Here is a 60,948-nt window from a genome sequence, read left to right on the forward strand (position 1 = left end):
TAGAAGAAAGTATATGATTTGTGATTAGGGAGAGATGGAGAGGTAAAAGATCACCAACCTGTCTGTGTTTAGCAACAGGTCTTCTTCTTCTTCTTCTTTGGAGGAGACACCAATGATGTTGAAAGCTTTGGATTCCACAGCATCCAGGAAAGACAGGTGTGAAATGGAGACACCAGCCCACATGGGAGAGTATTGCTCCATTGAGCTACGAACAGTCCATGTCGGCCTTGAGAATGGCAGGGTTACAAAGAAAGGATTTAACATTATGGAGAATGCTCAGTCTGCAGTTAACTTTGGAGCCCCATAGCTTTGAACTATGCTCTGTCGAGGAGAGGTCATAGCTGATGGTGAGGACCAGCAGTTTGAGAGATTGAACTTTTTCCACTAGTTGATTTGCATTTCTTCGACTTTGGTCAAACGTTTACACTATTGAGATCATGAGGTCTAAAATTCTGCTATTTTTCAATCTTCTATACTAATAAATGTCAATGTGTGTCAGTTAGTCTGTCAGTCCATCAGTCAGACAGTCAGTCAGTGTGTGTCTTCCATAACTCCAAAACCATGAAACCTCGTGGGCCCAAACTTTGCATGCTTACTAAGGGAACTCCAAGTAGTCCAGTCGCTTTGGGTAAAAACATTTACTGACTGGACAAAAGCACCAAACTTGGTACAGGGCTTCTATATGATGTACTAAACAATTCTGGAAGGGGGAGCCAAGCACAAAAATTACATTGGCAGCTTTCATAGGCCTTCAAATTTTCGTGTTTAGCCACGCCCAAAAATGCTCCTATTGTTGCGGAGGAACCACTGGAATGCGGACAAAATGGCGGCACTGGCGGCAGTAAGTGTGTTTTTAATTTGTAATCTGCACGGAAATTTGTGTTTTCAGTCATTTATTCTCATTGATATGACAAAGAAAGCATACTGCTAATTAAATGAGAGATAATAGGCATCATGTGTGATATTGTGGAGTGAATTTTGACATGATTGGAGAATAAAATCGATCGTCAATTGTTGATCCGGTTTGACCTTGGAGGAAGACTTTCGATCAATCGTCATCGGTGATGATGATAAGGCCAGGAGGAGGGCTGGGTAGGCTTGCCTTCATTTTTGTGTTCAATCAGATGAGGGAGAACATAAGCCTTTTTATGTAGTTGAACGTTTTATGATGGGGATAATTCTCAGCAGGAGGGGAGGGGTGGGGTGTAGTAAAGAAGGGCAAGAAGGGGAGTGACCCCCACAACACAGAGAGTGTGCCAGTGCAGAGAACTTTTTTGAAGTCTTTTTCTAATCACCTGGCCTATAAATATGCCACAGAGTTGAAACTTCCATCAAATAAAGGTTATCCTAGACCTTTATTTAGCTGTAAAAGAGCTTTTTATGATCGCCTATTTATTCCTGAGAGGGAGTAGCAATCCTATTGTCATGCCCTGAGGGCCCAATCAAAACAAAGTGTACCAGTGCTGAGACTCTTTTAATTTGACATGATTTCACCTTATCCATTTGCTGATTTTACCACTTTTGACCATTTTGTGAATGATTATTATTGAATCTAATGGCTAAGCAATGTTTTATGAAAAGTCAGTTCTGCGCATATACAAATAGAATCAATCATAATAAATAACAAGCATGGTGATTTCAAGTAGTGTGGACATTTTGTGCTCTAATTTTTAAACCAACTTTTGATTTTTTTTTTCAATTCTACTTGAAAGTGTGACTTTAAATAATTTCAGGTAGGTTATAAATACTATAATTTCAATTGTACCAAGTTAATTCCTATATTTTTTCAAAAATTCCTACATTTTTGTGTCGGGGAGTGCAACCTGATGACGAAATCAGCCTGTTGGCATAAGTAGGGCTTGCTGGATGTATATTTTGACAATATCCTAATTTAGTCCCGATAGGTACAGATACAGACGACTCCTTTATTATAACTCTTCTTATTTCCAGGTCACGTGCCGGGTTGATTGGGACCTTTGTGTCGTGTGCCAGTCACTATCTGCAGAGGAATTACGTTGTCCCCTCGATTCCAACTCATGGGATGGAAATGGTGCAGCATACACCAATTGCCTTCAGAACGTTGTGGGAAAACTGCGGGTTTATGCAGGTTTGTAATGCGATTTGAAGATATTTTGCCATTTCCGTTGTATATAAAACAAAGATGAAACGTATTGCATAATTTGTGACAGCGTGTTTAGATACAGCGATGCATCTTCTCCAAAAATACAGTAATGTCATTTTGGACGATTTTGACCTTGACCTTGACCTTCATGGGTGGGCCTTCCTCGACTTGGTCTCCCCTTCTGAAAATGCAGGTTATGGTCCAAGTATGCTGTGTTGCAAGTTTGTTGCTGGTATCTCGTAGGTAAAGGTTTTGGCGAGATTTTTACGGTCCTGACCATTCCCATGGTACTAACGTGGGAAAACCAGCTTTTTATGCCACTTGGTAATACGATTTGAATATATTTCGACATTAGTGATGCGTATAGAATGCAAATGAGGGTGACTAACTGATTTGTAACAGAGTATTTTGATAGAGCAAGGCGTGCTCTCTGGAAATACAGAAAATGTCATTTTTGACCTTTTGACCTTGACCTTCATGGGTGACCTTGACCTTGGCTCCCCTTCCAAAATTAGATCTTATTGGCCAAGGAAGTTGTGTGCCAAATTTGGTGCTTTTGTTCAATCAGTAAATGTTTTTGTCGAATTTGTACCTTAAGCGACCGGACTAAAGGGAGTGCATGAATGAAAACTGGGTGTTTGCGTGAATTTATACACCCCTTTTGAAGATAATTAACGGCCTTATTTTTTTTTTTTTTTTTTTTTTTTTTTTTTGTATACCTTGGTCGAGGCTCGAATGAGAGCTAACACACAACTCACAGCAAGGAGGCATGAGACAAGAGGGGTGGGAGTGGAAGGGCCAAAACATTGGGGAACAGACACAGGTGAACTGTGGAAGGGAGAGGGATGGGGATGGGACGGGGAACATGGCGAGGAGAAGATGGACATTACAGGGACTTTCAGGAAGGAAAGCAGGAGAATTGAAGGAAGTGGGCTTGGGTGGATTATCAGGGGTAGAAAAGATCGAGGATTTGGATGGGGGAAGATAAGAGGTGGTGGTGAACAGCTGTTTTGAAAGCCTGGAGGGAAGAATGGGAAAGAATAGAGTGAGGAAGTTTATTCCAAAGGCGGGAAAAAAGAGGAATGAAAGAGTGAAGATGAGCAGTGATTCGTGATTTCGGTAGTTTTACCAGAAGGGGGTTGTTGGGGGACCTTGAGCGCCCTGTGGAAATGTTGGTGGGACAAATCGCAGAGAGAGCGGGGGGGGCAAGGCTGGAGAGGAGTCGGTAGAAGACAGAAAGACCACCGACCAACCTGCGGTGATTGAGTGAGAGGCCCAAAGACTCAGCTTCATTGCGGGAGATGCCAATGATCTTAAAAGCCCTGGTTTCGACAGCGTGAAGTCGAGAAAGGTGGGAGGCAGGAGCACCAGCCCAGAGGGGAGAGCAGTACTCCATCAGGCTACGGACAAAAGCTTTGTAAGTAGTCAGGAGCTCAAGAGGGCCGAGGAAGGACTTTGCACGACGGAGGATTCCCAGTCGGCGACTGGCTTTTGAGGCAAGGTTGGAAATGTGACTTTCCCAGGAAAGGTCATGGCAGATAGTGAGACCCAGAAGCTTGAAAGAAAAGACTTCTTCCAGAGGATTGTTGAGAAAGTGGAGGGGGGGTTTTGTAAACGGTCCTTTCGAAGAGACATAGTGAGAGTGTGAGATTTGTGTGGATTGAAAGACATGTTCCACGTGTTGGACCAGTTTGTGATTTTATCCAGATCTGCAGTGAGCGAAGAAGCTGCTGCTTGCCGGTCTGAGGGATGACAGATGGTACGGCAGAGGGTGGAGTCATCGGCAAAGAGAAATAGAGGATTTTCCAGAGAGTCCGAGAGATCATTGATGAAAACCAGAAAAAGAACAGGGCCCAGAACGCTACCTTGAGGAACTCCAGCCTGCACAGGAAGAGGGGATGAAAGAACTCCATTTAGGGCCACACGTTGACTGCGACAGGAGAGGAAGTCTGCGAGCCATGAGTGGAGATGGCCTTGAATACCATGGGAAGAGAGTTTGGTGAGTAGGGCAGGGTGCCAGACTGTGTCAAAAGCACGTGATATGTCCAGGGATACGGCTCGGATTTCCTGTCTGGCATTGAGGACCTCCATCCATTGATGGGAGAGCAGTAGCAGCATATCCAGGGTAGAGTGACCTGGTCTGAAACCAAATTGATGATTGGAAATCAAGCCATTGGAGAAGAGGAAGGATTTCATGTCTGAAGCAATGATGGATTCCATAACCTTGCTGATGATTGGGAGAAGGCTGATTGGTCTGTAGTTACAGGGATCTGTTTTTGCACCTTTTTATGCAGGGCAGTGATGTTAGCAGATTTCCAAGCAGATGGCAGATGACCTTGGGAAAATGAGAGGGTGAATAGAACAGAGAGAGGGTGAGCAAGAGCAGAAGAGCAGGCTTTGAGGACACGTGGGCTGATGCCGTCTGGACCGGTTGCAGAATCTGACTCGAGGTTTGAAAGCAAGCTCTCCACCTTGTCAGGAGAAAAGGATACAGAGTCCAGGGACAGTTGGGTGCGACTGGGTAAAGTGGGTAGAGATAGTGATGGGTTTGGGACACAAGATTTAGCTGCAAACACCGAGTTTAGACATTCAGCTTTATCACGTGTGGAATCAGCAGTGCGGCCATTTGAGGTAAGGGAGGGGATGGAGGGGGAACATACACCAGAAACAGATTTGATTAAACGCCACCAGGATTTTGAGGAGGGAGAGAGGTTTGAGAGTTCAGACTTGAGATGAGAAAGATGTTGTTTTCTGGCTCTCCTGAGGGGAGATACACACTTGTTCCGAGCTTTGTGGAAAGAACTGAGATTGCCCTCAGTTGGGTTTGCTTTCCATGAGGCAAAGGCAAGTTGTTTCAGGACAACTGCCTCGCCACAAGCTTCAGTAAACCAAGGGCGGGAGGAAGGGTAAGACAACTGAACACGAGAGGGGATAAATCTGTGCATGAGGGAGAGCAAGTTTCTTTGAAAGAATTCCCAGGATGAGTTGATGTTTGAGAAAGTAGTGATAGGAGACCAGTCTGTAAGTTTGATGGCTGCTCGGAGACCCTGCCAGTCGGCTTGAGTGAAATGCCAGACTCGACGGCGGTGAGGTGGTTCTCTGATGACAGCCAGAGAGATGTCCACTTTAACAAGGACGTGGTCAGAAGAACCAATTGGAGCGAAGGAAGAGCAGCAGCAGCAGCAGATTATTTAATTATCCTTTATCAAGACATCATCCTTGGTCACCTCACTCTCCCTTGCAAGGATCTTAATTCACCTTTTTTTTGGCCTGCTCAACAATGCCTTGACTTTGAACAGGCTGCAGCGGTTTCTTTAGGATAAAGCGCTCAAATGTTTTTTCCACTTTCCTCACTCATATCATCGAATGCCTCATCTTCATACCCACGAATCGCTGCATACATCGCTTTTATAAGTACTATAGTTTTCAAATTAGGAGCTTGAAGCGATTTCATTCATTATATCATGTGATTTTTCCATGATCTACTCTCACGGACTAATTAAAGTATATAATCGAAATATAATTTCTGTTTTTAGGATCGGATCACGTGGACTAAACTCAAAATCTGGAGTGAAATGTGAAAATGTTAAGAAATTGGCGATATTAAGTTTTTTTTGCAAGTATGTGCCATTACCAATCAGCTTATTATCACTTGCAAAGCCTGGAGTTATCTTTATCAACCATTTTGTTGGAGTGCTTACTTGAGTGCTTTAACCAATTGGCAAGTGCCCTACAGTCAATAGCAGTATTTCCACGCAGTTAGTGTCCCGATTGAAAGTCAGGTTGCTGTAAGCATGAATAGGTACGTAGACAGCACACACAGACATGGTGCAAATGGGTAGATTTGGATTTGTAACGGGACTCTCCGCGGGGGTGTGTGCGTGCCTGTTTTTAAAAAGTTTTGAGTGAAAGGATGAGTATATCGATGGTGTACATACACAGTTAGCATGGACCGCAAGAAGGTTGGAGGAACATATATGGGGGGTGGGGAGGGGGGGGGCTGTTAAGGACTTAACGGTTTAGTTTTGTATTTAAAACGGCTTCCGCAGAGTGCAGCATTCATGAATCTGATTTGGAGTGAGCCGACCATAGGTAGGCAAAGGTCGCTGCATGTGTGAGCATGCATACATGCAGCTGTTGCTGATGCAAGCACGAAGAGTTACGAAGACAGCACACACAGATATGGTAAAAAATTGGTAGGTTTGGATTTGTAAAGGGACTCTCCGTGGTGGTGTGTGTGTGTGTGTGTGTGTGTGTGTGTGTGTGTGTGTGTGTGTGTGTGTGTGTGTGTGTGTGTGTGTGTGTGTGTGTGTGTGCGCGCGTGTGCCTGTTTTGTAAAAGTTTATTCAACTGGTTTCACTGGAGTGCTTGCTTTGAGTGCTTAACCCACTTCGTGAGCACTCTTCAAGCTCATTGATCTCAACAAGCTTCCATGGTGATACCGCAACTTGATTCTCTGTGGCGACATCTCCAGAGTGACGAAGGCAAAATACATTAAAGGATTGGAACGAGTTCAAGAGAGAATTGAAACAAGTTTTCATTGGCCACAAAATTAAAAAGCAATGAATCCCCCACACCACAGCAGGATAGCCGAGAGATACACACGTTCGCTCTAAGCTGTCTCGCCTGGGTTTGAATCTCAACTCGGCTGTGAACTGTCATCCCGGTGTTTCACAGGCAGGGTGATTCATCAATGTGTGCTCTCTCTCAGATGGATGTTAAACTCCCTCCCACCCACCCCTCTCTCTCTCTTTTGAGTTGTTATAGCCAGGGATTGAACCACCAACCATGCATATTCAGAGCAAACCCTGACTTTAACCATTACACCACCAAGATTGACATGTTCTTCATCTTTAAGAACGACGATTTTGTTTTGTAAGATGCAGGTTGAGAGTAAAATAGGAAGGATCTTCCCCATTGTGGAAAACAGTAACTTGGGCCGAGTTCCATAATTTCTGGAGGTGCGATGATGCTGCCGATGCAGTGCTATTTGCGGTCGTGATTACCTCCACCACCGAAGGTGAAGGAGGTTATGTTTTCACCCTTTTCTGTCCGTTTGTTTGTAACTTAGCAAAAAAAAAAATTTTTTTTGCTAAGTATGTTGATCACCTCCGTTTGTTTGTCTGTCTGCGTGCTTCCAGCCCAAACCGCTCAACCGATCGTTATGAAATTTTCAGAGATTAATGTCACTGACCCTGCGACGGTCCCACATTGAAGCTTCGTAAAATTCGGTCTATACCAAAAAGGTCAACGTCGGCCAACAGGCCAATTTGAGCCAATTTTTTTTTTAAATCCTCACTTCATCTGATTGACTTGAAATTTGTAGACTATTTGCAAATGAGGTCGCTGAACTCAACCACCAATAAATTTTGAGGTCAACATAGACCAAAAGGTCAACATAAGCCAAATTTCTAAAAGTCTCAATTTTAATCCAATTAACTTGAAATTTGAAGAGTATTTGCATATCAGGTCACTGAACTTAATCACATTAATTTTGAGGTAAACATAGGCCGAAAGGTCAAAATAGGACAAAAGGCCAATTTGGGCCAAATTTTCTAAAATCCTCAATTTTCATCCGAATGACTTGAAATTTGAAGAGCATTTTCATGTCAGGTCGCTGAATTCAACTACCCATTAATTTTAAGGTGAAAAGGTCAACACAGGCCTAATTTCTAAATTTATAGATCAGCCCAAAAACTAAATATATCACTATATCTCAAAAAGTTGTGGACGAGTTATGACAAAAGAAGGTGGATGAGTTGAGTAGGTGACAAGAACAAGAGGATTGGATTTTGGTTCATCAGTGGGATACAAAACGTGACCTGTTCCACCTGGCAGAGGCAAGCGCTCTGCCGACTGCCATTCCAGTTTGTGCTGTTTTGCCAAGTTGTCACTCTATGAGTGATTTTTCATTTGTTACTTGCAAAATCGAAGATTTTTCAAGTATATTGGTTAGTCGATTTTGTTATTCTGTTTGTCTGTCTGTTTGTCACCTGCAGCTCACAATTTTAAACCGATCTTCACGAAACTTCACCACATGGTAGAGTTTGTCATGAGGAAGAAGCCTATTGTTTTTGAGGTCAAAAGGTCAACATCGGCCGAAGGTCAACAACTTCGGTGAGATTTCTAAAATCCTTTCAATTTTCATCCGATTGACTTGAGATTTGAAGAGGATTTATATTTCAGGTCACTGAATTCAACGAGCCAATTATTTGAGGTCAGCATGGACCAAAAGGTCAACATAGGGCCAAGGTCAACAACTAAGGTGGTATTTCTAAAATCTTCAATTTTCATCCGATTGACTTGAAATTTCAAGAGGATATTTATTTCAGGCCACTGAATTCAACCATCCAATTATTTTGGACGTTCACATAAGCCAAAAGGTCAACATAGGCCGAATTTCTAAAATTGTCACTTTTCATCCGATTGACTTGAAATTTGAAGGAGTTGCATATTTGGTCATTGAATTCAACCACCAATTATTTTTGAGGTCAAAATTTTTTTTATGGATTTTGCAAGTGTCGTGCTTTGCATGACGTCTTTTTCTTGTTTGTTTGTTTGTTTGTTTGTGTGTAGGATATCTTAAAAAGTTGTGGATGGATCCAGATGAAATTTTGTGGACAAGTTTGGTGTGTGACAAGGATGAAGAGATTAGATTTTGGTGAAGATCCGGATCCGGATTCGGATCTGATAATTTTTTTCAGTGATTCTTCACCATTGAGAGATAGGGCTAAACCGATATATAGCACGGTATCTCAAAAAGTTGTGGATGGATTCGGAGGAAATTTGGTGGACAGGTTGGATGTGTGACAAGGACGAACTGATTCAATTTTGGTGATCAGAATACGAGAATTATTTAATTATTAAAGTGATTCATCGCCATTGAGAGATCGAGCCAAAAACGATATCGTACTGTATAGCATGATATTTCAAAAATGTATTGGGCTCGATATGTTCTCGTGGATCAGGCATTACATGGCATAGGTATGCGCTCTTCTGAGTGCCCTTCTAGTTTAGAATTTAGCTAGGGTAGTGGAATGTAATGGCCTACCGTGGGATATTTTTCTTTAACATTCACAAATGAACATCAGCATGCATGATAACCTGCCTAACTTATCCTCCAAAGGGCAGGATATCCATTTGAGGAACCCCGGGAAGTAGTCATAGAAGGGTAAAATTTTTCAAATTAAAAAATGTCTGTCAGCGTCTTTGGAATTTGTTGATGGCTGTGATTTGGCCAGTGTGGTATGAGGGTAGTTTTTAACCTTTCATCAATATGTTCGTGTTGTGGTCGCATCTTGAGATGCTTTTCATTATCCAATGAGCCAAGTCGTGCAGACTCCAAATAGAAAAAGAGTAGAATGACATTCAATGTGACCTTCATGGCTTTGAGATAAGCTTTGAGACACGTCATCACGTTTACACTTCCATAATCACGTTAAATCAGCTTGTGAACACATAATTATGTATGATTGTACAATGGAGCCTTTCTTCACTGTAAGGACGATATTGTGGACATCGAAACGCACTTTTCCAGCTCTGCACACCTGAAATTAATATCCTGAAATGTATCGAGTGGTGTAAAAGTGAAAGTACTGAGAACATTTGTGAAATGTTCATTTTGTGCATGGTATTATTGAAATGGAGTGATTGACTTAATAGAGCTGCTCAATATGTGTCCTTTCAACCAAAAACACATTCCTGGGAACTATCCGTGACAGATCCGCAAATAAGAGTACAAAGGTCTTCGTTAATTGCGCAAAACTGTGTTCGTCCATTACAATTAGGTCGACTGGATTACAAAGGTCACGCAAAATACGGGGAATGTTTTTAACTCCATATTTCACATCACATAGATGGAAATCAGGTTGGGAACACTTATACGCTTTTCAATGGTCCACTTTTCCTCAATGTGAGATTCTCTACCTCTGTTCTAAAAGGTAAGATCCTCTACCTCTGTTAGGCATGTTTATTCATTTAATCGAATAAAATAATGAAGAAACATCGAAAGTCATGAAATTAGATTTTTTTTTTTAAAGCAATTTAAAATTCACAAATCTACGAGGTGCTTTTGGACCACCCTGGAAACAGTCATTTTATCGTGAACATTGGTAAACTGATGTATTTGTATAACAGAAGAAACATGTGCATGTTTTCGTGAAGATCCGGATCTTTTTCAAACACAAACACACATTCACATGGAGGTGGATACTTTGAGACCTGGGAGGGCTCCGTTCCACTTTCTGAAATTTGTATATGAAGATATCAACCAACGACCAATATAATCAAGAGCACACACATACACACACACACCGGTGTCAAATGCCATTGTGGTAATACAGTTTATACACACACACACACACACACACACACACACACACACACACACACACACACACACACACACACACACACACACACAAACACGTGCAAATGTACACACACATCAAGTAGATATAAACGACAAACACAAAGAATTCTTGAAACAGGGTTCTTTGAAAGAGGTTTTAAAGTGGTTAATTAGCGAAATTCAATTGAAAAATGTACCAAGCCACAGAACATCGGCATCTCCCGCAATGAAGCTGAGTCTTTGGGCCTCTCACTCAATCACCGCAGGTTGGTCGGTGGTCTTTCTGTCTTCTACCGACTCCTCTCCAGCCTTGCCCCCCCTGCTCTCTCTGCGATTTGTCGCCATCACATTTCCACAGGGCGCTCAAGGTCCGCCAACAACCCCCTTCTGGTAAAACTACCAAAATCACGAATCACTGCTCATCTTCACTCTTTCATTCCTCTTTTTTCCCGCCTTTGGAATAAACTTCCTCACTCTATTCTTTCCCATTCTTCCCTCCAGGCTTTCAAAACAGCTGTTCACCACCACCTCTTATCTTCCCCCATCCAAATCCTCGATCTTTTCTACCCCCGATAATCCACCCAAGCCCACTTCCTTCATTTCTCCTGCTTTCCTTCCTGAAAGTCCCCGAAATGTCCATCTTCTCTTCGCCATGTTCCCCGTCCCATCCCCATCCCTCTCCCTTCCACAGTTCACCTAATGTGTCTGTTCCCCACTATTTTGTCCCTTCCACTCCCGCCCCTCTTGTCTCATGCCTCCTTACTGTGAGTTGTGTGTTAGCTCTCATACGAGCCTCGACCAAGGTATACAAAAAAAAAAAACACAAAACCTCAATCTATACTTTATGCCATCATAGCTAGAACAAACATGGCGAACACCTGGTCGGATGGACCTGATTAACCTCTGCCATCGAAGATCGGAGATTACTGTTTTCACCCCTTTCTGTTTGTTTGTTTGTTTGTTTATTTGTGAACAATATTACGGAAAAACTCCTCGACGGATTTCGACGAAACTTGGTGTGGGGGGTTAGGTATGGTCCAAGGATCATGCCATTAGATTTTGGACTTGGTCCAAAATCCAATATGGCCGATATGGCGGCCATTTTGAAAAAATATTTGAATTTTTTTTTGCATTTCTACATGTTTTAAGTGATTTCCACCCCCCCCCCCGCCCAAAAAAAAAATTGTTAGAGAAAAAAAAATTTGCAACTTTTTTTTTCAACAAAATTTTGATTTTTTTTTTTTTTTTTGCATTTCTACATGTTATAAGTGATTTCCAACAAAAAAACATGCCAAAATTATAATTGCGGCTGATTTTGGAACTTCAGGTGGATATACCCACGTAAAATCAATTTCTGTCTCAAGGAATCTAGTTATGACTAATGAATTGAGGATGTTAAAGTTAAAAGTAAAAGGGAAAGTTGCAAACTATAACTCTGTGAGCACTTTTGACGTCAAATTAAATGAATAGGAGATCAGGTTCACTTGAGTGACCGAGCAGTATTGGCGGCTGAGGTTTTGCACTCTACCGAGTGCTCCCCCTCTAGTTGTGTTTTGTAATGTGTATCGATGTCGAAGTGAGAGGTGGATTACAAATGGAGATCGCACAAAGCGATCCTTGGACATTTCATTTTCAGTGGATGAGACGTCTCCCGAGGCACCCATCGCACGGCACCGCGGGACCCAACAAAGGGGGAAACATACCTAAAATCAATGTGAGATTGAAGGCACATGTACTTTTTCCTGAAATGAACAACCAAGCAGCTTGGAGAGCACTCGCCAAGTCGCTTGAGCATTCAAGCAAGCAATCCAATGAAATCGGTCAATTTGAAACGTCTCCCTTGGCAAGCAATTGGCAATCATCGAACCGTCATATTAAACATACACCTCCCGGAGACACCTGGAATGTCAAATATGTCCGACTTGGACAAATGAACACTTGGAGTCGGATCTGCTTGAAAGTTCGATTCTGGAGCTTAAATTTTGTAATTCTTTTTAGTTTAAGACAGTTGTTCTTTACCTTTTTGGCTCCATGACCCCATCAGACATTCTTGGTCAATACCGTGACCCCCAAAACAAAAAATTGAAGAAAAAAAACAGCCCGATCTATTAAAAACATGTCTGCCAATACTCAGTCAATGGGATGGCTGAAATTGCTTCGCAGCCATCAGGCGATCAAAACGAGGACGAATGCTCAGCAGGCAGCACCTCATGTCAGCGTCACTCACAAGCCTATTGCGTGCCTTCATTTTCAGAGTTACCGTGGTTGAGAATCCAGCCTCACAGCGATAGGTTGAGGGGGACTGGACCAATAGGGTCAGGGCCCTCTTCGAAAGAACAGGACAGTCCTTCACTTTCAGCCAAAACGTGGCAAGCTCTTGTTCCATGAAGTCACTCTTGAGCTGCGCATCTTCACAAATTCGGTAACATTCAACCTTCGCAGCCACGTCAGTATCGCTGATGGCACCGTCTTCAACGGAAAAGGATCGGACGATCCACTCATCATGAGAGCGGTCGTCCAGTCCGGGGAAGTAACGTTCGATGGCTTCACTAATTGACAGAAGGTGGGTTGAGATCTCTTCATGGAAGTGGCATTCAGCATCTGGCGTAGCATCCAAGAGATAAGAGTCATCATCTCAGGGAAGATAGTCCTGTCACCGTCCTGGACTCTTCTCTGGTAAAGGTGAATCTTCCTCCTGAACGCTGCCACTTTGTCACGAGCCGTGTGTAGCATTGGGAGGTTTCCTTGAAGTGACAGGTTCAAGGAATTCACCTCGGCGAAGAAGTCGGCCAAGTAAGCGACCTCCATCACGAACAGTTCATCCTGCATCTTTTCATGAAGCTGATTCTCCTCGGTACACCCTCTCTCCAAGAACGGCGCTACTTCCTCTCGAAGTTGAATCGCACGATTGAGAACTTCACCACACGAAAGGCAGCGCACCTCTGTGTGGAATATCAGAACAGTGAAATCGGCGCCCATTTCTTCACACATCGCTTTGAAGATTCTTGAGTTTGTTGCGCTCCCTCGGATGGGGTTCACAATCTCCACCACGTCTGAAAGCACTTCTCGAAGACCAGGAGGGAGAGTCTTCATCGCTAAAGCATGGCTACGTATCATGCAGTGGGTGAAGGAGACATGGGAGCGACATCCTTCATGAAGGCTTTGAAGCCGGATCTGCATCCGACCATGGAAGGTGCCCCATCTGTACACACCCCAACAAGTCGTTCCAGCCAAGCTCATGTTTGATGAGGAAGGCTTCCAGCATTCTGAACACATCTTCTTCCTGAGTGGTAGTGGCCAATGGCTCCGAGAACAGGTACTCCTCCTTCATGGCTTCTCCGTCGAGGTAACGAATGCAGACTAGCAGTTGGGAACATGAGGCAACATCTGTTGACTCGTCCAGTTGCAGTGAATACACTGGACTGCTCTTCACAGCACTCACTACTTGCAGCAGAATATCATTACTCATATCCGAGATTCGAATTGCGACTGTGTCATTCGAAAGGGAAATCTGTCTGAACTTGTTTGGCTGCTGTTCCCCCAGCACCAACTTCGCTGCTTCGAGAAGGCATGGCTTGATGAGCTCTTCACCGATGGTGTGAGGTTTCTTGGTCTGTGCGATTCGATAAGTATGAAGCCTTCCTAAAAATGGTCTCAACAAATTGATATGTTATTTACGACCCCTGGAAAAACCCCAAACGACCCCCAGGTTAAGAATCTATGGTTTAAGAGATACTCGTGGCGAACGCATGTGCGGAAATGAAATAAAACAACGAACGCCGACGTCTCCGGGAGTTTATGAGCATTGCAATGTATCCAGAGATTCGTGGCTTTGATGAACAGCTTGTTCCAAGTTGCGTCCTGTTCCAAGTTGAGGTAAGTTTGAGTAGGCCAAAAAACATGGCGGCTTCAGACCCCAGCGTGGTTTCCCAGGAAACGCCTTGAGACCCCAGACAGCGAGGTGGCCGAGTATTGCCTGGTGAAGGATATCATTAAATAAGGCCGTTAATGATCTTCAAAAGGGATGTTTTAATTAACCCAAACACCCAATTTTCACTCTTGCACTTCCTGGGAGTTTTCTTAATATGCATGTAAAGTTTCAGACTGCTAGGTTTCATCGTTTTGAAGTTATGAAGGACACACACACACACACACACACACACACACACACACACACACACACACACACACACACACACACACACACACACACAAACACGTGCAAATGTACACACACATCAAGTAGATATAAACGACAAACACAAAGAATTCTTGAAACAGGGTTCTTTGAAAGAGGTTTTAAAGTGGTTAATTAGCGAAATTCAATTGAAAAATGTACCAAGCCACAGAACATCGGCATCTCCCGCAATGAAGCTGAGTCTTTGGGCCTCTCACTCAATCACCGCAGGTTGGTCGGTGGTCTTTCTGTCTTCTACCGACTCCTCTCCAGCCTTGCCCCCCCTGCTCTCTCTGCGATTTGTCCCCACCACATTTCCACAGGGCGCTCAAGGTCCGCCAACAACCCCCTTCTGGTAAAACTACCAAAATCACGAATCACTGCTCATCTTCACTCTTTCATTCCTCTTTTTTCCCGCCTTTGGAATAAACTTCCTCACTCTATTCTTTCCCATTCTTCCCTCCAGGCTTTCAAAACAGCTGTTCACCACCACCTCTTATCTTCCCCCATCCAAATCCTCGATCTTTTCTACCCCGATAATCCACCCAAGCCCACTTCCTTCATTTCTCCTGCTTTCCTTCCTGAAAGTCCCCGAAATGTCCATCTTCTCTTCGCCATGTTCCCCGTCCCATCCCCATCCCTCTCCCTTCCACAGTTCACCTAATGTGTCTGTTCCCCACTATTTTGTCCCTTCCACTCCCGCCCCTCTTGTCTCATGCCTCCTTACTGTGAGTTGTGTGTTAGCTCTCATACGAGCCTCGACCAAGGTATACAAAAAAAAAACACAAAACCTCAATCTATACTTTATGCCATCATAGCTAGAACAAACATGGCGAACACCTGGTCGGATGGACCTGATTAACCTCTGCCATCGAAGATCGGAGATTACTGTTTTCACCCCTTTCTGTTTGTTTGTTTGTTTGTTTATTTGTGAACAATATTACGGAAAAACTCCTCGACGGATTTCGACGAAACTTGGTGTGGGGGGTTAGGTATGGTCCAAGGATCATGCCATTAGATTTTGGACTTGGTCCAAAATCCAATATGGCCGATATGGCGGCCATTTTGAAAAAATATTTGAATTTTTTTTTGCATTTCTACATGTTTTAAGTGATTTCCACCCCCCCCCCGCCCCAAAAAAAAATTGTTAGAGAAAAAAAAATTTGCAACTTTTTTTTTCAACAAAATTTTGATTTTTTTTTTTTTTGCATTTCTACATGTTATAAGTGATTTCCAACATAAAAACATGCCAAAATTATAATTGCGGCTGATTTTGGAACTTCAGGTGGATATACCCACGTAAAATCAATTTCTGTCTCAAGGAATCTAGTTATGACTAATGAATTGAGGATGTTAAAGTTAAAAGTAAAAGGGAAAGTTGCAAACTATAACTCTGTGAGCACTTTTGACGTCAAATTAAATGAATAGGAGATCAGGTTCACTTGAGTGACCGAGCAGTATTGGCGGCTGAGGTTTTGCACTCTACCGAGTGCTCCCCCTCTAGTTGTGTTTTGTAATGTGTATCGATGTCGAAGTGAGAGGTGGATTACAAATGGAGATCGCACAAAGCGATCCTTGGACATTTCATTTTCAGTGGATGAGACGTCTCCCGAGGCACCCATCGCACGGCACCGCGGGACCCAACAAAGGGGGAAACATACCTAAAATCAATGTGAGATTGAAGGCACATGTACTTTTTCCTGAAATGAACAACCAAGCAGCTTGGAGAGCACTCGCCAAGTCGCTTGAGCATTCAAGCAAGCAATCCAATGAAATCGGTCAATTTGAAACGTCTCCCTTGGCAAGCAATTGGCAATCATCGAACCGTCATATTAAACATACACCTCCCGGAGACACCTGGAATGTCAAATATGTCCGACTTGGACAAATGAACACTTGGAGTCGGATCTGCTTGAAAGTTCGATTCTGGAGCTTAAATTTTGTAATTCTTTTTAGTTTAAGACAGTTGTTCTTTACCTTTTTGGCTCCATGACCCCATCAGACATTCTTGGTCAATACCGTGACCCCCAAAACAAAAAATTGAAGAAAAAAAACAGCCCGATCTATTAAAAACATGTCTGCCAATACTCAGTCAATGGGATGGCTGAAATTGCTTCGCAGCCATCAGGCGATCAAAACGAGGACGAATGCTCAGCAGGCAGCACCTCATGTCAGCGTCACTCACAAGCCTATTGCGTGCCTTCATTTTCAGAGTTACCGTGGTTGAGAATCCAGCCTCACAGCGATAGGTTGAGGGGGACTGGACCAATAGGGTCAGGGCCCTCTTCGAAAGAACAGGACAGTCCTTCACTTTCAGCCAAAACGTGGCAAGCTCTTGTTCCATGAAGTCACTCTTGAGCTGCGCATCTTCACAAATTCGGTAACATTCAACCTTCGCAGCCACGTCAGTATCGCTGATGGCACCGTCTTCAACGGAAAAGGATCGGACGATCCACTCATCATGAGAGCGGTCGTCCAGTCCGGGGAAGTAACGTTCGATGGCTTCACTAATTGACAGAAGGTGGGTTGAGATCTCTTCATGGAAGTGGCATTCAGCATCTGGCGTAGCATCCAAGAGATAAGAGTCATCATCTCAGGGAAGATAGTCCTGTCACCGTCCTGGACTCTTCTCTGGTAAAGGTGAATCTTCCTCCTGAACGCTGCCACTTTGTCACGAGCCGTGTGTAGCATTGGGAGGTTTCCTTGAAGTGACAGGTTCAAGGAATTCACCTCGGCGAAGAAGTCGGCCAAGTAAGCGACCTCCATCACGAACAGTTCATCCTGCATCTTTTCATGAAGCTGATTCTCCTCGGTACACCCTCTCTCCAAGAACGGCGCTACTTCCTCTCGAAGTTGAATCGCACGATTGAGAACTTCACCACACGAAAGGCAGCGCACCTCTGTGTGGAATATCAGAACAGTGAAATCGGCGCCCATTTCTTCACACATCGCTTTGAAGATTCTTGAGTTTGTTGCGCTCCCTCGGATGGGGTTCACAATCTCCACCACGTCTGAAAGCACTTCTCGAAGACCAGGAGGGAGAGTCTTCATCGCTAAAGCATGGCTACGTATCATGCAGTGGGTGAAGGAGACATGGGAGCGACATCCTTCATGAAGGCTTTGAAGCCGGATCTGCATCCGACCATGGAAGGTGCCCCATCTGTACACACCCCAACAAGTCGTTCCCAGCCAAGCTCATGTTTGATGAGGAAGGCTTCCAGCATTCTGAACACATCTTCTTCCTGAGTGGTAGTGGCCAATGGCTCCGAGAACAGGTACTCCTCCTTCATGGCTTCTCCGTCGAGGTAACGAATGCAGACTAGCAGTTGGGAACATGAGGCAACATCTGTTGACTCGTCCAGTTGCAGTGAATACACTGGACTGCTCTTCACAGCACTCACTACTTGCAGCAGAATATCATTACTCATATCCGAGATTCGAATTGCGACTGTGTCATTCGAAAGGGAAATCTGTCTGAACTTGTTTGGCTGCTGTTCCCCCAGCACCAACTTCGCTGCTTCGAGAAGGCATGGCTTGATGAGCTCTTCACCAATGGTGTGAGGTTTCTTGGTCTGTGCGATTCGATAAGTATGAAGCCTTCCTAAAAATGGTCTCAACAAATTGATATGTTATTTACGACCCCTGGAAAAACCCCAAACGACCCCCAGGTTAAGAATCTATGGTTTAAGAGATACTCGTGGCGAACGCATGTGCGGAAATGAAATAAAACAACGAACGCCGACGTCTCCGGGAGTTTATGAGCATTGCAATGTATCCAGAGATTCGTGGCTTTGATGAACAGCTTGTTCCAAGTTGCGGCCTGTTCCAAGTTGAGGTAAGTTTGAGTAGGCCAAAAAACATGGCGGCTTCAGACCCCAGCGTGGTTTCCCAGGAAACGCCTTGAGACCCCAGACAGCGAGGTGGCCGAGTATTGCCTGGTGAAGGATATCATTAAATAAGGCCGTTAATGATCTTCAAAAGGGATGTTTTAATTAACCCAAACACCCAATTTTCACTCTTGCACTTCCTGGGAGTTTTCTTAATATGCATGTAAAGTTTCAGACTGCTAGGTTTCATCGTTTTGAAGTTATGAAGGACACACACACACACACACACACACACACACACACACACACACACACACACACACACACACACACACACACACACACACACACACACACACACTGCCTTTTATTAGTATCGTTCGGACTTGCTTCATGTGTTTTTTGTATGGGATCGTCTCCAACGTTTATCTCATATGTGTTGTCCTTTGTCTGAATCTAACTGTGCAGAAACTGTAAGTAAATGTAAACCACCGGGAATTGCAGCCATTTTTGCACTCATAGCTTGGACCAGTTGTTGACTGTCTCGAGACTTAATGCTTGAAGTGTCAGCCATTCATTCACAGTTGTGGATGAATTACTCATTTTCAACTTTGGGAACAAGATGAACTGAATGTTTTGACCTTTGATTAATGATTACTGCTGAGCAACAATGATTGTTTTGAGACCAGCATCGTAAATGATTCATATCCTAACATCGGGTGCCGGTTTATGGATGTCGTGTCCCCCCTGCGGTATGTTTCCTTGAAGGTAGAGACACCCTGGCGAGTGGCGGAAATGTAACTCAATAGCTTGGAGAATGCTGTAGATTGATGGAGGAGAAACCATGCCCCTGTTGTCAGATGGCGATTTCTGATTGGCTGATTTTCCGATAATAGACAGGCTCTGAGAGAGTTTAGGAAGTTGAATGATAGCTTGAAGACAGAGCACAGATAGCTGCTGCAGCACACTGGTTCAGGTTAAACAATGTGGAGCAGCTTTGGTGCATTGATACCAAAGCTGGATGTGGTTGGACGAGTGAACAGGCAGACCAATGACGGCTGGGGATTCACTCACCTGGAGCCATACCTGTGTCGATACAGCACCGGAATGACACCCAAGTGATTCTGGCCCCATGGGTTGCATTTTCGCCATGTCGTCAATCAAGAGGGCCCGGCAGGGAAAGTGCCCTTTTCACTTTAGCAAGGAGATCCGTTGTGGCTCTGTTTATTTTATTTTTGTATACAGAGTTGAGGCTGGTGGAGGACCTAGAACAGAGAATGTACGAGGACGCAACAGAACGAAAAGAACAGTAGAATGGGGGTGGGGTGGGCGGAACATATAAACAGCACAGTGGAAGAACAAAATAGAGGAGGGCTTGGAGGCAAAAGGGGCATGAGGAAGAATGAGAGCAATGGGAAGACACGGGGGGGGGGGGGTAAACAAGATGGACACAGCCACAATCTCCCAATCACAGAAGTGGAAGGAAAAACTGGACACCTGGAAAGAGGCAGACTTGGAGAGAGTTAACGGGGGAAGAAAACATGGCTGTGTAAGGGGAATGACCTGAGATGGTTGTGATTGTGCACAGCTGTCTTGAAGCCCTGGAGAGAAGAATTTTTGTTTTATTTATTCATATGAAGCCTGTGGCTGCTTGGCTGCATCATTTTTTTGGGGCACAGCTGTGCCACTGATGCAAGTGGGGGAGGGGACATAGCCCCTGTAACCAGTACACTGGTTCTCATTTTGCTGACACCAGGAGGATGACAGGCTGAGTGAACTTTACCTGGTGTTAATTCAACAGCCCTACATGGGGCTTGAGCTCAAGACCCGAGGATCTTAAGCCAACCACCTTAACCACAAAGCCAACACCAGGCCTGAGCGAAGAATGAGATTAACATACCGAGAAAGTTGGTTCCACTGGGGGAGAAAAAAGTGGAATGAATGATTGGAGGTGAGTAGGAGGAGTTTCACCAGAAGGGGATTCCTGCCAGACTGAATACCCCCTGCAGAAACATAAGGGGGGAGGGGACATAGCACAGAAAGGGCAGAGTGTGCAGAGAGACCACCGATTTGTTTGTGAAGTGAAAGCAATAAGTTGAGAGACTCAGCTTCATCGCTGAAGATTCCAGTGATTTTGAAGGCCGTGGGTTTCCACGGCATCAAGTTGAGCAAGGTGGAACAGAGGAACTGTAAGATATGTTATTTGCTTTTCCTTATGTCAGCACAGTTAGTATGTTTGTTTAAATTTAAGCTGTAGTCAGCTGGCTCAGTCCAAGTGGAAGAAAGATTGAACACATTAAAAGGATCTCCCAACGGCGAACACATATCACAGTTAACGTTAACTTTTAGATGTGTTCGCCGTTCTGTTTCGTGTTTCTATATCTCTGCATGGAGATCTAGAAAAATGGTAAATACCCCAATGATTGAATGTTTATCGAAGTGAAAGGTTTGAAATGTTTTTGAGGAAAGACCCATCACCACATAGTAAACAGTTTAAGAGTTTATGACGTTATGCTTGTTTGTAGTAATTATTACCCTGTGCAAGTAAAGTAAAAAGTGGGGTTAAGCAATTGGTTCATGTCAGTCCGTCTTATCAGTTTACGACCGATGAACAGCTTATTTCAATCAAATGTTATATTTTGAACATGAATCGAAAGGCAAGTTTTCTCATTTTACCGTACATTGTCTCTGAATTCAACCCGATCACGTATGCGCAGAGAGGAGCGAGATGATATTTTGCTCTGACTGCCTGCTGGCAGTCAAACAAAATTGCAGATCATTCCAAATTAAAAACTTACTGTTTTTAACGACGTCATAAAGGACACAAACAACAGTTACGAACAGCTAATGTAACGTGTTAGATAGGGTGGTGTCATAGCCTCTTGAGAAAATGTGGGTAAAACTCGGAATTTTATTTTATTTATGCACTTTTAAACCTCTTTAAACCTTCATTTAAATTGAATTATATACTTGAACACGATAAAACAAATTGACCTTATAATACTTCCAAGAACCATGCTATATATTGATATACAGTATAGTGTTGGAGGGAAACGAATGGCATGTTTTTGAAGGTTAAGAGGAGGCGATTATGGGAACTCACCGATCAACTCGTCTTTATCGTCGCCATCATCAACATCATCATCGCATTATTGGATCAAGTTTATCATCTTGATTATAAAAGGTATGTTTCATGATGTTAATAACTCAAGAAAATAAACTTTATTTTATGTTCTTAATGCATGAAAGTGATCCTGGTGTTGGCTTAACGGTTAAGTGAGCTAGCTTAAGACCTTAGGGTCTTGCATTCAAGCCTCTGGCATGTTGTTAAACAACACCAGGCGAGTTGCCTCACCCTGTCATTCTAACAAGGTCAGCAAAAATTGAGTGCCAGCTTACTGGAAATAGAGGGCACTGCATCAGTGGCACATGTGCACTCCCAGTATTGATGCAACCAGCAACGACAGGCTGCATAGAAAATAATAATAGTAAGCCAAGAAAATAAACTTTATTCGATGTTCTTAATAACTCTCTTATTCATGAAAACAAATAGCACAAAACGATGCACAAACATGTTAATTAAGGGCACAGTTTGGACAAATTTTAAAGTTGAAGTCCCGAACTCTATTTCCCCCATTAACCCCTAAGTTTGCGGATTTGCGGTTCACAGGGATTTTCAAGAACGTAACCTTCATGAATGACAAGGCCTTCCTGTATATACTTGAACATCATGTGGGGTATCGTGTTCCATGAAGTCTCTCGTTCCATTTATGTAAACTGTGAAGCAATTGTAAATATGTGTAAATGTATATGTGTGTACGTGTGTGTGTGTGTGTGTGTGTGTGTGTGTGTGTGTGTGTGTGTGTGTGTGTGTGTGTGTGTGTGTGTGTGTGTGTGTGTGTGTGTGTGTGTGTGTGTGTATATATATATATGTGGAAAAATTACAGGCCCAGACGAGGAATCAAACCCAGGTCCTCTTACAAACCTGACAAACCATAGCAGCACTCTGCTATCTGAGCTATCTGGGCGACCCACCAAATGAGTAACGCAATTCTTCCACAAATACAAGTGCCACTTTTTCCCCCACTGCTTCCGGGGCATTCACTGCCAACCATAGGAGCAGCAAGGGCTTGCTCACGGGAGGGTCTTCCCCGCTGAGTAGGCCCTGTTATACGGTTTATATATATTTATATATACATATATATATATATTTATATATATATATATATATATATATATATATATATATGTACACACACACACACACACACACACACACACACACACACACACACACACACACACACACACACACACACACACACACACACACACACACACACACACACACACACCCTTGGACATCCCTTTGTATGCATGCAAAGTTTCAGGTTGCTTAGTTTTATGGTTTTGGAGTTATGGAGGAGAGACTGACACACATACAGACATTTGTTAGTATAGATATATGTACATGTTGGCTATAACCATTCTTCATTTTACACACGTACGTAATAAACGGTTGAGCTGACATAAAGTATATTTTTGGCAAAAATTACACAGCCTTTTCACTCTTCTCTTCCTTGTGAGTGAATCACAGCGAGAAGGTCATTTGGACCATTGGAGCTGCAGTACATAATTCCTTTGGGACAGACAGATAGTAATCCCTCACGTTGCCGAATCTGATTTTGTGATCAATAGGAAGTAACCACCAATGATCTTTCCTACCTTCATGGTATCACTTCATAAAGCTGTTTACTTTCTAACTGCATGATGGTTTGTGTGGAGAAAAAAAAACACCAAATAGGCATGTTGCTGTTTGTCTTTACTAGTGAAGAACCCGTCCTTATGAGGGGATAATTCTCCCTTGTATCCCCTGCTATCCCCTGCTACTCGGGGTGGTGGTCCTTGCAGGAACTTCAACACAGCCACACAGGAGTTCGTTAGCTATTCAGCCCATCAAAGCCTGTACTATGAATATGATTGCTCATGTTTGGTTGTTTGTCCATGCTCTATTCTTTTTAAATGTTGAGCTCAAGCAAGGAAGCAGCACGTCCCATTTTAAGGACTTTTTTATGACTTGGCTGGGATTCGAACCTCTGATCTCCCAGACTCGGAGTGAAAGCTCGAACCATAATTACATTAAGTCTAGTGAAAGCTATAATGGCATCCATATTTATTTAGAGAGAAATGGGGTGCTCTGCCACCCTGAACTTCTGCTCTGGGACTATGAAATGTTTTTTTTACTGCTTCAAACCTTCGTGTGCACACCTGGAGTACAACCATAAATTTTCAACTCATTGCGTCCAGAACTTCAGGAGTGCGTAGAAGTCAAACAAACAAACACACTTCTCCATCCATCCACTGGGACCATACTCTGTGCAGAGCATTGGTGCTGCCTAAGCAGTCTCCTTGGCTATTGGGTACAATTCTGGACGGGTCGCCACTCCGACACAGGATACCAGCATGCTGGCACTCATTTTGCCGACCTCGGAAGGATGACAGGCAGAGTCAACCCCACCTGGTATTAATTCAACAGCCGAGTGGGATTTGAACTCAGGATCCTCAGATCCTAAGCCCACCACCCTAACCATTAAGCCAACACCAGGCATACACTTCTCGAGTTATGGCATAATTTTTTTTTCAGAGTTTGAGGCTCACAGAAGAGCTCACATTATTGAAGATAAATTCTGGGCAGCATTGAGCAATAACCAGGCTAACGTCATCCTCTCTCTGTCATGTCCACGGATCAAGTTCTCAGCTCGATTGTGAAGCGTGAAGCCTTAAACATCGCTTGCCTTGTGCGCATCGACGTCCGAATTGATTCCTCAGGCCTGTAAAACACTTGATAATGAAGGCGGAATGTGGCACGGCCACGGCACCAGGCCACTGGTGAGTCCAGGCTCGGCGGAGCCAATGGAAACGGGACCGCACAATCAATCCGTGGAAAAGTCCCTCCGCTCTCCTGCAGGTGAGTTATTGGCGCTGCCAGAGGGGGTGACATGCCACGCGAGCTTATTTGTGGCTCTGGCTGTCGCGTCTCGTGGAAACTTTCGTTAGGTTGGTGAGCCAATTAATGCGCCATAGCAGGATGCTTGAGATAAGCCTGTGCTGGGAACGGAGGGAGGGTGGGTGGCGGAGGAGTGCGAGAAAGAGGTTGAAGAAGGAGGTGGGGCAGTTGCACAAAATATTTAATTTTGTAAAAGAGCTCACTATGTTATATGGAGCGTTCAAAAAGTTCTGTGAACGAGATACAATAGTTCAAGAGATGGCAAATAATGTACAAGATATATATTTGACAAAAACTTCAAAATTGATCACTTGGCATTTTACATCACAAAAATTCTAGTGTTGTCCAGCAAGGCAAAATATGGTTAGAGTATGTCACATAAATAATTTTCAGGTGTACAGTGTGATGCAGAAAACATCACTTTATGGAGAATTATATTTTGTTGCATTTTATAGAACAAAAACATTAAAGTATGGTCCAGTAAGGCCAAATATGGTTACAGTGTTTCCCAATGTTTTCAGGTGTACAGTGTGTTCCAGAAGATAGTATCACTTTGTGGAAATATCACCACTTTAAATTGCCCACCGAAGGTTGGCCGAGATGGGCACTCCCACCCGGAGCACTGGAGTGCCGATGCCGGCATGTATAATTTGCTGATGATATGTACTTACTGTATGTTATGGAGCTGAGGCATTGTGTATATGTGTGTGATGACTCCATCTTTGCTGTTCACTTCTTGGTGTTCCATTTGATTATGTACAGCGCCCTTCATAAGTATTGGAACAGTGAAGTTAAATGTAATATTATTGCTCTATACTAAGAAATTTGGATTTGAGATTAAAAGATGAAGATGAGGCAAGAGTACAGGTCAGCTTTTAGTTCTTGGTATTTTTATGCATATGTTTTCACCATTGTAGAACAATTGCACTTTTTATGTTCTGTCCCCCCCCCCCCCCCCATTTTAGATCACCATAAGTGTTGGAACAGATGAACTTAAGGTAAATTAAAGTAGTATCATAGTTAGAATTTGGTTGCGTATCCCTTGCATGCAATAACTGCATCGAGCCTGTGACCCGTTGACATCACCACACTCTTGGTAACCTCCTTTGAGATGCTTTGACAAGACTTTACTGCAGCCATTTTCAGTTGTTGGTTGTTTTGGTGGGTTTCTTACTTTAGTCTCTTCAGCAAGTGAAATGCATGCTTCATCGGATTTAAATCAGGAGATTCACTTGGCCAGTCTCAACCCTTCCACTTTTTCCCCCTGATGAACTCCTTGGTTGCGTTGGCAGTGTGTTTTGGGTCATTGTCTTGCTGCATGGTGAAGCGTCGCCCAATGAGTTTGGAGGCATTATTTTGTACATAGGCAGACAAAATGTTTCTGTACACTTCCGAATTCATTTTGCTGCTGCCATCATTAGGTACGTCATCAATAAAGATTAGTGAGCTAGTTTCAGAAGCAGCCATGCAAGCCCAAGCCATGACACTACCTCCACCATGCTTCACAGAGGAGGTAGTATGCTTTGGATCATATGCAGTTCCTTGCTTTCTTCACTCTTTCACCTTTCCATTGCTTTGGTAAAGGTTTATCTTGGTCTCATCTGTTCATTAAACTTTGTTCCAGAATTCTACTGGCTCACCTCTGTACTTCCTGGCAAATTCTAATCTGACCTTTCTATTTTTGGTGCTGATGAGGGGTTTGCATCTTGCGGTATGTAGCCTTTGTAATTCTACTGTCGAAGTCTTCTGCGAACAGGAGATTGTGATACTTTCACCCCTGCACTCTGGAAGTTGTTGGTGATGTCACTGACAGTTGTTTTAGGGGTTTTCTTCACAGCTGTGATTAGTTTTGTGTCATCAACTGCACTTGTTTTCCTTGGCTGACCTGGCCGTTGTTTATTGCTAAGTACACAAGTGGTTTCTTTGTTTTTCAAGATATTCCAATAAATTGTTGTATTTGCTCGGCCCTATATTCGTGCTATGGTTCAAATTAAATTATTCTGTTCTTTCAGCTTCCAAATTGCTTGCTTTTCTATCATAGACAGTTCTCTGGTCTTCATGTTGGTTTATGCCGACTGACTCCAAAGCAGACTCCCAAGGCAAAAGCAAATGATAAAACCAAGACTAGTAGACATTCACAGCTCTTTTATATGTGAACAATCGATGCAACAAGAAGCACCTGTCATTCATTTGTTTCAATACTTATGCTTTCCTAAAATGGGGAGACAACATTAAAAAGTGCTATTGTTCTACAATGGTAAAACATGTATGCATAGAAATACCAAGAATTAAAAGCTGATCTTCTGTACTCTTGCCTCGTCTTCATCTTTTGATCTCAAATCCAAATTTCTTGAGTATATAGCAACAATAACACATTTTACTTCACTGTTCGAATACTTATTGAGGGCACTGGATGTATGGACCTGAAACTCCAGGGATTGCATTTTTCATCAATTAAAATGAGTTCATGACTTTTTTGGGGGGAACGAGCAAGAATTAAATTGTGAAGATATATGTGCACACAAAATAATTTCATTTGAAAATAATTAAATTATGCAACTATCCGAGGACGTGAAAGGGAGCTGAAAGAGAATATGGTATTTGCAGGGAATCTTTGTCGATGGGCACTTCAGCGAGTACAGTGAAAAATTAAAAGACAGCTTTGGCGCGTCTTGACTATTGTGGGTATCTCGTAAGCAAAACATTTTGAATGTCCCTCATATTTAATGTTTGACAATTAAAGGGAAATTGCTTTGTTTAAATAATGCAGTTCAGCAATTGTAACTCAAACAGCAGTCGGTAGAGCGCATACCTCCACCAGGCTGAACAGTTTACGTTTTCTCTACCACTGATAGGCCAGATCTGGATCCGGACCTGAACCAAAATCCAATCAGCTTGTTCTTGTCACCTACCCAATTCTTCCACTAAGTTTTGTCTGAATCCGTCCATAATTTTTGGAGATATCATGCTATACTGTATTTCGTTTTTGGCCTTATCTCAATGGTGAAGAATCACTTTGAAATTTTCGGATATGGATCTTCACTGAAATCTAATCATCAATTTGTCCTTGTCATACACTCAACCTGTCCACCAAGTTTCGTCATAATCCATCCATAACATTTTGAGATATCCTGCTCCCAGAGAGACAGATAGACATTCAACCGGGGTAAAAACATAACCTCCGTCCACCTTTGGTGGTGGAGATAATTACTAAGAATTATGTTTCGGTGTCCAGTGTCGCTGTGCAGCGTGTTTGAAAATAAAAATTGAAAAAGTTTCCCTTCAATTTAATAATACACAGGCACACACTATCATGTCCACAAGTCCTCGATCGACACTACATGCGCACTGTTCAAAGCAATTGAAGGATAATTTAAGTTTAGATTTTTCAATACTTTTTTGTGTAAAACATTTGATGCCAAAAAATTAAGGAATTCACTTGTACTAGAAACATGCTACCTACGGGAGCGGCCAAAGGGGTTTAAAAAAAGTCAGTTTACCTAAATCATACATTGTCTCACACTGTGATGTGTGAAAATGATGCTTTGGACTTGGCCAGGAGAATTGAGTTGGGTTGGGGGGGGGGGGTGAGTGTTCTTCTTCCCATGATCATTATTGTGGATATTATTATTATTAATAATAATATTATTTTGCAATGTCGTTGTTATTATTATTATTATTATTATTATTATTATTATTATTATTATTATTGTGCTTTTATCGTTATTGCCGATGCACCATTTTGAACAGAAAAAAATGCCCTCCGAAGATGAAATGCTATTGATGTTCAGCTTCTTCTTCACAAGATGTGCGAACGGTGGCGTGTTCATATTATTATCATGAATTATGCCATTATCATTAATATTATTTATTATCAATTTGGTTTTTGGGAACGACCTTGGGAAAATGCCACAATAAGCTATTTACCTTAACACGGCATTTGTTTAAGGAGGAGAAACCCCTTGGGGAGGGGGGGGGATATTATTCATATTCATATTGATTTGTAATAACATTAATATTATGTCATTATCATTGGTGTTGTTATTACTTTTTTATTAGAAGGAGCCTTGGAAAAACGGCATGATAAGCTTGCTATATACAGATATACACCTTTACACGGATTTTGCCCAAGGTGGAAAACAAACTTGGGGAGAGGGGCAAATTAACTCATGCAACCTCCATCGTGTAACCCTTAGTCCTCCTTTCAAGTTTGGTTGAGATTGGATAAGTGACGATCGAATGTATCGCAGTCAAAAATACCGACAGACAGACAAACACCAAATTGCATTTTTTTATTATGATGATTCAGGATTGATAATGCTGCCTTTGCCCCATTTGACATCGCATGCGACATAATGAATCATATAAGATAGTAAATGGTTTCCTGTGAAATTTAGTACTTTCCCATTAGGAAATTAATCTGATTATTCTGATGCATTGTGCAGCTCCCATAATTATCAATACGCAGCTCCCATAATTTAATACGGAGTGAATAAGCGTATTAGATACTTTACTGTACAGTATATTCGGGGAGAAAAATAGTAACACCCACTTCCTCCAGGAGCAAAATATGGTGTCAGTGAATGACTTTCACTATGCCATGTCTACAGGTGAAAATTACAAGAACTAAAGCATAGGAGAGGAAAGCAGAAGCCTATGCATGTTTTTATAGATACAATTCAAATAGTTGGTGTCTTTTCATATGAAGTATGATTATTTTCACTCGCAATTGGCATTACTGCAGGACGGTTTTAAACCGAGGTATTTAAAAGGGATTTTTTTTTTAAATAGGTACTACCAAAACTACACAAATTTGGATACACACCTTAACTTAACAAATTTTTTGTCAGAATTGGTGTGGTCTTTTCCCCACCCTCAATACCCCCTCAGACAGGGTCAGTGGTTGAACCACTTGCACTCTGCAAATCACAATTGGTCTCCCCACACTCGTGGGGGAGGGAAAGGGATTTATTTAATGCCAATGATCCGACCCTGTGTACCCGAAACATGATTGCAAAATTTGATGGAGGTCGGCCAAGCTGTTTTGGATCCCATAAAGAACAGATATACAGATTCACAGATCTGATTGCCTTATTTTCATTGGATGTGTGCTATAATATGATATTAAAACCTTTTGTTGGTACAATATTTCATGCTGACTGCCATATATGTTGTCATGTGCTACAGGTGTGAGGAGCCATGCTCCAGGTAAAGCGCTCCAGGGATTTTGAGACCTGTACACGTATGGTGTGGCCCTGGATTGCCGAGTGGTGATTGGCTTGTTTAGTTTGAGTGCAGGATATTTTCCTACTTTCACAAATGGCTTTGACCAACTACCTGAATGGCAGAAAAGGATAGACATCACAAAATAATTAACAAAAATTGGTCTAATAATAATAATAATAATGATAATAATAACTAGATAACTGTGATCATAAAGCAGTGGCCAAGTGTCAGCCCACCCGATCAACTTACCCTTGGCCCGAGATCCAATAATGGCCATTTTTTTTTTGGACCACCATATGACCTTGGCCTTCACCATTTAGGGATAGAGTGTAAATTAGGAAAATGTGTCCCCATATTCAATCTATCCATAAAACTCAACATCATAAAAATGGGAAAATTATTCAAGTTATGATCAAAAGTGTTTTTTGTTAATTAGGTCACAATCCGAAAAAGTAGGTCAAGCACACAAACCAAATATCAGGTACACAACGTCAGTACAGGTACACTGTGAGGTTGCAAGAACACATTGGAAAGCCAAGTGGTCTTTGAGATTTCACATTGGTAAAATTGGACAATGACAAAATAAAAACGCATTTTTTTTTCAGACCGCCATTTCACCTTCACCTTGACCTTTAACTTGAAGGGGTATGACATAAATGAAGCATAATGTGCCTTGCTCTGTGCTATTTAAAAAAGGCAATTTCATTCTGATCGGACAAACCTTAATTAAGTTATGGTGAAAAAAGTTAAAATGTCTGTAATTGGGTCATGACTTTAAAAATTAGGTCAAGGTCAAATTACGTCAATCCGACAAACTTTTTATTCCCATTATTGATGCAAATTTTCATTCCGAAAGTCCTCGCCGGATGCGAGATGCAGCTTGGAAATTGATACAGTTTGGAAATTTTGAGTATTGAGAGTGCAGGAACATTTGTTGTTGTTTCTTCTAAATGGTGGTTTAGTACTCATTGGGGTCTAAAACTCTGTGGTACCATTAAAAATCGCACCCATGTCCGACAGAAGTGGTGAAGTTAAAAAAAAATAAAGGTCTGTTTGTGTGCATGTGGACACGAGGCAAAACTGCAAACGCCAACTTGAGCAATTGTGTGGAGTGCAGAGTAAGTACATTCCAATAAGGCGTAAAACTAGAAGCAGAAAGAGGCCATGGTGGTTGAGTAGTGAAATAAGGAATGCTATGAAGGAGAAGTTAAAGGCATTTATTAGGTAATAGCAAATGCAACCTGTTGCTTTGTTGATGCGGATGGTAAGGAGGGAGAGAGGGAGGGGGAGATGGGAGGCAGAGCAAGGAGGCAGAGGAGATGGGAGGGAGAGTAAGGAGGCAGAGGAGATGTAGGGGAGAGCAAGGAGGCAGAGGCGATAGAGGGCAGGGAGGGTTGGTTGGGAGGAGGTAAGAGCGAGGAAGAGAGGAGGGAGGTCGGGAGAGTGCTACCTCACCAAACATTGCGATACACTGCGGGAGAGAGGGTGTGAGGATGGGTGAGAAAAACAGAGACAGCTGTGGGAGAAGAGTGCTGCATTTTATTATTAGGGGGAGTGAGGAAGGGACAGAGAGAGAAACAGGGGGGGAGGGGAAGGGGGAGGGAGGTGGAAGGAACAAAACAAATAGAGAAAGGTGATCAAAGAGAGTGATATGTTATGCTTAATGACTAAACACACAAAAACACTCATGTCAGAACAGCTGTACACACAACAACACAACAGAGCTTGTAAAGTAATCCGCTGGCACATCTGCAAAAACTTTGATATCCCAGTTCCAGAAAATTTGATGGAACATGAACCAAAAGCAATCACTGAAAACATGGAAGTACCTACCGCTCACATATGACCTAATGATCCCAGAGAGCGTGAACATCGAAAACAAAGCATTGTAACCAGGTATCATACTTCAATACAAAAAGATAAGAAGGCATTGCTAATTGAGGTGTTAATAAGAGTGATTTTGGACTAAACAATGCAGAAATCTAGAAAATTACCAACTATCAAGACCTCAAGAATGAAGTGAAAAGATCCTGGAAGCTGAAAAATGCCAAAGTTGGCCCAGTAATAGTTGGAGCGACGGGAATGATGACAAAGAACCTCACAGAGATATTAAAAACCATCCCTGGGAATATTATGGCAAATGAACTACAGTTGGAAGCTGTCTGGGGCTCATTGACGATCATGAAGAGAGCCCTTGGCACCAAACATTGAAAACAGAAAACTTCACAACTTGGAACATGAATCGTGATCCCTTACCGAAATGAAAGTGGATACTTTGAGCCTGCCGTCGGAGGACTCCATTCCACATTCTGATGGTAGGGGAAGTGGAGGGGTGAGGGAGGGAGAGGATTGAGGGATTCCGGCAGATGTGATGCCCACTTTACTGTCCATCAAAGAGACGGCACACACATTGATTAATCATCCTGCCTGTGAAACACTGAGATGACAGTTTATAGCTGGGTTGGGATTCAAACCTGGGCTACACAAAGTGAGCTCGTATACCTCTTGGCTGTCCTGCCATGATGTGGCGATTAATTACTTCATTAAAACTGAAAACATTTTTTACTCATTGTAATCATATAACTTATTTTGCCTTCCCACCTCTGGTATCGAACCACCGGTATCGCCGTTGAAACTTGAAGAACACGTGCCAAGTGGCTGCACCAAGCACTCCACAAAACGGATGAAGAGACTTTTAAAATGAAACGTTTAATTTTTATTTGTATTTATCTATGCCGAAGTGATGGGTCCACTACCAGATTCAGGTGGGGCCATGGCCCTGGGGCCCCCACATTTAGGGCCCCCCCACAATTTCAATGACATTTTGAAAATCCCTTGAAAATGTGCTTCTAAAGTTTTATTGTCAGTGAATGAAGATTGTAAACTCTTTGTAAGGATATCTTTTCAAAATTGTCCGTCATTGTGAGGGTCCTTTTCAAGGTTTGGCTTTTTCAAGCCGTTTCTTCCACGATCCACAGAACAGATCCAATGTGGTCAAAAATTCCCAGGGCAAGCCTCGGGCATTGGGGGCCCGCAGTCGGATCTTTTTTTGGATCGATCATCGATGCTTCGGATGGTTGAGCGTGACCAACTAACAACGGCACTGCCCGCCAGAGCCCAGCAGGCACAGACGGAATACAGAGGTCCAGCCAGAGGAGAGGTGAAAAGGTGAAAGTCGACGTGGTAAAACTAGGCCAGGCCAGCACAGCACACGGCCGGCAGGGGTAGTATTGTACACACTGAAACTGGGGCTGGCAGGGAACGCTGTCAGTACCCTGCTTGCTGACATGCACAGCACAGTAACACGGTGTGACTTTCTGTTCCAGGTGTGAGAAACGTACTTGTTGTTCGTGATTCTGGTACATCCCACGTGCACTCTGATGATATCTCGGTTACTCGATACCTACCAGCTGCAGAAACCACAACAGGCGGCTTCGGTGATGACAGGCACAAATCCAGGTCTCCGCGGAAATGCGGCAGTGGTGCTCAAAAGCGGAAACGTTCCAAGGAAAAAGATGAAAGACACAAGGCCATCGTCGACAAGACCCAGAAAATCTCAGAGTTTTTCACTCCTGCACAAACAGGCGATTCGTCCATGACAGAGGCTGGAACACCAACAGAGACAGAACAAGCAGATTTGGCAACGGAACCCCCGCGTCAAGATTCGCCCAACATCTCGGAAGGTTCCACCGATGAAGAACATGCATCAGATGAAGAAGCGCAAGATATATTGACTGATCGTGGATCTGGCTTTGCCAATTGCATTGGATGTTGGCCTCCTGAGCGACCGTCGTCAGAGATGATCGACTACTGGTCATCACGAGATTTGGAGCCCCTGCAGAATTCGACTGGTCCCTTTGATTCATCCATACAGTTCGTTGAAGGTAGGAAACGCTGCTGCTCCAAGAATCTTTTTTTTTACCGTAGACTACAAAACGGAGAGTCCGTGAAAAGGTCCTGGCTTTGCTTCTCCACATCAACCGGAAAACTGTACTGCATCGCTTGCAAGCTCTTTGGAGGCGCTACTGCCCTGGGCGGGGAAGGATTCAATGACTGGAAGCATGCCAGTCGTTCTATCGAGGTACATGAGCGTTCGCATGTACATTGTGTGAATATCATCCGCTTGTCAGAGAGAGAAACATCCGCAGGTCGTGTGGACACTGAACTCGTCAAACAGGTGAGTGAGATTGCGTCCTATTGGAGGGAGGTGCTAAAACGAAGTGCGAGCGTGATATCGTTTCTCGCTGAGCATGGTCTAGCGTTCTGTGGATCAGATGAAATTGTTGGGTCACGAACAAATGGTAACTACCTTGGTTTAATGGAATTACTTGCAGAATACGATCCATTTTTGGCGCAGCACATTCAGAAATATGCCAACCAAGGTCGTGGCCACACCAACTACTTATCATCTACGACATGTGAAGAGTTAGTCTCCATCATCGGAAAATCTGTTCTGGATAACATCGTCGCTCGTGTGAAAGAGGCAAAATACTTCTCTGTCAGTCGATTCTACTCCTGACATAAGCCACATCGACCAGCTCACAGTTATTCTACGATACATCGAGAACGAGGCTCCAGTGGAGCGTTTCATGACCTTTCTGAGCAACACAGGACACACTGGACTCCAGCAAGCAATGGCATAACTGGATTTTTTGAAAGCCACTGGATTGGACATCGCTAACTGCCGAGGACAATCTTACGATAATGCATCCAATATGAGTGGCCGATACAATGGGATGCAGGGAATGATCAAACAGGAGAACCCTCTCGCAATATTTGTGCCATGCGTGACGCACTCACTGAACTTAATCGGAGAAAGCCAACAAAGAAAGATACGTTGCAGTGATCGACGTACTGCTGTCGCAGTTGGAAAACCGTACAAATGCTTACAGCGAGATGAGCGACAGATTTGGATTCCTGCATGCTCTTGTTCAACTCGAAGTGCAGCAGATTCGAGAGTCATGCTCGAAGCTCGTCGAGCTGTATCGGGAAGATCTATCACCTGACCTCACAGAAGAAATGATCCAGTTCCAAGCCATGATGGAGTCAGAGCCAGACTCGGGCCGTACTGAACTCGAGATGTGCAGTTTTCTCATCCAGCGAAAACTCACCGATATGTTCCCAAACGTGGAAGTGCTGCTTCGGATTTACCTCTCACTGATGGTGTCAAACTGCTCCGGGAGCGCTCGTTTTCGAAACTCAAGCTTATCAAGAACCATCCTCGCTCCACGATGGGGCAGCAGAGACTGGTCAATCTGACCATCATTTCAACCGAATCCGATGTGCTCAATTCCATACAGGTTGACAGTATCATATCCGAGTTCACTGCCACGAAGTCGCGCAGGAAGCTTGTCCATTGATTAAGGCACCGTGTGTATGTTCATTGATGTGGATGACACTGCCGTATGTTTGCGGTCGCTGGAAGTCGGCTATTAATCACCATTTGGGATTTCTCTTGCCCAGAGGGTTTTTAGAAATTGGAAGATTTTTAGTCGAAGTTCGTAGTATGATTAATGACAGCGCGTCGTTTGTTATTTTCTTATATTGGTCCATCTCTATCTCTTACTCTTGCAGCAACAGCATTTTTGTGATTTCATTTTAGAATGAGCTCATAGATAAGTCATCAGCTCATAGATAAGTCACCAGCCATATCAATAACAATCCATCCATCTTGTCATATTGTCAGATTTCATTGTAATTTGTGAACATGGATGCCAAATCATTCCTGATCAGGATCTGCCAAATCTATAGATACAAGTTCAGCTGTTGATGAAAAAGCAGTTATAATTTAAGTTGTTGATTAATCTCCAAATTTGGGGGCCCCCCACAATCATTGTGCCCACGGCCCCCCACATGGTATATCCGGCCGTGGACGGGTCACATAATGGAAGATCGTATAAAAAGGGGAAATGTCATCTATCTTCGATATACGAATAAAAGGCAATGTGTGTGTCTCCTCCATAACCCCAAAACTATAAAAACCTTCATCTTCCTGGATATCTTCACTTCATTCTTAAGGCCTTGGTAGTTGGTAATTTTCTCGATTTCTGCATTGTTTAGTCCAAAATCACTCTTATTAACACCTCAATTAGCAATGCCTTCTTCTCTCTATTTTGTACCAATGTATGACATCTGGTGGCCATGCTTTGTTTTCGATGTTCATGTTCGATGGGATCCATGTTTTCAGTCCATGCTTTTGGTTCATGTTCCCACAAATGTTCTGCAACTGGGATATCAAAGTTTTTCAAGATGTGCCAGCGGATTACTTTCAAACTCTGTTGTGTCATGTGTACAGCTATCCTGACATGAGATTTTTTATTCATTTGTGTTTGGTCATTAAGCATAACATATCACTCTCTTTGCTAACGCCACCTCCACCCATCACCTATCTCTCTTCTTCTTCTTCTTCTTTTTCCCTCCTCCCCCCACGCCCCCCTCCACTCTCTCTCTGTCTGTCCAATCCTCGCTCCACCCTCCGAATAAAATGCTGCACTCTCCTCCCACACCTCTGTCTCTGTGTGTCTCTCTCTCTCTCTCTCTCTCTCTCTCTCTCTCTCTCTCTCTCTCTCTCTCTCTCTCTCTCTCTCTCTCTCTCTCTCTCTCTCTCTCTCTCTCTCTCTCTCTCTCTCTCTCTCTCTCTCTCTCTCTCTCTCTCTCTCTCTCTCTCTCTCTCACACACACACACACACACACACACACACACACACACACACACACACACACACACACACACACACACACACACACACACACACACACACACCCCTCCCTCCCGCAGTGTATAGCAACGTTTTGTGAGGTATTGCTCTCCCCACCTCCACCCCCTTCCTCGCTCTTCTCACATTCCGAGCTTCCCCTTCTTCACCTACTCCTCCCTGCCCCTCCCTTCCCTCTGTCTTCTCTGCTTCCCCTCCCCCTCTCTCCTTTTCTCTTTCTCCACCCCCTCCCCTTCACACCCCCGTCAGCGAAGCGACGGGTTGTATTTGCCAGTGTAAAATAAAATTTCATATTTTCAGCGAGCCAGCCACCGCCTGTTGTACCACAGAACAACACGTGGCCAACGCAGGTGAATGACCTTTGTTCACGTCGATTGATATACAGTATTCAGTGATGGTGCAAATATTGTAGAGTGCTTGCCAAGTGGCTTAAGCACTCAAGGAAGCACTGCAAAGGAACGGCTGGCTTGGCAAGCAATGATCCGTCATATTAAACACCGCCGGAGATGCCCAAGCAATGACTGAATTGGACAAATGAACACTTTTTTTTAGGAGTCGGAACGACTGCTAAGTTCAATTCTGGAGCTTAAATTTTGTAATTTGGCTTAAAGAGATTCTCGAGGTTTTGGCATGTGCGGAAATGAAATAAAGCCACAAACACTGGTGTCTGCGGAGGTTTATAAGCTTTGCAATATACCCAGCGATTCGTAGCTATGATGATCAGGCATTCGATCACATCAGTGAGGAAAGTGAAAAAAAAAAAACTTTCGTTTAGAAATTATTGTGGCCTGTTCCAAGTGAAGGCATGGTTGAGCAAGCTAAAAAAATATGGTGGCTTGAGACCCCAGCGAGGTAACCCAGGATACGCCTTCAGTCCCCAGAGAGCGAGGTGGCCAAGGATGCGCCTGATAAAGGATATAATTAAATAAGGCCGTTAATTATCTTTAAAAAGGGGTATTTTAATTGACCCAAACATCTAATTTTCACTCATCCACTTCCTTGATGTTTCCTTAGTGTGCATGCAAAGTTTCAGGTTGCTATGTGTCATGGTTTTGGAGTTACGGAGGAGACGCACTGAACAGGACCGGAGTTAGATTTCTATCAGTGTCGGAGTAAGCAGAGTCAAGTTAAGAAAATATCTCAGCAAGTCAAAAGCGCGTATGAGGAGGACATGGCTAAGAATATTAAACATAATCGCAAGGCTTTCTTTAAGTATATAAGCAGTAAAGAACAGGTTGGAACAAGTGTGGGCCCTTTGAGGAATAGCGCCGAGAGAGTGGTTAGCGAGGAAAGCAAGATAGCAGGCTTATTAAACAGGTATTTTACTTCAACATTAACACAAGAACAGTCAGGAGAGTTGTCAATAGCTGAAAATATCTATGAAGGACGTGAGGAAGGGCTTTTACAGAAGATCCATGTTGGAGTGGAGGAAGTAAAGGAACAACCAGGAAATCAATTATAAATCAAAAGAGGTGGTTTTAACATTGTAGAGAAATTTAGTGAGGGCCACATCTCGAATATTGTGTTCAGTTTTGGTCACCACAACATTGGAAGGACGTAGCTGCCAGAGAGAGAGAGAGAGGGGGTTCAGCGCAGGACGACGACATCGATTCCGGGCCGAGCTCGACTCAGCTATGAGGAGCAACTGAAGGAGACGGGGCTTTATACACGAGAAAGGAGGCGGTTACGAGGGGATAGGATAAAGATGTTTAAGATAACGAAGACCTGGTAGGTCTATGTAATTAAAAAATACATGCAGAAGAATTATTCAGCAAAGTAGACAGTGATAGGATAGGACCAGGGACCATGGCCTGAGAGTAAAGAAGAGAGTTAAGACTGTAGTTAGGCAGCGGACTGTCACTAAGAGAGTAGTTAATGCATGGAATGGTCTCCCTGGAAAGGTAGTGGCAGCAGAAATGGTGGATCTATTTGAAATGGAATTGCATAGGTACCTGGAAGTATTGGGGAGAGAGGAGTTTTGCGATATTGGTCGGACTTTTCGGTAGCTTGAGCATGAATGGGTGATCATGTGCATCTGCGCAGTGTAGTTTGTGGGGGTCTCATCATGGGATGTTGTGTGATTGACGTTGTGTGTGTTTTTTTCTTCTTCCCACAAGGACTGTCTTTGCCCATGCCCCCTTCCCTGGAATGAAAAAAAAAAGATAAAAAAAAAAATACGCAGATTTCTTTTTTGGGTCTGGTGTTGATAAATTGGTCCGGTGTTGATTTTGATCTGGTGCATGCATGATTTGCCGAATGGCATACACCTGCGTCTAATTTCCTTGTGTGTACATAGATGTTCTTCTCAAATTCCAAGGCTTACTTAATATTCTGTAGAAGACTGTCTGGAAACACCCCAGAAATGTGTCACTCAGGCTGGTAGCCATGGATGGGTCTACAAGGGATGGTTTCATACACCTTGATAATTTTCTTCCACCTATTTTTCTTTATGCCTGGTGTTGGCTTATTGGGTAGGGTGGTGGGCTTGGAATCCGAGGATCCTGCGTTCAAATGCTATTCGGATGTTGAATTAATACCAGGTGGGGTTGACTCTGGCTGTCGTCCTTCCGAGGTCGGCAAAATGAGTGCCAGCATGCTGGTATCCTGTGTCGGAGTGGCGACCCGTCCAGGATTGTGTGAAATAGCCAAGGGACTGCTTCGGCAGCACCAACGCTCTACACAGAGTATGGTCCCAATGGATGGATGGATGGATGAATTTTTCTTTTATAATTATGCCATATGATCAAACATAATTCACAAACACCATTTTAGTGGTCGGGACGAAGAGTAAATTCCAATTTTTTCGGCCGGTAACCAAAACCGAATGTTTGATGAAATATTTATTCCATTGGAATTCTTTGTTGTGCTGTTAGCAGGTTTGTTTTCATGATCAACCAGGATGTCTTGACGCTCAAACTGACAAGTGAGAAAAAAAAATAGTGTTGCCTTCCCTACTTTGTGCTGTCCATGTTGCCTTAATTTGCATATCAGATCAAGGGACACCTGAAACCTTCATGGAGTGAAAATGAAGTCATTTCATTTGGGAATGGTGGTGGTGGGAGCATGGTACGTTAACAGCACAGTATTTTAGCAGCAGTTGTTCAACTACATCATCACTAGGTTAAAAAAAAAACCCCTTTTATATTGATCATGTGAGTGAAATATTGCTTGAGAGGGGCTATGACATTACTGCTTTGTTTTTATGGATGTTTTCAGGAGCAACAGTTCCCATATTTTTGGATAGCCCAACATGCATAGAAAGCCAACAAAGAAAGAACTATTACATCGATAGATAAACAATTCCAATGTTAAACTTTCAAAAATAGTCTTGCCTAACAATGAGTTATTCTTGATTTAAAACTATTGAAGCAAGATCTTGCACTTTCAGGATTGTTTCCATTTTGTGGACTTTCATTTTGTTTGTGGGTGCCTATTTTGACATGCCGATCACTTAAAGGGGTCGCACCGCATTTAATGAAGACTTATCGCTGGTCCCAACTTGATGGTCCGATGGTCGACCCAATGGACCTTATACCGAGACCAAAATATAACCGAGTCGCCTTGGAGGGAACCCGAGGAGTGGAGATGGGGAGGGGGTAATGTGTGCAGAGGAGGCGGTCAAGGAGTGGAAGAGTGAGTGGAGCTCCAGTGAGGGGTCCTGCTCGGCTGAGATGCTAACGCAAACTGACAGGGCTGAAATGAGATCGCCGTTTCCATGGCAAAGCCTCCAGGGAGAAGGGAGTTGTGCTGCCATAGGGGCCGAAAATAAACGTCCGGCAAATGATGTTTGATGAGGGTTTGTAGGCAGACACCTGCGGTAGATGTCAACTGTGCAACTCCCCATCTCCCCCCTCCACTACATCCCCTTGCATTCCCACCATAGACTTCCCTGCCCTGTACATGTCGCTGCATGTCATGCTCTTGGATTGCAGAGCTGCTTGCAATCTCACAATCCAATGTTATATACATGTTGTGATACATGTCATGGTCCAAACTACTTTTCCCCTTGTATTTGTCATTGTACGAATATAATTGTGGTAAGTTGAAAAAATAAGTTTGCCTAACAATCATCCCTTTCTCACCTGTACTTCATTGCTTGGACTCAAACTTGCGAGCCGCTTGATGATGGAATGGCCAAAGACTTGTTGCATTTCCATCACTGCTGTAAGCTTGATTCCCAGAGAAGCTTATAAATCTGGTTTGAAGAGGACATGGGAACCACCTGGTCTATTTTGCCCATAGAAATGCCACCATGCCACCCCAACGAAATACATAAATATTATTAGAACCTCCAGCACTAATCAAACTTGCATGCCTGCCATGTTGCTTTCGCACCCCTCCGCGACCCCTCTCCCCAACACCTCCTGGCAAGACAAATCCGTCCATTGATAATGTTACAAAAAGACATGACAATACATGTTTTCGATGGTGAGGAATCATTGTCTCTGAATGTAATGACCTGAAAGTTGTAAACAAGGCTCGTTTGCACCACCACAGCAAAAGGGAAGGGGTGGGGGACCCCAATTTGGATTGGCATGTCTTGGTACGTTACAAACTCAAACAAACACGTAAATGCATCACCTGCTGTTGCAGAATACGGGTTTCTATGGATTTCCTGCCATGCCTCAACGAAAGGGTTAACATCAGAGAACTGACCCGAAGCAACCCAGCACGACATGTGCCCTTTTGCGGTGACAAAAGGCGCAAGCTGTTCGCGCCTTGGCGGCTTGACGGTGATAAATGGGCGGTGTTTACAGCAGCCTTATCTGCTGACTGCATCCGGAGCGCTGGTGTCACGGCCATGGCAGAGACGGACGAATTTGCTCGGTAACATCTCGCCAACTCCACGGTCAAAAGGTCTTCCAGTTACTGCCGCGTCAACATGGACTTGTACGCATTTGCAGAAGTTCTTGCAAGTCATGGACATTTTGTGGGTTTTCCTGTGTAATCTATTACACACACACACACACACACACACACACACACACACACACACACACACACACACACACACACACACACACACACACACACACACACACACACACACACACACATATAATTGACACATCCCACACTCCTCCAGCCAAAGAAGCTGCATAAAGCAGCCCAACAAGGTAGGCGCTATGCTGTTTCGAACCCTTCCCAGAGTTCCTCCACAACTATAAAGACTTTCACACATAGTACACATTTGAGAATCCCAATGTTACACACCTACTCAGCTACCGGACCGGTTGCATCGCTTGCTGACGAATCATCAGTGATAGCGCAGATGTTTGCATGTGGTACCCGCTTGGGAGCTTCGTTGGTATGCATTGCTCTCTGCGCTATCACTAATGATTCGCCAATAAGTGACAAAACTGGTCCGGTAGCTGAGGAGGTGTGTAACATTGGGATTCTCATATGTGTACTATGTGTGAACGTCTTTATAGTTGTGGAGGAACTCAGGGAAGGGTTTGGAACAGCGTTAGCACTTACCTTGTGTCGGCCTTCTTGGGTTGCTTTATGCAGCTTATTCAGCTGGAGGAGTGTGGAAGGAGTCAATTATTTGTTATCCCAGCCACCTGGGTTTAGTTGATTAGGAAAGAGCTGATTGGCTATTCCCTGCATTCACTGGTGAGAGATGTGGGTGGGTCTTCTTTCCTTAATTTATTTATTTACATTGACTGCTTTTGACATTTGCACATGGTTCATGTTTTGTTTAGGAGACTCATTGGTTTGCATTGCTGTCTGCGCTATCGCTGATGATTCGCCAAGAAGCAATGAAATCAGTCCAGCAGCTGAGGGTGTGTGTGGCATTGGGATTCTCATATATGTACTATGTGTGAACATCTTTATAGTTGTGGAGAAACTCTGGGTAGGGGTCAGAACAGCCTTAACACTTACCTTGTGTAAGTCTTTTTGCATTGCTTTATGCAGCTTCTGTGGCTCGAAGAGTGTGGGAGGTGTCAATTATTTATATAATCCGAGCCACCTGGGTTTAGTTGATGAGGTGAGAGCTGATTGGCTATTCCCTCCATTAACAGGTGAGAGATGTGGGTGAGACTTTATGTCCATATATATATATATATATATATATATATATATATATATATATATATATATATATATATATATATATATATATATATATATATATATATATATATATATATATATATATATATATATATAACCTTCCCGGGGCCCGTCCCCACATTTTTTGTTTCCTTTCGCCATTCAGGAGATTAGCGCGTGCAAACAAACAAGCAAAAACTTCAAATTACACATACATGTGTGTGTGTATATATATATATATATATATATATATATATATATATATATATATATATATATATATATATATATATATATATATATATATATATATATATATATATATATATATATATATATATATACTATATATATATATTGTTGCGAATTCGCGCCCGCCGGCGTGCGAGCGGCCACGTAACTCGAATCGCGGCACGTCACCCACCGGACGGACAATTCCGTCGTGACCCTCTCGGACGAACGCCGGGAACTAGTCACGGGTGGGTCTTTCGGCCTCACCACGATCGTGCCAATCGGCCCCCCGCTTGGGATAGGGTTGTTCGCCAAATTCGACCTACCTAAGTACCCACACGGAGGGTAGACCGGGCGATCGCACCTCGCCGTAGGTCGACTTCGGACACGGGCCACTTTAAGCGACCCGTTCCGTACTATCGGGATAACCGAGCGGTGTTATCGTCAACCTCGACGGTTCCGATTAATTATCGGGCGTATTTAGCCCACTACCAACCCTTTACGTGAAGTAAGATGGAGATTCAATGAAAGAAAAGACGAAGCGAAACGGGAAAAACAGTTCAACATGAGGCACATTTATTCCGCGGCAAACGGAAAGCACACATATACAATTACAACAATTATGCACCAAAAGCAATTGCAACAAAAGAAACACAATGCAGATGTACTACCGACTACGCGAGCACACGGCAACACTTACACAGTTTTACTTTACAGACGGCGCCGACAACACATATACTCAAAAGCAAAAGAAAAAGGGCCACCCTCAAATACAAGGGGGCAGACGGGGCTGTGGACGTGAGACCGCGTGGAGCCTACCCGTCTTGTGATGAGCCACAAATGCTGCAGCGGTGCCCCGACTCCGCGCTCCTCCGCGCGTTTCGTTGGCACTGCTTGGAATGGGGTGGGAACGGGGCCCCCTTTTCGCACTATCTCAGCACGGGGGGAAACAGGGGGGGGGTTGTTGATGCTCTGGGGAAAGAGGATAGCTGGCTTGCTTGGGTCCTGCGACAAGCGACTCCACTGCGACCTCGACCGCGTTCCCTGCTTCCCCTCTCTGCAGCTCCCCGACAGACTCCGAACCCCGACAGACCGACTCTCCTCCAGACCCGTCTTGACTGCTGCTGCCACACTCCGCTGCCGCCACACCTCTCCAACTCGCCCGAGCGCAAAAACTGCGACTGCCTCCAACTGCTTCCGACCCAAAACAAAACTGCCGCTGCCACACTTCGCCGCCGCCACACCTCTCCAACTCGCCCGAGCCCAAAACAGAAACTGACTGAATTCGCCCCGCGCTCGGCGCTTTATAGTACGGCAGGAGAATCCATATGCAAATTTCCGGATTAGGATGAGCTCGGGGGCGGAGCCACGCTCGCCCATTGGACGGAGGAAAAGTGGGCGTGAACCTCCCCTGATCCTCGAATTTGCATATATCGATTCTACTCCGACGCGCTTGGAGGCGGGGCCAAATCGCCCCGTGCTTAATGATTGGAGGGATCGGAAGTGGGCGTGTATCATTACTGATCCGACCTTTCCTCGGAAAGGCCGCTTTTTGCACCCGCGGCTCAGCGCGCGTCCCGCACGAGGCCAGGACAGCCCGACGCTCGGCGCCCACAAGCGGTGCGGGAATGGCCGCAGAAGGAGAGGCGAAGGTGGTGGAGTGTCCAAAGTGGCGGTCCCTGGCCACGGTGACGCTTGGAATGGCGGTGATGCGAGGTTTGCGGGATGGTGCTGTGAAGGTAAAGGTCGTGGCTGTTGGCGTTGTTGTTGTTGTGAAGTGGCGTTGCGGTTGGTGGTTGTTGTGTGATGGCGGTTGAGACGTGGTTGGTTCAAAATAAAGATAGAACAGAAAAACGGCTATCTTAAAGGGTCGCAGCCCGAATGAATCACATTTATTCACTCTAAACAATGGGTTTGGGGCTAACTTCACATGTACTTACAGAGATATCTCACCTACGGGTCCTGAATGGTGGTTTGCGAATTTCCTCAACCACAACAATATATATATATATATATATATATATAATATATATATATATATATATATATATATATATATATATATATAAATTACCTGGGCGAAGTGGCGTGCGCCTGTAATCCGGCTACACGGAGGCTTGGGTTGGAGGATCGCTTGAAGACGGGAGCTCTGTACTGGGCCGTGCTATGAGAGGGTGTACGGCAGCCCGGAATTTTCATGGCCAAACCCAATCCTTATCCCTGTGTCGTAAGAGGCGACCAGGGTTGCGTCAGGAAGGGCATCCGGCGTAAAACCTGTCCCAAATCACTATGCGGATCATAACGGATGATCCGCTGTGGCGACCCCTAACGGGAGCAGCCGAAAGACGAACAACAACTATATATATATACATATTATATGCTATATATATTTACTATATACTATATATATATATATATATATATATATATATATATATATATATATATATATATCCATCCATTAGGACCATACTCTGTGCAGAGCGTTGGTGCCGCCGAAGCAGTCTCCTTGGCTATATTGGGAACAATCCTGGACGGGTCGCCACTCCGACACAGTATGCCAGCATGCTGGCACTCATTTTGCCGACCTCAGAAGGATGACAGGCAGAGTCAACCCCACCTGGTGTTAATTCACAGCGGAGCGGGATTTGAACTCAGGACCCTAGGATCCCAAGCCCACTACCTTAACCATTAAGCCAACACCAGGCATATATATATATATATATATATATATATATATATATATATATATATATATATATATATATATATATATATATATATATACTATATATATATGCCTGGTGTTGGCTTAATGTTGGTTGTGTTGCATGGCCTCGACCGTGTAGCGCAGGGACAGGCCAGGCGCGTTGGCAGCGGCAGCCTCGTCTCGCCAGGGATGCCCCGAATGGGCACATGGGACCGACTCGACCCTCGTCCAGTCACCAGAACATGGCAGGACGGGGGTCGTGGGGGGTGGGAGGGGGGGTCGTGGGGCGGTGTGAAGCTCTGGGCTGTCGCGCCGGAGGTGCGTGAGAATGAGACCGCTTCTGGCCCCAGGAGCCTGGAAGGGTGGGGCCGGGGCGCAATCGGAGAGCGTGATCCGGATGACGGCGCATCACTTCGGCTCATCACCCCACCCTTCGCCCGGGGCTTATAAAAGGCGGATCACGAAGCCGGCCGCTCTTTCTCTGTCTCTCTGTCTGTACTTAATCCGCCTGCCTGCCTCGCCCACTCATCCACCTGCCTGCCCCGCTCCCTCCTTCGCCTCTCTGCTCCGCCCTCCCTTCACCGCGTCTCATTGTCTGCCTGTTGACAGACGTTCCTCTGGGACCAGTGCGGAGCACACGTTTCCATGAGCCCCAGCAAAGTGATTCGTGTAAGCCGTCAATAATGCGCCGACTCTTAAGGTGGAATCGCTCAAGCGGAGCGTCCCCCAAAGTGTACTGGGTTGTGCGGTCGGCCGACCGTGCCAGGTATTGCGAGGCCGTTCATCTTCATCTGCTCTCCTTCCTTCTGGTTATCTCATCTTCATCGGGTGTGTGTGTGTGTGTGTGTGTGTGTGTGTGTGTGTGTGTGTGTGTGTGTGTGTGTGTGTGTGTGTGTGTGTGTGTGTGTGTGTGTGTGTGTGTGTGTGTGTGGTGGCGCCTTTCGTAGCTTAAGTTAAGATTGTAGAAGATATAACGGGATAAGTCTGCTCTGTGTCTGTTTTTGTAAATTGCTTGCTTTTTGTCGCACCCCACAAATACCTTGCTATCCTCTGCTGTACATAATAATAAACCCCAGTCACTGTGCCACACACCTTTCCTCGCTTGAGTGTAAAGAAATGTTCCCAGCTCGTTTTTGTTTTTTCCTTCTTTGGTCCAGCATGGTCCCGTATCTGAGCTTTTCCGGGACGTGATCCCCCAATGATCTGTTTTTCTCGCCGGTACGTCCTTGGGCAGTTACGCTCGGCTGCATCTGGTCCGGTAAGGTGATCCGGTCTGAACAAGTCGTGTGTGTGTGTGTGTGTGTGTGTGTGTGTGTGTGTGTGTGTGTGTGTGTGTGTGTGTGTGTGTGTGTGTGTGTGTGTGTGTGTGTGTGTGTGTGTGTGTGTGTGTGGGTGTGTGTGTGTGTGGGTGTGTGTGTGTGTGTGTGTGTATATATATATATATATATATATATATATATATATATATATATATATATGTACATATAATTATAAATACCCAGTCTCAGTCAACGTTTCGCTGGCTCTGCAGCCAGCTTCACCAGGCAAAATAAAATAGTCTAATCTATTCTGCCTGCTGCGAAGCCGGTGAAACGTTGCCTGAGACAGGGTCTGCTCTCGCTTTTTGCCTTCTTCTTTGAAAATGTGCAATCCCAACTGCCCCAATGTTATACAATATATATGTATACATCTATTTATTTATTCATTCATTCATATTTATTTATTATATTCACATATATTAATGGCAAAGTTATCAGAATGTGTGATTCATCGTTCTCAAATTGCATTTAATAGTTTTGAAGTTATCCGAGATAAATCTGTCTCCGAGTTTGCTGGAAACCATCTTTAAGGATTGTTTGAATGTCATGACGTTATCAGTGGAAAACTGATGTGTTGACGAGAAATTATGTTCAAAAGTAGACCAAGGCCATTGTAGTTCATCAAATATATATATATATTTTTTGCGTACTTTAAACGTACTTGTGCAACAATTTTTCCAGAAATCTAAAATGTTTTCGGGTTGATGTGAAGTTTTTATTTCTCTTTCTGCCTAAAAGATTTGCTTGCAATCATCTGATTATTCCTTTTAAGGGATACTATAGAGTTACATTTTAACTGAAAGTTGATTCATGTTTTCAATTAATTCGTCCTGACGAAGGGCTATCCCTTGAAATACCTGCGACACCTTGCTTCCCACCAGAGTTAATATACTCTCATCGGTTTTTAATTGATGTAATCAATTGCTTTCGATAAACATGCTCTACATAATAGGAAAGCAAGTTCGCTTTCATTCCAGGGATATGAGAGCTCTACGCTGCTCGAATAGCCATTGCAAAATGAAGGAAAAATTCCATACAGGAAGTCTTATGCAGGAGCAGAGAAGCGACATCAAACGGATCCTGGCTTCACAAACATCTGAGGAACGGCTTGGTTTGTGATGGGACGGCCCACCTGCAATCCAACGGTCCAAAAGCACCAATCATATCGTTTTATAGGGAGGTTGGGAATCAAATCCAGATTATACACCCCTCAAAAGCAAGTATGGAACCCACACGAAATATCTCAAAATAAATTGCTTGGAATGAAAACTTTTCACCTTTCTCGTCTCATCTCATCCAATGATCCCATTGATCTCAGAGGTCTTTTGAAAGCTCCTTGGTGCTCGTGGTTGAGTCTTTGCTGTGAAATGCACGACCCAGCAGAGGAAGCCTACAGGAACAGTTGATTTTATTCTTAAATAATCAGAATCACTACAATTTAACACAAGCGGAGGCCAATTAACTTGGTGTGTGATTTTGAAGGTGAGTTGTTACACCTGAGATAATTTACAATTGCTATTATATGGGGGACGGACACTTATCCGACCAAGAAATTCTAATTTTGTAATTTAACTTAATTTTCTGAAATTTGTGGAATTTATTTTTCACTTGGAAGTTGTGGGTTACGATGTGTAAATCAGGGTGGAAAAATCCTGTTTTCACCAAACTTTGAAGAATTTCAGAGGACCAAATTCTCCTGATGCCTTGTAAATCCTATAAAAAATTGCTTATTAAGTCGGTTTTAAAGGTCAAAGGCCATTACGATTCCGGGATCGCTACTTTTGACTTTGTCTGAAAAAAACAGTGAGGTGGCGCAGAGGCATTGCCACTATTTTTGTGATTGCTTCATGTCTTCTTGTGAAGGTATCGAAGAAAACGTGTTTATTGCTAACGGCAGCACCAAAAATACCGCAGTCGGCATGGGACATTTCTGCAATGGCTCCAATGGCTGAACATTTTCAGAAGTGCAGTATCTACAAGTCTGCTAAGTTTCATACTTTTATGAAGAAAGTCACAATTCTCACACAAATTGGCTGGATTAGTACCCCTCTATCACCAATGCATCAATTTAAAGCTATCTACTGCTTCTGCTGACATTACTTTTCCAGGGAGTCTATTCCATGCATTAACTACTCTCTGAGTTAAAGACTCGTGTAATGTATTTCTCAATGGTAATGTCACTAAGTACAGGATAACCTTGAAACACCCTTGTACTCTTTTGATAATAATTCAATGTTATTTATCACGATGAGAATATATTATCGATGTTGAAAAATTAAATTCAGAGGAAGATTTCAAGAATGCCTGCCTTGGAATGTCGTGTTTGATGAAAATTTATCTGTTACCATGACAAGTTCTTTCTGCGTCTGTTAGGCAGTGTATTGGTACAATGCGATGTTAACACTTGTACACATGCGATTCAAAACAGAACTAATTTTTTTATTTTCATTACAATGTAATGTTTGTTGAGGGAAGGTATTTATAAAGAAAGTGGAGTGAAGTAAAAAGGGGACAAGTTATAATGTTGTTGTTGGATTTTAACCTGTGTGGTTATAGATATTTGTGTTTACTGCTGGATATCACATGATACAGCAATAGTTATCATTTTGGAGTGGGTGGGGGGGGGGGGTTGCAAATGTTCCATTTTTTTTTTAGTAGGCGTATATATATATATAAGTGGAAGGAAGGGGTAGGGTTTAAAAAGAGTCAGTCATCAGTTGTGCCGTGCCGTGCCGTGTCGTGCCGTGCCACATCGCAACCTTTATTTACTTCTGCCCCACGAGGTGAAGGAGGTTATGTTTTCCCCCTTTCTGTCTGTTTGTTAATTGCCGGAATCCTTCAGATTTCGGCAATTATGTTGGTCAGTAGTGTGTGTCATTCTGTGTGTGTCTGTTTGTCTGTCTGTTTGTTTACCCTGAAGCAGCCACACCGTTTCAGCGATCATGACCAAACTGGGTACAGACGTCGGCGATGGTCCAACTTAGACACTTGTCGTTTTTGGTGAATCTAGGTCAAAGGTCAAGGTCAAGGTCACCGAAAAACCCAAATTCTTATTTTCGCAATAACATCCGTTAAAATGGTCGTATCGACTTCAAACCAAATTCAAAATGTCCATCTTCCAATCCTGCATCCAATCATCTGTCTCGTTGGGGGTGTCACACCAACACCCTTCTTTGCAGTCGGGGGTCGAATGTCAGGGGGGGGGGGTCGGGTCAAAAATTTCAAATTGCGATTAAAACGCCACTTCAACTCTGTTTGACTTCCAAGTTATGATCATGACCAAACTAAGTGCTATAACTCATTAAACAGTAGTAGCACTGTCGACTTATAAGAACCAAATTGATTTCCAGGTTTTTGTTTTTTAGGAGATCATGGAGATATGACAAAGTTATTCCAGCAATTCCTTGCTCAACGAGCAATTTCATTTGTTTGTTTTTGTGCAGGATATCTGAAAAAGTTGTGGACGAATCCAGATGAAATTTTGTGGACAGGTTCGGTGTTTGACAAGGACGAACTGATTAGATTTTGGTGAAGAGCCGGATTAGGATTTGGCTACTAGAATTTTTAAAGTGATTCTTCACCTTTGAGAGATCGGGCCAAAAAACGATATATAGCACTATATCTCAAAAATGTAGTGGGCCAGATATGTTCTGGTGAATCGGGCATTGTCTGGCGGAGGTATGCGCTTTACCAAGTGCCCTTCTAGTTGCTTGTGCTTGACCTTTTTCAAATAAATGCAAGTCCTGTCTGTAACTAATCCGTTTTAAAGAATAATATCCATTCGAGTGAAGAACCTTCGGGGTTTGTGAGTTTCTTAAAATGTGTATTTACAGTACAGTACTGTGCTCTCATCCTTCCAGTTCTCATTCACATTCCTTTGTCACTCTTCTTTGTTGTCATGTTCTGCTGTTCATTATTAGTGTTTAGATTGTGCACACCTTTATTGTAACACAAGTGTCTTTGTGTATTTTCAGTCTTATCCTGCAGTGGGCCTACTCTTTTGTTCCTCTTTGTGTAAGTATAAGAAAGCTACAGGTTTCTCTGTTTGTGTATGAAGATTCCAACCGAGGAACACAGTGTTTATTTGGCCAGCTCTCGTAAACTTTGCAATTCTTTACCTGCAGTAGTGCAGGTAAGTGAAGTCTGAAAAGATCCGAAAATATGAAAACTTAATGCTGATTATTTTGGCCTCGTTGTGAAGTGCATTGCAAGTCTGAACATTCAAGGCTGTTTTGATTTTAGCAATTGGTTCCTGTAATACTCAAAGAATATTGAAACTCCAATGTTTTTTTCATGACCCAAGTGCTCAGATCAAAATGCCAAACAGTCCACTCCTTTCCCCCCATAATTAACTCAAGCCTCTCAAAATAATTTGAAATGGTAAATAAAAAGACAAACGTGAATCATCCTTTTCTGGCCAACCAAATGCATTGTTATTGGCAATCAGACTTTTCTAAAAATGTTTATGGACAATCAAACACTGCTGGCAAACTTGCATGGATACTGCAAATGTTAAATGAGAATCTCATTTGGGTCGAGAGGGTGAGCGGTCATTTGTCAGATGAATCACATGAAACCAATTCAGTTTGATTCAGAAATCTCACATGTTCATTCATAAGAAACAATAGATTATTGGGTGCAAAGATGTCACGTTTCCCTTCCAGGCTGTGGGCCTAAAAATGGATGCAGGATACGTAACGTTTTTAAACAGAGCCTAAGGCTGATGGAGGAGCTGTTGCACGAATTACACACACTAGCAAACAAAGACAGACAACACTGGACTCGACCTCAGAGAAACAGCTGGTGACCTTGTGGGAAGTGACCCAACAGGAGCGCTCTGAGTCCTAGTGACGCCATCTTGTGACATCAGTCAGCAGGGCAATTAATTGGAGAAATCTCCCCCTCTCCATAGCCAATCCATGTGGTTTGGAGGTGCACCATCCTCTAAAGTCTAAATAATAAGTGTCAAGTGAGGAAGAACCACGTACCATTTTAAAAGTCTTTGCAATGACTTGGTCAGGGTCGGAATCAGAACCATCGACCGACCACACACTCAGAGCTTTACCAACGGTGGAATCGAGTCTGGCAAGTTTCTCCTAAAGATGCATTTATTTCACTCTTGCATGATTGGGGGCAACAGCTGATTGTACGCAAGGGGAAAAAAGGGGTGGAGTGGGGGCAAAGTATGGCAAGGAGAATGCATCGGGGTATGTACAGATTGGAGAGAGAGAGAGCGAGAGCTGGATGAGCTGCAATATATCTTATGTAATGCTGTATGTTGATGGCTCCTTTTACCTTCTGAAATCTGTGTATGATCGAACAATACCTCCTGTTTCAGTTAATATGAAAAAGAACCCCAAAATTGTGTTTTTCACACGTTCAAGCTGTCACTTTAAGTTCTCGAGATCAGCCTCAGTAATCAATTACCCAGAAAGTTTGGCACTTTGCACCTGCAATGAAAAGTAAACAGATCATGCATCCCAGTCCATATCATATGTGGCTTTAAATTGGAATGAAACTTCATCATTGCTTTCGCCATCCGACTCAACCTCGGAGTTCAATCATGCCTGACCTCCAAACCCAATCTCTTGCAGTTTGCTCGATTTTACCACCATGGCTGGAAATTGCAATTTACTACATTCGTAGGAAACTTTAACCACAGGTTCGCTGTAAATCACGTGTGACGTATATCAGCATTAGCCCCCCGAAGGACTGCTTTTCGTTTAATCGTGAAATTCTGGCTTCATGAGCCAAAAAAATCAAAGTTTTTTTTTAAATATTTTTTTTGTCCAATCACAGGTATGCAGAAGATTGGAGACCTGCACCAGTCAGCTAATTTTGTGTCTCAATGTACACCTTGCACATGAAGGAATTACTAAACAGTTTATTTACAGTAAATTGATTTGCTTGCAGATCATACCGTTGACTGAATGCGCATGGAGAGATTCCATCCATCGGGACCGTACTCTGTGCAGAGCGTTGGTGTTACCGGAGCAGTCTCCTTGGCTATTGGGCACAATCCTGGACGGGTCACCACTCCGACACAGGATACCAGCAAGCTGGCACTCATTTTGCTGACCTCAGAAGGATGACGGGCAGAGTCAACCCCACCTGGTATTAATTCAACAGCCGAGGGGAATTTGAACTCAGGATCCCAGGATCCCAAGCCCACCGTCCAAACCATTAAGCCAACGCCAGGCATATGGAGAGATTGCATGCACGTAAGTTTACAGTGTGATCTCTGCATGACATGCAAACAAATACAATTGGCTTACTGTTTCTGCAAACATTGACATCCGGTTTTGTTAATGTACATGCATGTATCCGGTCTATAGTACAGACCTACTGAGCAATAATGGGGGAGCTCATTGCTTAACTTGCCTGCAAATCGATCCCACTTGCACCTCAAACAAATGGACCGTCGTTGTCCGATGGTGTGAATGATGAGGGAGGGAAGACAAGTTTAAAGAGGTTTAAGATGCAAAACATCAAAACTGCTTCAACTAGAACGATAATTATCGGTAGAGCGCATACCTCCGCCAGGCTGAACAGTTTATGTTTTGTATCCCACTGATCGGATGGATCTGAATCCAGACGTGAACCAAAATATAATTGGCTCGTTCTTCTCACCGACCCAACTCATCCACCAAGTTTTGTCATAATCCATCCACAACTTTTTGAGATATCATGCTGCAGCATTCAGAGAAGAATGGTTTCGGTTTCGAAGAACCGTGAGAGTCGAGTGTGCTTCCCCTCCATTTTTTTTTTGCCTCGTTTTTGCTCCTCTTATTCCAGGTATTGTTACTGCTCATCCCTCAGCTCAATCCATTTACCTTCCACCCTCAAAAATTCAAACAAAATATCTCTCCTTCACTCAGAACCTGACCTGACCTGACCTGACGTGACCTGACCTTCACTCAGAAAAAAACAGGAAAATCGTTTTTGGCCTCGATTCTCAATGGTGAAGAATCATTTCATATTGTAAATAGTCATATGTGGATCCAGATCCAGATCTTCACTGATATGTTATCAATTTGTCCTTGTCACACGCCCAGGTAAGTAGGTCAGGTATGGGAGCATGCGCCGGAGCAACGGGTCGCTGCGTCCACTTTCTGCCGGTACTCGAGGGGCCTCCATCTGGCCATCCCCCAGGCAGATGTCCGGCCCATCTCCATCTCCTTGAGATGCCGTTCAACCTGCTGCAACGATAAGGCACGTGGTCGGCCCTTTGGCCTCCTCCACTCACGAGACTCCCTCGCTGAGATAATCTGTTGAGCAGGATCAGTGTCAGGAAAATGAGCCACATGTCCATACAGCCGCAGCTGACTCTCACGGACTATGCAGTTTACAAATCCCATTTCAGTCTCTCTCAGCAACCGCTCGTTGGATACAAAGTCCGACCTGCGATAGTCAAGGATTCTCCGAAGAGACCTGGTATCGAAGGAATTAAGTCTGTCTCAGATCCCTGGTCAGAGTCCAAGTCTCACAGCCGCAAAACAAGACTGGAAGTACCAAGGACCTGAAGACTCGGACGTTCGTCGTCCCGCACAGGTACTGGCAGCGCCACACCCCATGATCCAGTGAATCCATGACTCCCCAAGCCTGACCCAGACATCTATTGACCTCTGACTCACAGCCAGCAGACACATGAATATCACTGCTAAGGTAAGTGAATCTCTCCATGACCTCAACATCCTCACCACAAACAGGTGCAGACAAGATAGCAGCATCCAAGATGTCATTTGCACGCTAGATAGCCGTTAGCCCAAAGGAGGCTCGTCTACCCCGTTTCCATCAGGACACATTGGCTTGGAGGTGGACGATTTATTTACATTTTGGACTTACAGGACATTTGATTAAGCAAACCGTGGGCTTTTCCTGAGCAGTTATTCTGATTGTCAAATATGGCTGTGGATCATTTACCTTACCCACCTATTTTCCATCGACGTTCGACCCCCACCTCTTTCACCGACGTTGACGTCCACCTTTTTCCATTCACGTTTGACACCCCGTTTGGCAGCTCTGTGGACGCTGGCTGGCTCTTGTTCGTGTTGGGCTGAACGGAGAGGTGATGGTTGTTGTTGACGTTTTATGAGCGCTTCACGTTTTCGCTCGGTAATTCCGGCAAATGGCGGCTTTCTGTCGTTCGTCCAGCACCACAAACATGGCATCGTAATCCAGGCCTGTCCTGATTTGGGGTTGCATCTCGCTCTGGTAAGGAAGGAATGATCACGAGATCCACCTTGCCAAGAGGCAAGGTGGATTTGGCTGAAGTGTGCTTTCGGCTCCACCCAGACTGGCTGCCTATAAAAAGCATGGGAGGACCATTTTTCTGATAATTTTTGTGACAGCTCAGTGATGGCTATTTTCAGCTCCAGTCAGTTCCAGTCAGACAGTTGGTGAGCTCGCGACAGTTTGTGACAGTTGGTGACGGCCTTGCAGCCTTGCAGCTCTGATCGCTGGTGACAGCCTTACATCGCCACAGTGCCTCACAGTACCTCAGCGTCTTACAGTTCTTCACAGTGCCTCACAGCTCCTCACAGCACCGCAGCACCTCACAGCTCCTTACAGCTGTCCGTTGATTGTGGCTCCAGGTGGCTCCTGACAGTGTGTGATGCTTGGAAAGTTCATGCTGGCTCTGCTTGATATCTGCTCTTGGCATCCTTGATTCCTGGGGGAGACGACGTGACGTCGATTGGTGTTTGAGCCTGTTTGCGGGTGGGTGCACGGCAAGGCAGGATGTTGACAATAGACCAAGGCACGTTCACACATTACGGGGCATTTTATTTGATGCAGGACGACTTATACCTTGGTAAAGGCCCGGTCACACCTTGACGTTTTAGCCAGCGATGGCAACGTATTAAAATGTATGTAAAACGCTGGCTGACGTTGAACTTTTGATGTTTTTTTTTAAGATTCGGACGTATTCATAACGAGTTGGTCGTATGCATAACATATTAGTAATGGACACAGAACGTTTCGTTGTGTTATAGATAACTTATACCAACGAATGCTGACCTGTTGTCGGCCTAAACAACCGATGCCCAACGATAGTCTAACTTAGGCATAGCGCGTTGCACGCATCGCCGACGATGTCGTGACGTAGCTTATTAAAAGGCTGACGCACAACGATTCGAATCATAACTGCCGTAGAAATGGAAGTGACAACATCGCGGTCACACCTTGGCGATCTTGCCAGCGTATGCCGACCTAAGAAAAATGTGTCTAAAACGTTGGGGGCACGTCAAATACGGTATGAGTAAGTTTGGTATACGTGAGTAGAACGCTAAAGTACGCTATCATACGTCGTAGTAAGTAGAGTATGTCAAGAAATTTTAAACATGTTCAAAATTTTACGACGTACTCGGCGTATGACACACGTTCCGCATGCGATGGGGATAAGTTTTACACACGATATGTGGACGCTTACACACGTCCACAAAGGCTACTTATAAGCTACTCATAAGTCGAAACACGTCGCGGTAATGTCTTTTTTACGCGAAACTTATTTCTAACTTATGTTTGACGTGCTTTGAACCAATTCTTTACGTAGTCCCAACACACATCGACGTATGTAGACGTATTCCAATGATGTCTTCCGGTCGACAAAAAAAAATAAAAAATGAACGTGTTTCTAGCTTACAACTGCCATATAAAGATGTGTTCCCAGCAGTTTTGGGAATTGGTATATAAAAATGCTGCTCATAAAAGGGGAACCCAACAGTGTTTTCGAGTTCCTTTTTGAGTCGATGTCCATGTCAGCAGTAACATTATCAGTATCAGTATCAGTATCAGTATTAGTATTAGTTGTAGTAGTAGTTTGTTCATGTTGGCAGTAGTAGGTGGGTGTGAGGGGGAGGGTGTGGGTTATGATGGATCGTCCTTGTGTCCGCGTGTCCACGTGTAGGTTCATAGGCTGCCACTCAACGATTTAAATGGCTGCATCTCCACGATTGAAAGTAGATGCTTGCGTTGAACAATTGGATTTTTTTTACACTCAACGACTTTTAAACGGTACCACTCAGCTATTTTCATTGTTTACAATGAACGATTTAAATTGCTGTCACTCGCCTTTGTTTTTTGACGCTGAGGTTTTGAAATTTGAAGCGTTTCTTCTGAACGTGTTAAAACGCTCAAACTCGACTATTTTAAATAGACGCTGCCGATGGACAATTGGAATCATAGCCAAGCTAGACATCGAAGTGTGAACATCCTCGTCATGCCGAAGAAAAGTTTGAAGAATGCTGCAAATAAGTGTCCTGGCCGTGGCCGTGGACGCTGACGCAAGGACGATCCATTATACCGACGTCTTTCAGCCTATGAGTAACTTAAAAGTAACGTCTGTCGATGTGTGGCAACGATCGCGTAACGTGCCAACAACACGTTAATCATAGGTTAGAAATAAGTTTCGGGTACGCTAAACATTACCTCGGCGTGTCTCAACTTATGATTAACTTACAAGTAGCATGTGTTGACGTCTGTCAACGATCGCAGACCGTGCATACAACTTGTGGCCAGCGTAGCGGAACGTGTGAGTCATACGCCGGCATACGTCGTGAAATTTCAAGCATGAAAAAATTTGAGGACAACCGAAAAGTACAACATTTAAAGCCAGCGTACAACAACGTATGGCAGTGTTTTTCAGCGTGCTCTCAATGTTATCAAAATTTACCCATAACGTATTCAACGTGTGCCAGCGTTTTAGAAAAAAAATTCAAAAATCGGCATACGTTGGCTAAAACGTCAAGGTGTGACCGGGCCTTAAGTGAGACCGGATTTCTCTCCCCACTGAATGATCTGCTGGGTGCCCTTGTCTCGTGTTTAATCGTTAAGTAAGGCAGAGTGATAAGCCTCTGCTCTTTGTCTCTTTTTATATCAATGCCTGATTAATTATTTATTTGTTTGAGATTATTTTGGTTGATTTGAATTTACCTATTTTCGCCACAAAGAAATGAAAAGTTCTTTTGTTTATTTATTTTTTCCTTATTAATAAATTCCTTGTTGACGTTTCAACCTGCTCATGCTTGTCCTTTCCTTCCATTGATCCAGCATTGTCCGAACCTTGATAGACTGGGAGGTAATTAGCAAACGAATTGACCCGTCATAGTCGGCATGCACCAGCGGTTAAATGCTCGGCCACCCTAACTAAGATCTAATCAAGATAAGAATGGTGCATTGCTGAGGGTGTGCTCCCCATTCTGGAGGCCACGTGATCTCGAGCTAAACGGCAAAATTAGACGGTGGACACTGGAACTCGTGGTTAACTTATTGGCATTCGTGGTTGTAAAGCAACCCACCGTACCACAAAGTTAATTGTGAGTGGTGGCCCCGGTTCCGGCTCTTCCGAGGAAAAACAGGGATTTACCCCTCATAATACACTCGGTACCCATGGCCGAACAATATATACATCGCTCACCAACCCCCCCCCTTTCCCTCCTAACTCTCCCCCTCCTTCCTCTCACCTCCTCACTCCCCCATCCCTCCCGTCCCCCTCCACTCCATCCTCTCTCTCCCCCTCTCCCTCATCATCTTCTCCCCCTCCCCTCCAACTCTCACTCCCTCCCCTACTTTTCTCTCCCTCCCTCTTTCTCCCACCTTTAGTATTCCCATCGGCAAAGCGACGGTGCGTGCGTGCACGCGCGTGTGTGTGTGTGTGTGTGTGTGTGTGTGTGTGTGTGTGTGTGTGTGTGTGTGTGTGTGTGTGTGTGTGTGTGTGTGTGTGTGTGTGTGTGTGTGTGTGTGTGTGTGTGTGTGTGTTGTTGGTTGTTATCTCCATATTTAGAAGCAAACAATTTCGAAGAGTTGACGCATCCAGCCTTTTCATGTGCATTGTCAGCTGTCCAGCCGTTTGACGTAAGGGAGGAGATGGAGGGGGAACATACACCTGAAACAGACTTAACTAAACACCACCAGGATTTGGAGGAGTGAGAGAGGTTTGAGAGTTCAGACTTGAGATGAGAAAGATGTTGTTTCTTGATTCTCCTGAGGGTAGATACACACTTGTTATGAACCTTGTGGAAGGAACTGAGATTGCCTTCAGTTGGATTAGCCTTCCATGAATGAGGCAAAGGCAAGTTGTTTCAGGACAACTTCCTTGCCACAAGCTTCAGTGTACCATGGGCGGGATATGATTATAGAAACTCAGTTTTCTTTATTGTCGGGTCTAGTGTTGCAATTCAAAAGAAAATGGCACTTCGACAGGAGAAAGCTCAGTGTGTCGAATCGTTCATCGAGACGAGATCCGACAAGCAAGTTTTCCCATCTTTGAAACAAACTCCCACACTCTCTTCAATCCCACTCTTCCCTCCAGATCTTCAAAACAGCTGTTCACCACCATCTCTTATCTTCCTCATCCAAAACCATGATCTTTTCTATTCCCGCTAATCCACCCCAAACCCACCTCCTTCAAATCCCCTGCTTTCCTTCCTGAAAGTCCCTGTCGTGTAAGGATCTGAAAGTCCCTGTCGTGTCAGGATCTGAAAGTCCCTGTCATGTAAGGATCTGAAAGTCCCTGTCGTGTAAGGATCTGAAAGTCCCTGTCGTGTAAGGACCTGAAAGTCCCTGTTGTGTAAGGACCTGAAAGTCCCTGTCGTGTAAGGACCTGAAAGTCCCTGTCGTGTAAGGACCTGAAAGTCCCTGTCGTGTAAGGACCTGAAAGTCCCTGTCGTGTAAGGACCTGAAAGTCCCTATCGTGTCCATCTTGTTTACCCTGTGTACCCCGCCCCATCCCTTCCACAGATCTCCGCATATCTCTGTTCCCCACTGTTTTTTCCTTCCCCTCTCTCGCCCCTCTTGTTTCCTGCTCCACTTGTATGTTCTGTGTGTTAGCTCTCATTCGAGCCTCGACGGTGTATTCAAAAAAACATACTATATTTATATATATGGGTATCGTTGTATCATTTGTGGTACTGATGATATTTAAGAACCAAAGTTGCCCAGGTCTTTTTGGAACACCCTGATATAATTAGGTCCAATCATGACTCTTTCCCGTAATTTAGCGAACTCCTCTCTCCGTATTCCTCCACAGCTGCAGGAATTCACACACAACCCAAGCACGAGAATCCCGATGCTACACGCTCCTCTTAGCCATCGTACAAGTTTCAACGCTTGTTGGCGGATCGTCAGCGACTGCTTTGAAACACACATTTCTCTATGATTAGTGCAAACATATTATATTACTACGTTTGCATTCTGTGAAAATATTCAGCCATACTGCATAATTCATGTTCATACTAATCATTATATTATTACACATGACATCATGTTACAACTACTAATAATTATTCATGGATGGTCCAGATTATTCCCACCTTATTGTGGTGTTGACATTTTTGAACATTTTTTGTGGTGTTGAACATTTTTTGTGGTGTTGACATTTTTGAACATTTTTTGTGGTGTTGACATTTTAAAATATTTTTTTGTGGTGTGTTGAACATTTTTTGTGGTGTGTTGAACATTTTTTGTGGTGTGTTGAACATTTTTTGTGGTGTGTTGAACATTTTTTGTGGTGTTGACATTTTTGAACATTTTTTGTGGTGTTGACATTTTTGAACATTTTTTTGTGGTGTTGACATTTTTGAACATTTTTTTTGGTGTGTTGAACATTTTTATGGCGTGTTGAACATTTAGTGTGGTGTTGACATTTTTGAACATTTTTTGTGGTGTGTTGAACATTTTTTGTGGTGTGTTGAACATTTATTGTGGTGTTGACATTTTTGAACATTTTTGTGGTGTGTTGAACATTTATTGTGGTGTTGACATTTTTGAACATTTTTGTGGTGTTGACATTTTTGAACATTTTTTGTGGTGTGTTGAACATTTATTGTGGTGTTGACATTTTTGAACATTTTTTGTGGTGTTGAACATTTTTTGTGGTGTTGACATTTTTGAACATTTTTTTGTGGTGTTGACATTTTTGAACATTTTTTTGTGGAGTGTTGAACATTTTTTGTGGTGTGTTGAACATTTTTTGTGGTGTGTTGAACATTTTTTGTGGTGTTGACATTTTTGAACATTTTTTGTGGTGTTGACATTTTTGAACATTTTTTGTTGTGTGTTGAACATTTTTTGGGGTGTTGACATTTTTGAACATTTTTTGTGGTGTGTTGAACATTTTTTGTGGTGTGTTGAACATTTATTGTGGTGTTGACATTTTTGAACATTTTTTGTGGTGTTGACATTTTTGAACATTGTTTGTGGTGTGTTG

General features: G+C 43.6%; 2 long non-coding RNA genes and 1 pseudogene across 2 annotated transcripts; 2 read left to right on the forward strand and 1 right to left on the reverse strand.

Moving 5' to 3' along the window:
* Positions 1-13,623: 13,623 nt before the first annotated feature.
* On the reverse strand, positions 13,624-19,628 carry LOC147028627 (protein FAM200C-like; annotated as a pseudogene).
* Positions 19,629-20,534: 906 nt separating this feature from the next.
* LOC147028628 (uncharacterized) lies at positions 20,535-60,160 on the forward strand. Its single transcript, XR_015057636.1, has 4 exons — positions 20,535-20,665; positions 21,551-21,660; positions 52,656-52,963; positions 59,770-60,160. It is a non-coding gene; the product is annotated as an uncharacterized LOC147028628 (long non-coding RNA).
* LOC147028629 (uncharacterized) lies at positions 41,030-46,681 on the forward strand. Its single transcript, XR_015057637.1, has 3 exons — positions 41,030-41,315; positions 42,131-42,211; positions 46,581-46,681. It is a non-coding gene; the product is annotated as an uncharacterized LOC147028629 (long non-coding RNA).
* Positions 60,161-60,948: the final 788 nt, after the last annotated feature.

This window comes from Eptatretus burgeri, chromosome 4 (genome assembly GCF_056783735.1).
Source record: "Eptatretus burgeri isolate ZD-2024b chromosome 4, Ebu_testis_v1, whole genome shotgun sequence".
NCBI lineage: Eukaryota > Metazoa > Chordata > Myxini > Myxiniformes > Myxinidae > Eptatretus > Eptatretus burgeri.